Genomic DNA, 72089 nt, shown 5'->3' with positions numbered 1-72089 from the left:
ACCGAAAATCGATTTACGTAGATTTTTTAGAAATAAATCTGATTGGAAAACTATTTTTCTATTTCATATTATCTTATGGGGCCAGTCCTAACCGACATTTTTACTACCGACATCACTCGAAAGTTAGAAAATATGAAGACAAACGCCGAAGAAGGCGTTAGTGTTGTACCTAATACTGGTGACTCACTGGTTTAATGTTAATAACTTAGTTTTGAACGCAAAGAAAACAAAGTGTGTGGAATTTATATTACCAAATGTAAAGAAAGTTAATATAAAAGTAATGATAAATGGAGAATCATTAAAATTGGAGAATTCTACACTGTTTTTAAGAGCTACCTTGGATTGTAGCCTTGTAGATTGTAGTGGGGTGCCCCGATTGAGACACGAGACAGCTCAGCTGCTTATGCTGTCAGAAAAATAAGACAGTTAACAGATGTTGAAACTGTTAGGCTTGTTTATTTTGCATACTTCAATAGTTTAACGTCGTATGGGATCTTGTTATGGGACAGAGCTGCTGATACAGAAACTATATTTATACTAAAGAAAATACCTGTGCGGTCGATATATAGACTTAGATCACGCGAATCCCTTCGTGCGAAATTTACAGAAATAGGTATACTTACAGTAGCTTGGCAATGTGTTTATAGTAATAGCTAGCTGTTGCCCGCGACTTCGTCTGCGTTTGTTTTTGATGTGGCATTAAATTTAGTTGTAGTTCTAAAAAAAAAATTAAGTATTCAGTATCGCTAAGCCTTAAATGAGGGGTTTGCTTCTGTCCGCTGAGGAGTTCTATCCTCTATCTCCAACCACAGTTTGGGCAAAATTAAACCTCTATAGTAAATAATTTAAATCGTTTATAATTTGTCGGAGTTATGGTGTAAAATCGTCAAACACTCGTCCCCCCTCAAAGGAACCGAGCTAAATGTCGGGATAAAAAGTATCCTATATTACTTCTAACACTTTCAAGAATATGTGTACAAAGTTTCATAAGGATCGGTTATACAGTTTTTGCGTGAAAGCGTAAAAAACTAACTTACATTGACATTTATAATATTTGTAGGGATAGGGATAATCTTTGTTAAACAAAAAATAACGTAATTATAAACAAAAAGGCGATATAAACAATCTTCTTACTAGAAACGGACATAAATTTGTGATATCTGCATATCGTCTGAGAAAAATCCGGCCTACCGAACCGGTGGTAGTCACTATAAACAGACTAAATTGACGTTTCAAAAGTGCTTATAAACAGCTAAGCCCACATGAAACAAATGAATTTTAAATTTAAATTTGAATCCAATAAGATTTAAAAAGAATAGAAGTGGTGTATTTAGACCTAAATGAATGAGTGCTTACGTAAGATAGTGCTCCTTTAATGTTTTTTTCCTTTCAGATATGTCAAAATCTCAGTATACAGGACTTGTCCACAATTCAACTGGCAGAAAAATGTGTTTATATTCAAGGTTATTTAAAAATACACATATGGTCTTTGCCGCAAGTGGTCGAAGAACTGAGTTATTACTTGAAAAACATAAAGGAAGTGTCAAAGTATGTTCTTATTTATAATTCAATGCAACTAACTTCATTACATTTTCTTTCATCCCTCAAACGTATTAGGGGTGAGGAATTGTATAATGGCAGTTATAGCCTACTAATATACGGCATGCAAAATCTTCAGAGCCTGTTTTTACCAAATGTTACGCAAAACCTAAAAGTGGATAAGGGTTTCCTAGGGATGTATCGAAACAGAATGCTATGTATGAGTGAAATAGAGAAACTAAAAACAACATTTGAGGTAGCACCTCGTGAAATTGACGTGCCTCCAGGATTAAATGGGTATAGCGCTGGATGTGATGAAGTATATCCTAATCTGAAGATTGAAGTACAGAATGAAACGTTTGCTATTGCTACATTTTATCCAGTACCACAAGATGATATTCATTATGCCCTTCTTTATGTAATAATACCGCATGGTTCCCATTCATCAATGATACCTGAATCGTGTAGTGATTCTGAATGGTTCTCGGTTAATATCCCGAACACAACTGGAGGGACTGTCAAAGTGGAACTATCATCTTTGAGGCCTGCTACAACCTACGCTGTTTGTATTGAAAAATATGATTCAACGTCTCGACATCTCGCACGAAGTAACATAACCAACTTTACAACGGCAGTTGGTAAACCTGAACCACCGTTCATATTAGAACTAGTCGCATCATCATTTAATATCATTGTCATAAGATGGGTAAATCATTTAGATTATCGACCTTATATTACTAAATATGAACTAGATGTCACTCTTGTTGATATTGAAGATCACGACATTACTGTACGTGACCATTGTGTGTGGATGGATGATGATTTGTTTGAGATAGATTATTCACGCCATGCAAAAGTAATGCGACCACCAAATAATTATGAAAAGGGTTGCGAGTCTATGTGTGGTGTCTTGTCTTCAGTCACAAAAGGAGCTATGGTTGAAGATTTCTTTGACGTATGCAGTGCTATAAATGGTTGTGACCATGAGATAGAAAGACCTAAAAATTCAAGTTCTCGAGGTGTTGTTAAAAATTTATCTTTAGACTTAGAAGGCGATAGAAATAATAGCTATCAAATTGGAGGTTTACTTCCTTACAGAGATTACAGATTCTATTTAAGAGCTTGTACTAAGGATCGATGCAGCACCTCTGCTAGAGGCATCGTTAGAACTTTGCGGCTTGAAAGTGCTGATATAGCGTCTATTACTTTTGCTAGTGCCAATAAATCAGGCTTTATTGATATTAAATGGGACCCACCGACACGAACCAATGGACCGCTGTTATCGAATACACTTGAAGTCTTGCATTCAGATGCACAAATTTATGATATAAATCATTTATTACCTAAAACCTGGTGTGTTCCTGGGAACATAACAAGCATACAAATTAAATCAAACGTTGCGGAGAAATACCTTATAAGGATATGTTCTACGACACTTGGAAATGCTTACATTTGCAACGACTGGAAGAAAGTTGTGGTTCAAACGGAGTATGAATTCGTTTGGTGGTGGAGTGCCTTATTTTTTGGAATCATCTTGCCAATATTTTCATGCATTTTGGCCTGGCGTTATTCTGTTAAAGTTGAGGATACTGAAAATATACCTTTGGTTGATATTACATCTACTTTGAGACAAGAAGCGGAGGCTCCAGCCTCTATGTTTTCAGATTTTATGCCGAGCAATTATATTTCATTGAGTGATTTGCATTTTGAATGAATTATTAAAATAACAAAATTGTGTTTCTTCGGTTGGCAGTTAAATTTGAATTAGCTTTTAATAATTTTGTGCATATTAATACGTAAGAAATTGTACGAATATTTTATTTTATACAGAAAATATAAAATATAAATATATTTCATTTAGTTTTATCTAAAATCTTCAAACATATTAAATTTTAAAAGTTATAAGAAGTTATACTGCCCAGACAGATACTTAGACCTAAGGGCAAAAGGATACTGTGCACTTACAGTCCATTAAATTCTCTAATTAGCTCGCAATTATACTCTAATAAAACTTTCTTTTGCGCTGGGTCTGAATGACAAAACCTTCGTTTGTATGTTTGAACATTCTCAGGAGTATTCATCACCATCATCCCCATATCAACCCATAACTGGGCACGGGTCTCCTTCCACAAAGGTTTTAGGCCGTAATCCACACCACTGGGGCTATACAGCGACATTTCAAGCTATGAAATTTGAAAGATGCTCTGATTTGAAGTGTAAGAAAACACTGCAAAACTATTCTAACACAATCCCATATTTTTTTTGTAAGGCGCATAGTGTATATATAAAAGAAATATTAAAATACTTTCTGGGCGTTTCATAACAGTTACATCTACATAAAGAATGCCCTGTCTTCAAATCCGCTTAGCGTCCTAATCCGACACTATCTACAGAAATTCAGACGAACAAGCGCCCGTTTGACAGTCAACCGTGAAATCACGGTTTATCTCTATTCAGCAGATCGTCCCGAGCTTAATTAAACCCCCAAGCGTTTGCTCAAATGTCTCCGTATCCGGTTCCCCTGTTTTAATATTGAGTAGTGAGGAGGAACATCTTTTTTGTTCATACTCGTATACTTATTTTTGAAAGCTTGACAGTAAACTACAGAAAAAGACAGAAACTACAGAAAAAAGTATAAAAGTAAAAGTATTGTATATCGTATAGATAAAGGTTGGGGTGAAGTCTCTTCATATTTAATATGAAATCTCAAGATTAAGTATTTTTCAAATTTTATCTATTTAACCAATGTATATATGCCATTTCGTTCGGAGATAGCGACATGATCCTGTTGCTGTAAAAATCTTGCATATATAAACGAATATCGATTGTAAAATATAAAAAAAACAGCGATAATAAATTTAAAATGACTTTTGAGTACGCAAGCAGAACTTTGCCAAACTGCCATATTGTCAAGCTTGCAGTAGCGGCGTGGCCCTCACGTGCCAGTCTAACTTATAATCCTGGTAATGGTCGGATCGTTAATTATGGTTCCGGGAATGACTGATTCATATTTTAAAGCGGAAAATGCACGAGATCGTGTGACTGGGCACAATAGTCGCGTACTACTAATAAATGCGAAAATATTTATGTCTGTGTCGGATCTGGCAAAGAGATAATTATTTTTATTATTTGTACACAACTACAAGAATACTATACTATAAGAATAATAAACATAAAGAAATACGTAGAACACAAGGCGCCCTTATCGCTTAATTGCGATCTGTGCCGGGCAACCTTACAATTAGGTAAAAAAATTCAAAATACATACACAGGTACATAAAGTAATTGACACAAATACATCATACGAGATTGAGATTGTTGTGTTCTGGAGAAAAAAACAGTAAATAATAACAATAATAATCTTCCTTGACACTATTTGACAATAATAAAACCCACCCACCCTCGTTTTGGAACCCTCGTAGCTTTAGTGTTAAGTTTACGAATGTAGTTATCGCCATCACTACTCACTGCTATGTACACATTTTGTATATAATCAACGCATCAAAAGTGCCATCTATGTGACTATTTGAATAAAGAAATATTTGACTTTGTTTTTGACTTTGCGATTCTTGCATCAACAGACAAATTGCTCTAACTTCATAGCTTAATATTAATTTACTGTGAGATGGTGCTAACAAAAAAATTACCCAGCTAAGTTTGCTGTGGGCTCTTCTAAAACCAGGACACGTTTGGAACCCTCGTTGCTTTAGATTAAAGTTGGCGAACGAAGTTAAAACCATCCTACCACCATTTTTACACCTAACAAAAATGAGAATTGTAGAAGATCCTTCATGTCCAGACTGGGGTGAGGTGGAAACCAGTTTTCACTCTATAGCTGAGTGCTCCATGTACGCTGGTAAGATGGGAACTACAAGGGTAAAGATAGAATCGTGAGGTTCACCAAAGAGACTGGTAGGTTTCAGGGGGGATGCTGCCGCGACTTCAGTAAACCTGTGTCTCAAATATACAATTATGTAATATTTATATATATATATATATACTCGTATATATATATTACAATTATGTAATCATAAATGTATGAACGCTTCATAAGTGCCTGTGATATGCCTTCATGAATAAATAAATTTTGAATATGATTTTGCACTACGCCATATGTATATACACACAGTATATACGTACATATTATATAAAAAATAATTATAAGAAGAAGGGAGATAATATCACCTTACGTGATACCACGGACAGGCAGCGACATGGTATGGCGTAGTGCTTGCATAGGTACTCCTTGGTTAAGCTATCGATAAATAACAAAGACACATACTTTTAACCTATTATATTATATATAAGTATCGCACGTATCAGAAGCTTACAAAGGAATATTCTTTACCATTTTGCAACATTGATGCTCCGCTCCTATCGGTTGTTGTGAGATGTTATATAACCTTTCTCGAGAAATGGACTATCCAACACAAATATGTTTTCAATACGAACCAGTAGTTCCTGAGATTAGTGCGTTCCACCAAACAAAATCTTCATCTTCATAATATTAGTATACATTTTAATTAACAGCGCGTCTCAGTCATTAATTTAAAAATAAAAATCTTGTGTGTATACGCGCATGTACACACACGATTTTTAGTACACACGATAGACGTTATACTTCTTTGGCGTAACAGGATAAAAATCTTTTCAAAAATTTAAAAACAATTTGAAAAAACTACTCTAACAATAGAAAAAAGTATAATACATTTAAAGATTTATTATAACGCATTATCTAGTTATCTCATTATCAGAAAACCAAGTTTCGCCATTAATTGAAGATTCTCAAGTAAATTTGAGATTTTTGTTTGTACAATTGAATCAATGAAATCACCGGAATGAGCCCGCAGACTTTGACGATTCAAAGTGTACAGTGTCAAACTCTTTATTGAAAAACTAAAATTTTGACTATAGCTAAATTCATGGTGTCGGTTTTTTGTGACGCATCGTAAAAAATTACTCACATCACTTTTCCCTAATGCGCCAAAAGAAGTATAACTTCAATAAATAATGCCAGTCAAATTATAACATACATATTAGAATTAGTTTATATACGGCTAAATTGTGACTTCTATGTGTGTAACTTGCCTTATTACTGTTTTTCTCTATTGTGTACAATAAAAGAGTATCCATATATCAATCTTAATCTCAAAGCAGTTAAACTGTGATCCTTATCTGAAATCTTCGTCTATGTATCTTCCGCTAGTTGGTGACCCATTTTTTTTAGATCCATTGACATTTTAGCTTTATGGACACTAATAGGGTTTCGTTAGGAGCTTTCGATTACCGAAAGGCGTGTAACGGAGTACCTATTTAGGAACGTATATGGATTTCTATACGACTTTCCCAAGACATTTGATTTGATTTGATCACGGACGAGGAGTATGTTAGTAAGTAAGTGTCTATTTCGACACATCCTGCTCGGGAATTTTCGGAATCCAGTCCACCGCATGGCTTAAAACGCATCGTCATTATTTGTTATTTTCAGAAATTCGAGGCCTTACTAATTAATTTTCGCAGCGATTGTAGTAGTAGATTTTAGTAGAGTTAGTAGTTCGAACCTTGACACACACTTCAAAATTTTCCTAGTTTAAATATCCTTAGAACGCGGTGAAGGAAAAAGTCGTGAGGAAAGCTGCGTGCCTGTGATTGCACCTCAATGTTCTCAAATACGTGTGGAGTCCACCAATCCAAACTAGGCAAGCGTATTGAACCTAAGCCCTTTTCATTCGTAAAGGGGAGACCCGTACCCAGTGGGCCAGTAATGAGTTGATATGATGATGAATATGTAGAAAATTTTACACAAGGCCCTCAGTGCCCTATAAGCTCGTGTCTTCATTGTTCACGTCATCATCATCATCTCAAGACTGAGAGATGGGCATAGGTGGGCATAGGTAGACAAACCTCAAGGTCCCTCTTTTTCTCACCGATTTTTTGATGCGACTTGTTTGATGTAGTCCAACAACGCTGCGTTTCCCGATGCGACAAAACCACTTCAGCAACCAACGTCCAACGATTCTCAGCAATGAGATGGGTTTAGGCCGTAGTCCACCACGGCCCTGTGCGTTTTGGACTCTACACGCCTTTGGATGGATAAACTCTCAGGCATGCAGGTTTCCTCATCACGTTTTCCTTCACCGTTGAAGCAAGTGATATTTTAATTGCTTGAAACACACATTGCTTAGAAAAGTTAAAGGTGCACGCTGTGATTCGAATTCGGCACTTCGAAAGAGTAGCCGAAGTCTGAACAACTACGCTGCCACCTACGATTTGTATGGAAACGAACGAACGCCATCTAGTGACAAATCTGTTTTGTAACTAGCTTGAGTTATGTATTTCTATACAAATCGTAGTTAACATTTAAGTCATCGAATATATAGACGGAGGTAACTCACACTCCGCTAAAGTTCTGGTAAAGTTTACAAGTATGTCTTCGTCTATAAAAAGCCTATCCATAAAATCAAATTGCCCCGACTTACCCTAGTTTCTCATTATTTAGGGGTATCCGGCAAGCAAGCATCCGTTTGACAATCAACCGTAAAATCCGGACTTATCTTCACAGAGCGTATTATTTAATTAGTATCAGGGTGTTTGCTTTGGTGTTTTGTATTTGTACCTCTATCTTAGTTTGACAATAGTAAGCTCTATTGTCAAAGTAAGAGCTTGTGTTGGAACATTAAACATAAGCACTTATAAGTAGATACGTAGTACTTAGGAATATGTAAATAAAGATTCTTGTTAAGCATAATGCACAGTGAAATGAAACCTAGCAGAGAAGACTGCGGTACCGGAAAGGAATCGAAGGGCGGATGAACAAATTCCTTAAAAGCTGACAACGCATCGGTGACTCCCCTGGTGCTGCTAATGTTCATGGGGGGCGGTGATCACTTAACATCAAGTGACCCACTTGCTCGTTTATCAGCTATTAATATATAAAAAAAAACTTGTGATCAGTAAAACAAAAAAAATTGATGGCGTACTGTTTGTATACAATAACATCCATCCATCCATCCATCATATTAACCGATAGACGTCCATTGCTGGCTGTATCGGTCTTTTGTAGAGAGTTCCAAATTCCACCAGCGGCGCTTGGACAACGACTACGCGCATAATGTCGTTTGTCCACCTCATTAACATCCATACTAATATGATAAATACGAAAGAGTGTTTATTTGTGTGTTGCCAATGAACTTTATAGTTGTCATAGAGTTTGTTTAAAGGACAGAGAGTTGCAGAGGCTAGTTTTTATCCAAGGAGAACAAACAGTTCCCACGAGATGTGTTAAAAACTTAATAAACGCGGACGAAGAATGCGGGCAACAGGATGGATTATATATATTAGAAACCTATTTGTATACATTAGCTAAAAGTTAATAAATATCGTTATCATCTAACAATAATAGAAATAAATCAGACTCCAATATGTGTTTAAACTCAACCTTATTGTTACTTATTCCTGCAGAGTTTTCTGAAATGGAGTCGAGTGGTACATAGCGGTGACTTGCAAGAATTAATAATAAGTTGTTCACTTTAAAAGCGGTGGTAGCGCATTGGGTAAAAGCTCGACTTCAATTTCGGGGGCCCAAGTTCGAATCCCAGCACGCACCTCTAACTTTTCTAAGGGTAAAGGAAAACATCGTGAGGAAACCTGCATGCCTGAGAGTCCTACATAATATTCTCAAGGAGTGTGGAGTCCACCAATACGCACTGGGCCAGCGTGGTGGACTACGGCCTTAACCCCTTCTCATTGTGAGAGGAGACCCTCTGTAGTGGGCCGGGTATGGGTTGATATGATGATGATAATTCACTTTAGCTTATTAAAACTATTTTTGTGGTCATTGAATTAAAAACATACAGAATCCTCATTCAGCCATAATTGTATGCAGTGTGTTTAGTCCAAAACACTTTACACCTGCGGAATGTTGCTAGCTCACAAACTTTTCCCTTTTTTTCCATTTTATGATGAACGTTTAGAACATTATACATGTAGTATAATTACTGTCAACTGCTAAATGGTATGAAGTGAATTACCCGTGGGTCGAGAAACCATTCTAAAGTGGATTGGTTTTTATGCTTCAATATTAGTCGTGTGCACGGTTTTTGTATGTTCTTGATTCTGTGTTTGTGGTGTATAATCACTTAATATACTTACAAGTGATGATGCAGAGGTATAGCAGTTATATTAAGCCCATAGACTACTAGTCGGTTGCTACGAACCATCGTACTCAAGCGCTAAATCGCTTAGCAGCAGGGTGGTAACTAGCCACGCCCGAAGCCTCCCACCATACGACCAGAAACAATTCGGATATTATAAATTACTAAATTGGCACCCGGAACCCCCAACTTAAAACCACAGCTTTCACCGCTGCGTCAGGGAAGTCTTCAAATCAATTCGATTTCAGCCGCACTGACCCACAACTGGGCATATACCTCCCTCCGATCTCTCCGTAACTCCTTCGTTTGTGCATCTTGGGCGAGTGAATTGAAAATATATGTAGCTCATCGTGCCAACGTTGTTTTGGCCCAGGGCGCTGCTTTGGGAATCAAAGCGAAACGAATTTTGCCCGCGCGTCGTCTGACATTAAAATCATATATTTGTTTACGAACATCAAATTATTTCCATATGAGTAACATAAAACGCGCTGCCCGTAGACGCAATAAAAGGATTTGCTTATCAAAGACTTTTTTTATTGGTGTTGTTGTTTGATAAAAGGATATTATAACATTTATATAGATGTAATAATTTCTCGAGGGCCCTGAAAATAAACATCAAGGTTATTGGGAGCAAAAAAATTGTATCAATATCGTATAATATGATGGTGTCCAAATAGGTTAGAAAATATTTATATATTTCACTATTTCAAGCAAACTTTTGGTTTTGTATGTGGTGATAAAACCGATCTGAACTATTTATAAAAAAAAAAAATTGAATTCTTTTAGAACGTAAAGTTTGTGATAATAGTGACTATACAATCATCATCATCATCATCATATCAACCCATTACCGGCCCACAATAGAGCACGGGTCTCCTCTAGCAGGGGTTAAGTCCACCACGCTGGCCCAGTGCGGATTGGTGGACAACTTGACTCTACAATAAGTAGGGATATTTCTTGTGTGAGATGAAATAATACATAAACTTCTTCTGTTCATTTTCTGGGTTCATTTACGTACTACGCCGCTAATAGTTGGAATAACGTAAGGTTAAAAGTAAGTTTTTTTTTAAGATAAAACTAAAGAATTTTCTTCTGGGTAAGCAATTAAATTTTCAGGAGCATGCGGCGGAGTTTTCGTTCCTATAGTTTAAACGATTAGATACCTATTATATATTTGTCTTTGTTTGTATCATATTGCTAGGTTATTATAATAGCGTGGGCTTTTTGTTATATTTATTTTATAATTTGTTGCAAGTTCTACTTTATTTGGTTTTTAATAGACTTACAAAAAAGGAGGAGGCTCTCAATTCGATTGAGTTTATTAAATTTATTTTTTAAATGTTTGTTAGCTCAGGAGGCTCTCCTACTCTACACGGCTAGCATGGGCAGGAGACAATTATCTCTCCAGGGAAAAGGGAAAAAAAATTTCTTCTCCCATAGCTGTATCAACTCTCCGAACACTGGCGGATAAGTGGAAATAATATCAAAATAATATATGTGTAACAATAATACCGTGCCTTAGCAGGTGGACCCCCTGTCAAGGGATATAAACAGGGGAAATAGTTAGCCCTACTGATCTTAATGATTTGCTTGAAAAATTGATATGAATAAGTAGTTGAATGTCAGCTAATGGTGATCAGGATGGAAGGCTTGACCCAGAATTTCTTCAGACTAGTATATATATTAAAAGATTGAAGATACTTCATACTTTTAATATTTAGGTACTGACAAATTTGTTGAATGATTCATCATGAGTGGCGTCTAGACATAATGCAGTTTCCCTAGGGCGTTCCTGGAACTATAACGAGCTGGAAAATCTAAAAAAAAATAAGTGATAATTGATATTACCTATTTTGTGCTAATTAGGTATCAGCGTTGGAAGAAAAATAAATAAATATACTACGTCAACACACATCGCTGAAGCAAGCGTAGCGTGCTACGGGTACTTAGATGAATATATTCATGAATGATATACATAAATACTTATAATATACAGATCAGAGAGAGACCAAGACACTGAAACATTCATGTTCATTACACAAACACATTCTAGTTGTGGAAATAGAACCCACCCAGCCTTTGACTCCGAAAGTCGCTGTCCACTGCGCCAATCGGCAGTCTGAAGATCAAAGCTACTAGGCAGTAAGCATGAGATAATATCATTAAATACATATCTTTTTCACAGAATTAGTGATTGCTAACCAATCAAAAATGAGAACGGTATAAAATTATTGAAAAAATATTCCGTTTATTTTTATCCTCATTTAATTTTTTTCGGTATCATCCTGATCAGTATTTAAGTTATTTATACGGAATTACATTACAAGTACCGAAGAATAGGGTTTGAAATGAATTAGAATTGTTTGACATATTGTTGGTCTACATAATAATGCTCGAAGAGTTCTCCGGTTTTATTTCTGGGGCTGGGAGAGCAACACGTGGTATTATAGTTCTGTTTTTACTAACAATCGTGACATTCGGACTGTTCATGCCGATGTGCCTGAATTACGTACCAACTATAAGCCGTTTTTTAAATACAACGAGTTAGCCCTTGACTGCAATTTCAACAGCTGTTAAGAAATAATGCAAATATGCAGTTTAATGGCCAATTTCTATGTTTAATCTATCCATAATCAATAGACTTATTACTCAGCAACGTTGTTATTGTCAAAAAATATCCATATTTTTTTAGAAATAAGAAAACTTATCAAAAGATTACAGATAAGTAGATTGAAATAGAAAAAGGCCGTAAGACGGTAGCGGGCTAAACTGTTAGGCGTATGGCAGTTATATTAAACGCATACCGCTAACACTGCATCGTAACGGAACGCCTAATAGCTCAGCACTAGACACGGTTAAAGCTAGACAAAATGAGTAGCGTTATCTAATTTTTCAGGGGATGTGAGATCTCACTGTGGCGCCTTCATACTTGAATCACCAACTAGAGTTTGCAGTATGCAAGAATATTTTGAGGGTTCATTTCTCCTGAAATGAACCAACTCAAAATATTCTGTTCTCTCTGAGTACATAAACATTAAAAACAAGTATTGGTTTTTTAAAACGTAATAACTGCTCCATATAGATAATATTCAAGGCGGAGCGAAAGGCGTGTCGTCTGGCCCTCTTCGGTCTAATCTGCCTCAGGAAGTGTGGCAGACTAATCAAGGATCGCTGGGGGTCTTCAATTGAATTAAGTTTCGAAAAATGCGAGATAACATACACTTGGATATGTAAGGAATATATCTAAAGTCATAATTTAGTGTTCAATAAATAAATTAAAATCTACACTTTAATATCTATCGTTATATAAACCCGTTACCGGGCGTAACCGTCACTGAGCGCTGGCCCAGTGCGGTCTGGTGGACTCCATACACCTTTAAGAACATTATCGAGAACTCTCAGGCATGCAGGTTTCCTAACGATGTTTTCCTCCACCGTTGAAGCATGTGATATTTAATTTACTTAGATCGCACATAACTTAGAAACGTCACAGGTGAAAAAATAAAAATAAAATGCTGGGATTCGAACTCGGCCCCCCGAAAGTGAAGTCCTAGCTCCTACCCACTGGGCAACGTTGCTTGGAAGTTACAGGACAATGCAACCTGTCACATGACAGACAGTTGCTTGGAAGTTACAGGACAATTCAACCTGTCACATGACAGAATAATTTCTGAAAAAATTATAATGTTGAATAAGAGCTGAGTTTCGTGGCGGCTTCTTCTCGTTATAATCTGCCTTCCGAACTGGTGAAATAGTCTCTACAAACAGACTGAGTTTACGTTTCAAAAGTGCTTATACTAAAATAAATTAATTTTTAATTTTGACCTATTTCCAGCAGTGAATGTCGATTGATTGATATGATGATGATGAACATTGATCTAGAGAATCCGGCTAAAACCTACACCTTATATTTTTATAGCATGATAACTTAGTTCGCAAAGTGAACGTTACATGTGCCACATTAATCCACAGACTTCAGACTTTGTGTGCACTTCTAGAAAGTTTCCAAAAGATGGATGTGCTCAATTTATATTAACTATTCACCATTATAGATAGTTTGCTCTGAGATAGCAATATTAACGGCCTTAACGGTTCTCAGTGGTCAAAATGTATTCTCTCCTAGAAGAGAGGCATGTAGAACTAAAACCCCCTACATTCTACATTTTTGGCTGTGGGTTTCGTCGTCTACAAAGACGTTTCGGTACGATGTCGCTTAGAAACGATTATCGGAATGAGTTTATTTAGTTGTTTAGTAGTTGTCATTTAGTCGATAGAACACTACCACTACACACTATCTCCAGTGGCGTGCACTAGCTTTCTTAATAGGGTATGCATACAGCAGGAAAACTTCATAAAGCGGCAAAAATTCTACAGTTACATATCAATTTTAGGGCAGGCAGTGCTTTTGCGCATGTATGAAGTGCACGCCACTGACTATCCTAGTTTTTGCGAGAAACATGTCAGCTGTTCATTTTTATATCTGCCATAATGTGCCCTACCTTTTTAATCGCGTATTCGGCGGAACTATTTTAATTTTGCTCCATTGAAGTGTAGTATTTATTTATTTTATTTTGTTTAAACTCTTTATTTGTACACCACTACACAGTTAGGAAAATATAGGACGAATAGAGAGGAACACAAAAACTGGAGTAGATTACAAAGGCGGCCTTATCGCTTAAAAGCGATCTCTGTCAGGCAACCTTAGGATTAGGCCAACAAGAGCGAGAACAAATAGGTGGTGTAAAATGATTATAAACAAAATATACAGAAATAAAAAAATTGGTTGCCTGTAAAGTCGGTATACGGGCGAAAGTTTTACGTGACAACGACTTTGAGTGGTAAAATAATTTTAATGTGAATATTCATTCGTATAGTAGTAATAGTAACAATTCAAAACATTTATTTATACAAAGAATTATATTTAAAACATTAATTTATACAAAGAATCTCGCACTGAATTTCATATTAACAAAATTTTATTTTTACCTTTACGTATTTATATACAAATATACATACAATAACTTGCAATACATTTGCGTACAATGAAACAGCGTTTACTTCAAAGGGACGCGTGCCTTTCACTTTTTATGTCTGTCTCTCTCGCTCTTAGGCGGGCGCGTGCCTCTCACTCGCTCTCATTGTGAGCGCATAACGTGAGCGGAGCGTAACGCAGTTTCTTGAAGTGTCACCCGGCAAACCAATTTATAAGACGTTGTCACGTCAAAAAAAAAAATAACGTAATTCTATAAAAAAAAAATCTATTAGGTAATATAAAAATGATATAGAATACACTTCAAAGAAGAGAGCAAATACTCAATAGAGTTCAAGTGGAGGGTTAAAAAACAGTCTCATGAACATCAGGAGAAAAGTATTAATGGTTATAAAGGAAATAATATATTTTCACCCTGTAACGTTTGCGGGTCTAAAAAATCCCTTTTTGTTTGTGTTGATAGTCATAAAACTTTCACGGTGACCTAAATAAATACAGTTCTTTGTTCCAGCAAACAAGAAAAATTGTTATTTGCCCAGATAAAGTTGAACGCATGAGGAAAAAGCTTAACATATAAACAAAATAAGGGTAAACGCTGAAAGAGGTCAAGGCATAAAGGGTAAAGAGGCGAAAAAATACCTCCCGTAATGTATGTGTCAGCATCTGCATTTTTTGCGAATGTAGTGCGAAGACAAAAGCGAAACGAAAAAGAGTATGCAGAGTACTGCACGTCGAAAACTGATGTATCTTTTTATGAAACGCTAGATTGGTTTATAAAAGGTTAGGGTTGCCTACGTTCGTGCTTATGTATCAATTTTACTGTGTATTTCATGCTTATGAAACGCTTGCTAAAGCGGTGATTAGCCAGTGGTTAGAGGTTCGGGCTCCCTTTTGGGGTAACAGAGTTCTATTCCTTGCACGCACTTAACTTATCGGAGTTATGTGTGTAACAGCAGGAGAATCTGTATGATGTAATTTATAATTTCTTCAATCCTTATACTCCACACCAAACAAATCTTCGGCAATATACCCCCTACGCACGTTTCGCTCCGAAACCGTTGTAAAGTCCGTTGTAGAAATTATTCATTGTAAAGTCAACATCTCCTGAAGATGCTCTGGTTTCGGAGCAAAACGTGCGGAGTATAGCAAATTAAGCATAATTTTCATAATATATTATAGATTTCCGCAAAGTAACGCCTGCTTCTATCCAATATATCTTCTGCGCTGCTATTAACATCTACTGCACCACCACTACTGAGACACCAACCCCTCTGTCCAGCGTGCTGACAGCTGATTATAAGCAAACCTTGGGAGAGGCCTATAGTCCAACAGTGGATCGTTATAAGCTATTGATGATACAGCAGTCTCCAAACTTGTTGGCTGCCCTAAAGTGAACATACGCTTACAGTACAACACTTTGTAAAAATATAAAATTCATTTATTCATTAAAAATTCATGTATAAATTGAATTTTATTTTACTCGACGATTCCGTGAAATCCTCTGACCTGACTGAGCAACCAACTTGAATTTTGACATAGAGTTACTAGAATGTACGGAGAGTAACATAGACTTTTTATTCTAGGAAATCAAACGGTTCCCGTGGTATTTGTAATATACCGTAATAAACGCTGGTGAAGTACGAGTCAACAATAATTCCAAATTACAGCGTTGCACACTGAAAACTTATAACTACTTATCCACTATGCTAATGCAAAACCTACCTCTTTTCTATGTTTTTTTCCTTTTACGCCTTTATATTATCAAAATTAAGCTAACTCCTCAGGAGATGTTGACTTTACAATGAATAATTGTTAAGATAAAAACAATGAATCATTGTAAAGTCAACATCTCCTGAGGATGCTCCGGTTAATAGCGATAAGGCCACCAAATCGTACTCTCTCAAGAAAAAAAGTGTATTCATTCATTCATTTCAACTAAATCGATCCCCGTGACACATTTAAAAACCAAATGTTGTTGATAAATCTAGCATTAACTATTCAATTCATTTTATTAGTTATTTATACTTACAAGCTAAATTTGTTCCAATTTTAAAATTTCAAAATATATAGAACATAAAGTGGGTAAGCTCCGTTCTGTTCATTTGATATTCACAAAGGTTCTATCGGTTTGTAATTTGCAATGATATAAAACGGCGTGAAAACACAAACAAACCGGTAGAAGGCTCATATTATGCACATATAGAATCATGTATTTTTAATTTGGTTATTAAATAAAGTTTAAGCCAAGACCAGCGTGGTTCCGTCCAATATTTCCCTCAGCTGTGGAAATCAATAGAGGGATTTCATAGAATTGTATGATTGGAATGCCGAATTATCTTATATTTAGAATTATTAATATATTTTCATTATTAACTATATTTATACTACAGAACAGAGCTGTGCGATCGATATATTATAAACTTAGAAAGTTAGATCACGTGAATCCCTTCGTGCCAAATTTACAGAAGGTAGGTAGGTAGGCAAGGTATACTCATAGTACCTTGGCAATATAATAATATGAATTATCGTTGGTAATTGCTCAGAAATAAGGTCGCATAACATAAGGTTCATAAAGGCACTCGTACTGCAACAAACTAGTACTGTTAACTTTTACAATAAAATTATAATCTTTATACATCAATACATTAGTCGTTTAAACAAAAAGAAGAAATAAACAATCGACTTACTAGAAACGGACATAAAATAGTGATATACCATCTGCAAAGATAACAGAAATCCTTAATAGGATAGGTAGGTAATGATTATAGTTAGGTCTACCATTATCTAAGTTAAAACAATATTTTAAGACACATTTAATAAATCGTGTCGTTGATGCTTTACGAAACCGGTAGGGTCAATACAAAGAGACTGAAATTACGATTTAAAAGTGCTGATAAACTAGGCATGAAATAAATGAGCTTCGATTTTTTTTAATGATAAACACAAACTTCAGAGGCTTATCATGCGTGGAGTTTGATTGCTTTAAAGGCCAAACAGACACTCAATTTGACAAGCCCATAGCGAAAAATATTATAGATATTTTTAAATCAATAGGAAATCCAATAGTTTTTTTCTTACTAAACGGATCTCCAGTAAGAAAGTAAAACTAATAAAAGTGTAGACTAATAAGCAATCATAAATGGACACATCGTTTCACTTTGCAGAGAGCAAGCAAATACTTCTGTCGCAAAAATGGACGGAATGGAAGATTTCCCAGCCGACTTCACCAAACCTTTTATAATTCCTTTTACTTATTTAAAGAGATGCAATTTTGTATTTTTCAATAACGACATACCTTTCTGGAAAAAGCAATGGCGGTTCGTGATCGTGATAGTGGTAGTGATTCTTAACTTCATCTCTATGTGGATTTACTTCTTTCAAGTGTTTGGGCTGCAGACAAGTACTTCGGACATGGCATTCGTTGCATGTGCTTGCCTTATCGGACTCCAAAGTATGTTTTGATACAAACACTATTTTTACCAAGTATATTTTTTGTAATTTCTTTAAAATATTAGGAATTGACGAACCAGAACTCTGTGGGCGATGGACAGAGCTATGCTCGGATTACTTTACCTGTTCAAATCAGGAATGAGGAGATCCAGAGATAGCTCAGTGAGTCGCGAAGCTGAAGTGGCAATAGGCGGGGCATATAGTTCGGAGAACCGGACGCTATGGTCCCAAGGCGCTGAAACAGCGACCTCGCACCGGTAAACGCAGCGTCGGAAGATCCCCGACGAAGTGGACGGATGACGTCAAACGAATCGCTGGGAGCGAAGACCCAAGCATAAGACCGTGGTATTTGGAACTGCTACAAAAGACCTATGTACAAAAGTGGACGTCAAAATAATATATATTACTAGCGTACCCGCGCGACTTCGTCCGAGAATGAGTCCGGTGTGATGCCCGGACAGACAGACAGACAGACAGACCGACAGACTGACTGACAGACAGACAGACAGACAGACAAACAGACAGACCAAACATAAATAAAAATCTTTTTTGGACTCAGTAGCAATTATAAAGCATCCCCGGTCAAAATTTTCAAAATATATTAAATGTACAGAAATCTTCCAGTTACAGTTTTATTATAAGTGTAGATATTATAATATAACTAAGATTTTCCTTATTTTTTTTTCTCATTGTAATCATAACAACTGCAACTATGCAATAAATTAGTAGATAGCTATTTAAGCAAAGAATATTTGTGGCAAATGTTTATCTATGCTATGTAATGATTGTTCTAGATTGTAACATTTTAAATCTTAAAAACAAAAAATAAATAAGTAAAATGTTATTGCAACTGATATATTTATGTGGTAAAGAAAGATTTTCTAGTCTCTATCTTGATGAATGATTTCTTACTGGTACTTTTTAGGTATTTTAAAAGCAACAGTTTTGCTACCAAAGAGTAATGATATCGAACACCTGATAGAGGGTTTAGCTAAGATGTGGAAGACAAAAAATTTAAGTGTTGTTCAAATTAAGGAAAAAAATCGGCGACTGGAACAATTAAACTTTAGACAAACAGGTAAATATTATATATATACCCCAGCTGTCCGTTACAAGACTTAAGGAATCGCTAAAGTATCAAATAGTGGTTGTTGAAATAAGACCCAAAACCATTATAATTATTATATAAATGACCAAATCGGTCGGGAAAACCAAAATATTATATTTTTTTTCTATACGGCAAATATTGATTTGACGGCAAAATGGCGCAGTAGATACCCTGCTTTCTGAGTCCTAGGCGATTGGTTGGCCTGGCTTCGATTCCAACTGGAAAATGTTTGTGTGATGAACATGATTGTGTTTCAGTGTCTGGTTGTTTATCTGTGTATTATAAGTATTTATGTGTATTACCTACAACTGAATATATTTATTGTAAATATTAATTTTAGTTTGTAATTATTATTTCCTTCGTAAAAATGGTTGTGTACTATATTCATAAAGAAAAATTTAACAGCTATCTTAGTACCGATAACACAAGCTACGCTTACTTTGATGCTAGATGGCGATGTGTGTATTGTGGTAGTATATTTAGTTATTTATTTATTTAAAGATACAACTTTTAAAAAAATAAGTATAGTCTAATAGTGAGTAAATAACAATATATTTTTTATTCATTGATTGTTTCTTTTAGGAAAAGTATACTCCTGGCTATTTACTCTGAGGTAAATGAAATATTTTATTGTAACATCAAACTCTTCTTTGTTCCAGCTTTGTACTGGGGTACTACAATAGGAACTTTACAAAATGTATTTCTTCAGCTGTTTAATACAGTAATTGGGAAAATTCGTCACAAAGATTTTGATTTTCTTCTACCATTCGGATACGTGTATCCTTTTGATCCTGTGAAGAATTGGGCACGGTACCTACTGGTGTATGCTCTCCAGTCATATAGTAGTAAGTATTTGACTATAATTTGATGGATAGGTGCGTACTAATAATATACGTTCTATATTTAGAAAACGGATCCTAGTCGTAATAGTGTTACAGAAGTCAAATGTCTTACAAGCCGAGCTGAGTTTTTAAGGTTCACCAAATTATATAAATAAACGTTAAAGTACAGTAGTTTTAACATTAATCCACTTCAGTATCTTATCAGCGTCTTGCTTTATCTTAGAAGCTAAAGATATTGTGGAGTCAAATCTTGGAGCCTTAACGACGACCATTATTCTATGGACGCGGTAACTAGTAGAGCTGTTTCTGACTGCCCATCCGGGAAAGTACTGCCATTCTGTCGCTAAGCAGCATTGTTGCAATACTGTGTTTCGGTGTGGGCGAAGTTGCCGATGTAATTAAAGGAACACGAAGCTTAATACTTACGCGTCAGTTTGATGGACATAGGGCGGCAGGCAGTCGCAGGACGTGTTCCTTATTTATTTATTAATTTAGTATTTATGTACCATAAATTGTTATTGTGAACATAAGATACATGAAGTGTATAAATAGAAAGCTAAGGATAAACGAAAGCTTATCTCTATAAAAGATCTCTTCCAGCTACCCCAGGATGTGAGTAAGATGATTTAATTGTGGTATAGGTCAAATAAAGGTACAATTTACTTCATAATTACGTGCCCTGCGAAGTGTTGCACTGTTTACAGGCAATAGTATTGACGGCCGATTGGCGCAGTGACCCTGCTTTCGGAGTCCAAGAATCGAGCCCAGGTCGGGTTCTTTTCCCACAACTGTACAATGTTTATTTGATGAACGTGAATGTTGTGAGTGTCTGGGTGATTACCTGTATATAAAAAGTATTTATGTATTTTATTCATAAAATTATTCATCAGTTATCTTAGTACCCATAAAACAAGCAACGCTTACTTTGGAACTAGATAGCGATGTGTGTATTTATTATTTATTTATTAATAGTTTTCCATTTATCATAAGGTGGGACATCTGTTTGGTTCCTCAAATATTAGTAATAAAAAAAGAAAAAAAAAAACACCAAAACAGGTCTATGCATCGCGACGTAATCTCTACAAATGTGCCCCAACTCGGTGACAGCCGATGCACCACAGACTTACGACTACGATCATTCGAAACATGAGGTCATCATCTACATGAACTTACTAAGATATTATTTTATAGTGATATAAAATATAAATTTAAATAGATGTTGGCAATCAGGGTTTTGATAATGGGTAGCGCCCATCCTAACCCTGATTGACAATTTTTAGTTCACGATCAAACTTTAAAACGTATTCTTTATTTGTTACAAGTAATTTGTTTGATAAACTACTATCTCGGCATACATTGTCTGATCATAACTTTATGCTCTCAACTGAGTACGGAATTCGCTATTCTACGGGAGGGCATAAAAAATGCTGCACCAATGCCAAATAGATTTATAATGGCTAGAGGGCCAACCCTTGATGAAAACAGAAGTATTGAAACAATGGCCAATAATCATCAAGAATTACTCAAGTAAGTAAAACATACAAAAGATTAATAAATCTTACTAATGTTAGCAACACCGCGTTCCGTGTGCGACGAGCGATGCTTTGCGATACACTTTGGCAGCTTGTCTTGTGTGAAAAACTAAGTGTCGCGTCATCGGAATAAACTAAAGCGAGGGCAGCCTTTTGGAACGTGAAGGAATGCTTTGCCAGTCTTCTACGCCCGAGCCTTCAGTTCTCCAGACTTCGTTATATCCATTGTATTGGTCCTACCTTTTTTGATTCAACACTATATATTTGGTCATTGGTCTAGTGGTTGGTATTCAACTACGAATCTCGTGGCCCAGGGTTCAAATCCCGGGTCGGGTCTAGAATTGTTAAGTGTTGTTTTTTCTGTTAAAGAATTTTCAGTACCAGCCCGGAGTTAGGAAATTGGCGGTGTCAATCCCCGTGCCTCAACCCAACCCAACCCTCGGAGAGCACGTTAAGCCATCGGTTTCGGTTATTATTACTTACTTGTCATGATAGTCGTTGGAGCAGCGTGGTGGGTCTATGCTCTAGAACCGTCTCAATTTTTAGCATTTTGAATTGATCATTACTAATATTATAAAGAAGCGGCGATAGCCCAGTGGGTAGGACTTCGACTTCACTTTCGGGGGGCCAAGTTTGAATCTCAGCACGCACTGTGATGGCAATCGACAGAAAACTTATTAATAATTATTTTTAACAGTATATTTAGAGATTTACAAAAAACTTTGCAGTTTAAAATATTAATTTTTTAAACTGTTGAATTTTTATTCACAATTGATCTGTTTGAAAATATTGGAAATAAATAGTCCTAAATGATTTTAGTGTTTGCCAATAGCTGGTGTATAAGTAAAGAAGTGTGGAGTATATGACATATACTTACGACCAATCCGAATTGTTAATTTTAAATAACGTAAACGTTACTTCCGTCAGAAAAAAATCTGAGTTACTAGTCGCGCCTAAAGAAGTTTTACTTCAAAACTACATTATGAGTCCATATTACGGCGTAACGCCTACACGGTCAGTTATATTTTGGCACAGGTGTGACAGTCCATCAACATTTAAAAAAGAATAATTTGAATCCAGCAGTGTGTGTTGTGTGCTTAATTTCGATGGCCGACTTGCGCAGTGGGCAGCGCCCTTGCTTTCTGAGTCTAGGCCGTGGGTGAAATTCCCACTACTGGAAAATGTTGGTGTGATGAACATGAATGTTTTTCAGTGTCTGGTTATTTATTTGTATATTATTCATAAAAATATTCATCAGTCATATTAGTACCCTTAACACAAGGTATGCTCACTTTGGGGCTAGATGGCGATGTGTGTAGTGTCGTAGTATATTTATTCATTTATTAATATTATGATTTAGAAAGAAAAAAAAAATTTAAATTGAAAATCGACCAACCCTTGTCATTCACAAAGTTTTCGTTTTTCAGACTGGCGTGGTTATTAAATAATATTTTTTGTCGTATGGTTTTCATTGACATGTGTTTCTACGCTATTATAATGTGCTTTTTTGCTGTTAGTTTAACGGTAAGTTATACCTTCACCTGTTAAATAGTGGCAGGGTTTGTCAAAATCCCTTATTTACCCTGAATAAAATGTATCCTGGTTTCGTCTCCAGGATGCACTATTACTATGTCAAAATTTCTTCAACATAAGTTAAGCCACGCATAGAAACAAATGATTTTATTTAATCCCTCATCTACATTTTAAGTTTATATGGAAAATAAATACTAAATCGTTTTTTTTTTAATTCCACTAGAGTACACAAAGTCAAAGTCAAAGTCAAAATATCTTTATTCAAGTAGGCCCATAGGTGGCACTTTTGATGCGTACAAAGGAATTACACGGTAGTGAGATGATGGCGATAACCACATTCGTAAACTTAAAACTAAAGCTACGAGGGTTCCAAACGCGTCCTGGTCTAAGAAGAAGCCCACAACAAACTTAGCCGGGTGTTTTTTTTTTGTTATCACCATCTCACAATGTCATTTTAAATTATTAGAAGAACACTACAGCACAGTATATGTTAATGATGTGGTATTAAAATAAAGAGTTCAATAAATTAAGATTGGTAAATGATGACGCAGTCTAAGATGGAATTACTGTTAGGGAGTAAGGTAGTCACATTCCCTCATCGGTTTCTACATGACATGGCCCTGGCACACTAAATCTCTTCGCACGTCTTTGACGGTAGGGTGGAAACTTGCCACGGCCAAAGCCTCCCACTAGACCGGACCAGAGAAAATTCAGAAATTATAAATTCCCAAATTGCCCCTGCTGGGAATCGAACCCGGAAACTTCCTCCTTAAATTAACAGCGCTCACCGTTGCAACAGGGAGGCCGTTACAATGTAATACTAGTAACAATACATTCGTGATGCAAAATAGACGACTTAACCATGAAAAAGGTAAAATCATATTAAATAAAAAAAAAAGACAAGTAAAAGTGCACTTTTTGATACCACATATAAACAATGGAATGTTTATAAACATTCCATTGTTTATATGTGGTACTTATATAAAAACTGTATAGGTGTAATACAGTTTTTATCCTCCTACTTAAACTTCTTGTAAATATCCCATCTTTTTATTATAAATGTTATCCGTCAAACGACAACGTGGTGCTAACCTTGTTTAATAATGTTTATTTTTTTTATTTAAAGGTATCTCATGATGCTGTAGATAAGTTCACCCATATAATGAGTACATTAGCTTTATTGGCTATGGTTTACCTATTCTGCTACTACTGTGAAATGCTGAAAGAAGAGGTAACAAATCTGAAATAAATTTATATTCTCTAGATCTATTTAATATCTACCACATAAAAGAAGCAGAAAAAGTCGCGGTGATAGCCTAGTGGGTAAGGCTTCGACTTTCCTTTCGTGGAGACCGAGTTCGAGCCCCGGCTCGAGTTATGTGCGTTTCTTTAAGCAATTTAAATATCACTTGCTTAAAACGGTGAAGGGAAACATCGTGAGGAAACCTGCATGCCTGAGAGATCTCATAACGATCCCATAACGTTCTCAAGGGCGTGTGAAGTCTACCAAACTGCACTTGGCAAGCGTGGTAGAGTACGGCCTACAGCCTTCTCATTCTAAGAGAAGAGTACGGCCTACATACACCCTTCTCATTCTGAGAGAAGACCCGTGCTCTGTAGTGGATAATGGATTGATGATATGGATGATGATCAAAAGTAGGAGTGTTGTGGTGACGGGTGCCCTGTGATGACGGCAGAGTGAACGACGTATCAGAATCCCTACTAATATTATAAATGTGAATGTAAGTTTGTTTGTTACCCTTTCATGTAAAAACTACTAAACCGATCATCACGGAACATTCCTGAAGGTATTAGAAGTAATAAAGGATACTTTTTATCCCGAAATTAAGCTCAGTTCTCTTGGGAGAGGGGACTAAACTGTTTGACGATTTTAAACCAGGCTTAGCTATCCTAAATACATAAAGTGCTGCCACATTTATAAGGCACATGTCTTTCGAAAAACAAAAGCGGACGAAGTCGCGGGCAACAGCTAGTATGAAAATAAAATGAAAATACACTTCATTGTACACCTAACAGAAATGAAATTATAAACAAAAACAACACTAAATAAAAAACAGGTACAATGGGCGGCCTTATCGCAAAAAAGCGATCTTTGCCTTGCAAACCCTACAAAGAAAAGGAAAAAAAAAACACTTAGACTTAAGGATTAGGTTGTACACAAGAAGCAATTACGAAATAAAAAAAAAAAAATATTATTATATCATACAAAGTACGTAAGCATACAACACAAAGAAAAATTACTCAGAATACAGATGTCACAATTCCACATCTCGCGGCTATCGTACAAGGTGACCGTGGGATTATAACGGGGAAATTGCAGCATCGTCCTCTCTGCTACTACTGCCATTTAATGTGATTACCAACACGTCCGTCCAGCCTGATGATTATCGGCAAACCCTCTCTGGTAATAATAGGGAACACAATTTTAATATGGCAATCAAAATATGTGCCGAAACAAAACGCTAATAAAAATTACTAATTCGACATTTTCTCTTTCCCTCTCATTAAAACTCCTATCTTTATTTTCTCGCGCACGTTCTATTCGTGAGAAACATGGCCGTGTAAGTTACAAAAATTATATAAATTAATATCGTTTCGCATAACGCCTTATTGAGTATTGTGCTGGTGAACTTTATTGTGGGTAAGTGGAATAAGTGACACGCTGAATTCTAGAAGGGGTACCGTGAGTTTATTCCTTTTCCAGATTAATTGTCTTTCGCGTGCACTAATCTTTATACATTTTTCTTTTTCTTCTATAAATACAGTACGCTTTCTTTAAAATATTACAGCTCCCAAAACGCTATATTCCTACCACCCCCTTTACCTAACTCAACTTTTTATCTCATACGTACATTACTTTCAACAACAAATACACTTAATACAAAACAGAAATTTATTATGGCAAAATAAGCTTTGATTTAATATGCTACTATCGAATCTATGGTAAGCTCTCTTAAGTTTTTCGCTTGTTAGTTGATCGCAAAGCATTTTGTGGTTAATGTTATAGTTTGTGTTTAACTAAGTTGTGGAGATTATGTGTTCGTTTGTTTCCCTGGAAAAGGTAAAACATACAAAAATAATTAATATTTAGTTTATATAAGTTTTATTTTTATTAAAAAACCAGTTGAGTATATATTCTGTAAAATATTACAGAGTGAAAAAATAGCAGAATCTGCGTATGAGAATCCATGGTATGAGGGAGGTACAAACTATCAGAAAACCATTAGATTAATCATCATGAGGTAAGAAAATAATTTATAATACCGACTAAAGACACAGTAAGGTAACTTTGCGCCGCGCCGGCTGTGTCTCTCAACAAGACTGAAGTGTATACGATAAACAAAATACCGACATAATTGACTTACTAGAAATATACCCACAGATTGTTAAAAGTATAAAATGATCTTGAAAAACAGCAAACTGCTAAGTTTCTTGCCGGTTCTTCTCGGTAGAAGCTGCCTTTTGAAACAGCGGTAGAGTCGCGACCAACTGACGTACTGTACGTTTCAAAAGTGCTTATAAACTAGGCCTACTTGAAATTAATTAATTATGATTTTTTTAATTCTTGGAAGTCCTGGTAAATGCCAACATTGTCTAGACAGCTTCTTCTTGACGGGATATGTAGATCGTCTTAATACATTCGTCAGTAAGAGACCTTACATCGTCCCGTACTTAGTGCTATGTCTGTATAGTACCTGGATAATATTTTTATTTGGTAAATAAAAAAAATACCGTTTTTGTTTAAAAATAATGTAAAGATGGTCTAATGAGACAAGTAAGAATAATAATTAGAGATGGCTTCGTCGGATCTCTTAACCATCTTTACTCTATGTGTATATTATATAGAATTCTAATCAATTTTGGTCCACAGGGCGCAACTTCCTTGTTATGTGACATCGTTGAATTATGTGCCAATAAGTCTTAACACTTTTACTACGGTAAGTACACGTAATAAAAAAAAAAAAAAAAGTTTATTTAATAAATAATTCTAATGGCTGGAGCCTTATTTTATGGATAGTAATACTACCCCTGTGTCAGAAAACACATCTCTTCCATAACAAGAAATAAACATAAAAACGAGCCGGGTGTTTTTGTTATCACCATCTCACACTGTCATTTAAAATTATTAGAAGAGTAACCTGGTTAGAGCAATTATTTACACCCAAGCTTTTTTATCGATTATTTAGTCCTTTATACTATAATACGACTTTTCTATAAGCTTACGTTTAATACAAACTTTGAACTTTTTAAGAGACACCTCCAAGATGTCAATGGGTAGTTTATTGTAGAATTGTGTGCAATTATGTTAAGTACAAATTATGAATTTTATGTAATCTAGTATCTTGCACTGTAAGTTTATACTTACTTCTTAAATTATTGCACAGTTTTTCAAAGGTATACAAACAAAAAAAATATTTTTGTTGATATTAGAAATAATAGACATGTTACTCGTAACAACACAACTAGAAATATCTTTATCCATAGGTACTTATAATAAAACTGCCACTGGATGATTTCAGTATTTTTTTAATATATCAATCTGGATAGAGACAAGACAGATTTTTATCCGTCAGTCTATCAGTCTGTTCGCACACATCGATTCTCCAGGTCAACACTTAGGCTATTTTTAATCCCAAAAAAACTATATGTATCCTTAGGAAAAGGGAATAACATATTTTGATAGTTTTACACCATAACTCCGACTCTGATATCTAGACCGAGTTTAATTCCTCTATTTTGTTGGAAAGATCAGTTTAATTATGTTCTTGACAAAATTCGGCACGGAGATAGCATCGTGGACATGGAAATTGTATAATTTAGATCCGGCATACGAGTATGTCCGGGTATAAATTATGTAATTTCTATCTCCTAACTAAACAAGCACAGACGAAGTCGCGGGCTACAGCCAATGGTATCACTGCCGTAACATTATAACTAACTATTTGACGCTTACTATGTATTTTATGTTATGTGTTTTACTCTAAAAACATTTAAATGTTTTTTCCATTTTCAGGTTGTCAGCACTACTTGGTCTTACTTTTCTTTGGCGACAACTATCTATGGAGATAATTAAATAAAGTTAGATCCAATACAAGTTGCTTAGAGTAAAATAGCTTACTCATCTCATGCCTCAAAATATCTTATGCTATACTAGGTGACCGCGTACTAAACAAGAACTGCTTTTTATGCATAAGTGTGTATATAACTTTTTTCTTGGGGAAATCCTTATGAATACCACCGCGCCAAAGAGACACGGTGATTATGTCGGACTCGTACCGACTAAAGCCACGGTGTTCCAACCAGTCGCCTGGAATACATCTGCGACCCAGCTAGCGGCTCCCTCCGTTGCAGACCCTCCTCTGAGACAAACTAAAATTCCCCTACATTCACCGAAGGAGCACCGGGAACACCGGGAACACAGGGTGCGGTGGTATCTCCAACGGGTGAAAGATTCAAGTGTGTATATAAAATCAAAGTCAAAGTCAAAGTCAAAGTCAAAGTCAAAGTCAAAGTCAAAGTCAAAGTCAAAAATATCTTTATTCAAGTAGGCACTTTTGATGCGTACATTACATGAGAATTACACGATAATGAGATGATGGCGATAGCCATATTCGTAAACTTAAAACTAAAGGTACGAGGGTTCCAAGCGCGGCCTGGTGTAAGAAGAAACCACAACAAACTGAGCCGGGTGTTTTTGTTATCACCATCTCACACTGTCATTTAAAATTATTAGAAGAGTAACCTGGTTAGAGCAATTATTTACACCCAAGCTTTTTTATCGATTATTTAGTCCTTTATACTATAATACGACTTTTCTATAAGCTTACGTTTAATACAAACTTTGAACTTTTTAAGAGACACCTCCAAGATGTCAATGGGTAGTTTATTGTAGAATTGTGTGCAATTATGTTAAGTACAAATTATGAATTTTATGTAATCTAGTATCTTGCACTGTAAGTTTATACTTACTTCTTAAATTATTGCACAGTTTTTCTTAAATTTAGAAATGTTTTTATGAACACACATTGAATTTTCAAATATGTATTGTCATCTTCAAGCTTTAAATTTATCTCTCAATGACTCTCTTGGACACATTTTGTACATCGATCGAACAGCCCTCTTCTGCAGCACGAAAATAATGCCAATATCAGCAGCATTACCCCATAGTATGGTTCCATATGACATAATACTGTGAAAGTAACTAAAATAGACCAGCCTAGCAGTTTTTACGTCGGTCATATGGCGTATCTTCTTTACCGAATAGGCAGCAGAACTAAGCCTTTTCGATAAATTATTTACATGAGGGCCTAAGTAGTATAACCTGAGTTATCTGAGAAATCAGAATTTTTGTTTATGGGATTTGATATTTTAAGTGTCAGTAGTAGTTTCTATTGTAAAATAAATGCAGACATGATTTAATTCAAGATATATTTCGGGATGAAATCAGTGATGAGGACATCACTGCTTCATCATTTCTTTGCTTACAATGAAATGAAGGGTACTGGTCTTACCCAGAGGTTCTCAAATAGGGGCCTGAAAATGCGGCGAAATGGTTTCAGTAAAGGATGGTACGGCAGTGTTTGCTTCGCGCTCTTCTTGGCGGGTCGATAATAAACAGACGTCTTTTGTCAGAGAACTTGACACATTGAAGGGACGGAGAGTAACATTGGCCACTTTTTATACCAGTAACACAAACGGTTCTCACGGGATTACTAGAAAATGTAATATATAAAGGCGCACGAAGAACGCGGGCAACGGCTTGTTAAGAATAATTAGTAGTGATTATCAGTGGCGTGCAAAGAGGGTATGCACAAGCGGACGGGTGATATAAAATGGAAATAATCACCAGTACAATTTACAAAAAACTTAAGGGAGTAAGAATGTAAGAGTTATAAACAGCCTTCCATTGAAGTTTTTATTACTCGCACTGGAAATTTACTTCGGTTTATATCATTTGTCCGTCAATTTCTGATGTAATAATTTCAACTTCAATTTCTAAGGATTATAAGTACATCAAGGACTGTAAAGTTATGCACGTTCTATACAATATTTGTATTTCAACAATGTAATATTTTGTTTCTATAATAGTGTTTTTTTATTCCGCAATGTCCTTCCCTGCAATCGCACCTGCTCGTAAGTGAGGATGCAGTCTAAGATGGTATTGGACTAATCTTTTAAGGGTATGGTAGTTATATTGAACCCATGCTATAAGTATTTATGTATATCTATCTATTTACATAAAAGAAAAAGTGTGTGGGTATGTTCCGTATAGGCTCCGAAACGGCTGGACCGATTTCAATGAAACTTTTACAGAATCTCCGGATTGATCTGGCGAGTGATTCTGTAAAGTTTGGTGACGATCGGAGCACTCCTATTTTTGATCTGTCAAACTGTCAAATACAGCTTTTATTTACTATGATGATATTCTATTGTTGGGTGTACATGGGTGTAGATAATTATCTTCACCCGCTCGAGAAGAGAATAGAAGAGAATAAATACGGAGAGAAATAAATGATTTAATATATTATGAGACTTAAATTAAAAATTTAATGATGTAAGTTTATTGTTTAAATAAAATAAAGCAAAATCTAGCCCGGCGAAGCGGGCTGAGTACGCTAGTTATTCATAAAAATATACATCAGTCATCTTAGTACGCATAACAAAAGCTACGCTTACTTTGGGGCTAGATGGCGATGTGTGTATTGTCTTAGTAAATTTATTTATTTATCCTTAATCGGTTTATATGCGACATCGTTTCGGTATGAAGCGGCACGTTTTTGTCAATAGGGTGGTAACTAGCCACAGCCTAAGTCTCTCACGCACAGACTAGCTAAAATTCTAAAATTATAAATTCTCAAATGCCCCTGCCGGCAATTGAATTCGTAACCTCCCACTTTAAATCACAATTTACCGGGTGGTCGACAAAGGTTTTAATGGTAAAGTAGGATTGTATTTGGAAAGCAGCGTCATGTCCGAATTCGGAAGGTAATGCCGTAGTGTTTACAGCTTGCAGTGAGAGCCTCCACTAATGGTTTTAAAATCCGGCTCACTGGCAGTGTCCGATACCGCCCGGTGTGCGAGAAAATAAAACTACGCCACGTCTATTTCAGCTGCACGGCTTAAGGCTAATGCTCGGCATCCAGGTTTGTGAATGCTTAACGTTTTATTTAGTTGTAGTTCTAAAAAAATTTAAGTATTCAGTATCGCTAAGCCTTAAATGAGGGGTTTGCTGCTGTCCGCTGAGGAGTTTTGTCCTCTATCTCCAACCACATTAATCAGATCTACACAAAATTTGGGCAAAATTAAACACATATTATAACCTCTATAGTACAAAAATAGTTATTTAAATCGGTTATAATTTGTCGGAGTTATGGTGTAAAATCGTCGAACACTTTCATCCCCTCTCCCGAAGCTTTACTCGTATTCTTACAGGTATCAGAAGTAATATAGGATACTTTTTATTAAAAAAATATATATTTTTTTTATGAAAGATAAATAGTATCCTATATTACTTCTAACACTTCCAAGAATATGTGTACAGAGTTTCATGATGATCGGTTAAGTAGTTTTCGCTCGTAAAGCGTAACAAACAAACTTACATTCACATTTATAATATTAAGGATTACTATAAAAAATATAGCTATATATAAATGCAATGCTCTATTTATGAACTTGTTGTGTCAGCAAGTTTAAGGTAAATATAGATTGAGTACAATTTGCAGGATATTTTATTTACCACTGCGCAATATTTTTTAGTGGTTCTGTATCATTAGTAGGAGATATTATTTTCATAACTTACATTATTCTTTATATTTTAGTTAGGGCTCAGCCACTCTACTTTGAAATTGTCACCTGAAGGAGATCAGACCCGGGGCCTCCCATGTATGAACCCGGGGGTATATCGCTCACCATAGCGACAGGGGAGTCGTCAAAAATTTCATATGAATATCCCAATGCAGGCTTCCTTAAAAAAAGGAGAGAGCAATTTAGAGCACGTAACATCTTTCACGCTTCTCTATTGTGGGGCTGCGGGCTTTGACGTTTAATATTACGTGTAATCGGAACCGATGGTTTAATTTAAACTCGAGATACGGTGTAAGAAAACACAAATTAATGAAATCTGCGCTATCACTACGAAATTGTAACAGAAAAATGAGCTTTGGACAAGCAGGCTTTTGGTGATGGTCCCATTGTCATTAATAGTCTATAGCAGTCCATTGCTGGACGGTCCTCTCTCAACGGCTGGGTTTGCCTATAATCACCACCAGCATGGTTAGCATGGGCAGGAGACAAGGAGGAGGCAATAATATCCAAATTATATATGTGTAATAATAAACGGGGGTAAACTTCTCCTATTCCATGTTCCGTGCTTTATCGGGTGGACATTATATCCCCTGGCAAGGGATATAATCGGGAGATGTATTTTTTGTCCCCTGCTTGTGCTCCGCTGGGGAGACAGATTGGTTATGACAGAAGTTGACAGTAGGAGTAGCAACAGAGAACTTTTCTGCTCATTCTCCTTTATCTCCATAATATTATCTTACTCGATCTGGACGACTCTCGCGGGAAGAGGCGGGGTTGGCAAACTGTAATCACCCTGTAAAATATAAAATTTATTTCGCGTACCTCATAAAGTGACAGGAGTCACTTGATCTTAATTTTGCATGTGATGTTAGGGCTGTATCTGATCTCTTTCAGTAAAAACTATGGCAGTGGTTTACTCAAAAACTACTAGCGTTTCGGTTTCACAGATAAGTTAAGAGACAGTAAATAATGTACCTCTAAAGCCTCTGAAGTAGGTATTATTTCGGTTTTCATTTACACGTTATATATAATATAGATTAGGATATATTGGCATTAAACGTTTGACCGTTGCATTCTCACTTATAATACGGTTAAATTGCAGCTAAGATTTGTAAATTAAAAATATATATGATGGAACGTCGTGTTTTGACTCTATATTTAAAACAAGATTAGCTCATCTGCAAACTGCTCAAAATAAAATATTAAAAACTCTTTTCCAATATCCTTTTCGAACTTCCACCAAAAAAATCTATAGTGATACTAAAATAATGAACATTCATCAATTATATATATATAGCACGTGCATCTTTATTAGAAAATCAATAAACAAAACAATCCACACTAATATCACTTTCACAAAAAAGAAAAATAAAACTCGTCGAGCCAGTTTCCTTACCTTACCTAGAACAAGAACAAATTATGGTAAAAAATCCCTTACCTTTGAAGGCGCCAAATTTTATAATAAAACTCATTAAATGTATTCAAAACTAAATTAGCTTCTTATATATATTAAGTAATACCAATAAATTTAAAGACGAATACATTGAATGAGTAGATAATAGTAAAATTGAATTTAGTTTAGTCTAATGGCGAAGTGTATTAATTTATTATAGAAATTAAGTTTCCTATGTAAGTGACGTAGGTCTTTGTATGGGAATAAATGTCTTTAAACCTAAACCTATATTTTAAGGTAAAAAGAACTACTCAATAGAATAAATCACAATGATAACGATAAAAATCCTTCTAAATAAAAAAACTGTGATTGCATATAAATAAGTAATAAATAAACAAAACCTATTATGACCGCAATAATTGACAGAAATATGAACCGAATAAATGATTAAATCTTTTTTAAAAGACTTAAATAGTAAGTTTATTTATTACATTCGATGAAATAAACGAAAAATGCTTTATTGCGTTCGTATTTTAAAGGTTCCATTATGCAATTCTCATTCTGTAAGTAAAATAAAATAAAAAAGCTTTAATTAAGTTGAAAGTAAAGTAAACAAGCGGGAAAACTCGCGTTGAAATTTTCCTCGCCGATACAGAGTGTGCTTGAAAGGTCGGTAATAAAATAAAGAGAGATACGGTTGGCGTACCAGCATCCATCACCAGGGTTATTTTTTATTATTACAACGCTTATTTAACTTTAACTGCCTCATTAGTCTACTGGTTATCAAGTTTGACTACGGATGACGAGATTCTAGGTTCTATTTCGAGGGCTACATAATTATTGTATTAAATTCTAAGTTCTTTTAACGACCACTCTCATGGCGCAGCGGGGAGCGCTGTGTAGTTATATGTGGGAGGTCCCGGTTTCGGTTTCCGGCGGCAGTAATAACGAATTTATAATTGCTGAACTTTTTATCAAAATTAAGCTTAATTTGCTATAATCCGCGAAAAGCAGGAGAATCTGTGTGGTGTAATTTATAATTTCTTCAATCCTTATACTCCACACCAAACAGATCTTCGGCAATATACCCTCTACGCACGTTTCGATCCGAAACCGGAGCATCCTCAGGAGATGTTGACTTTACAATGAAAAATTGTTAAGTGTTAAGAATATCATGGATTTCCGCAAAGTAACGGCTTCTTCTGTCCAATAATTGCTGAACCTAAACATTAGTACATTTTGAGACAAGTTAGAGGAACACGTATACAGCTTCGGCCGTGGCTAGTTACCACCCTGCCGATAAAGATGTGCCGCCAAGCGATCTACGATCCGGTACGATGTCACGTAGAAACTGATTAGGGTTTTATATAACTGTCATAGCCGTAATAAAAGGTTAATCCGTTACCATCTATGGCATCACTTACCACCAGGTCAGATTACAGTCAATAACTAACGCTAACTTGTAGCGGAATAAAAAAAATGTGATCTAACCGATTTCAAAGAACATTTTCATAAACATATTTGTCATGACATCCAGTTTGATAAAAAGGCTTGGGTATGAATTGTTATGAAATGGTAACATATTATAAGTATGATAGGTCTAAACGAAAAAAGCGTTTTTGAATGTTAAATAAAATTTGATTTTTTCCAAGGGAATGGAACATGTTGATTACTCTATTTCATTCATTTGTAATTCATAAAGGCTCTATCAGTTTGAAATTACATAACCGCGTCAATATAAATATATAGAACGGTAGCAGGGTGCAATTTATACAAGCAGTTATGAATTTTGTATTAAACGAGATATAAAATGAAGATTTAGCAGCGGCAAAGGGGTTCTGTATATAATCTAGTGAGCGTACAATAGTAACATATTAAATCAATGCTACTTACTGTGTTCGGCGGTGGATTATGTATTCCACCGCCGAACGAACGAAGAGTTTTTGTCTGAGCCCGGATGGTTTTCATCTGTAGCAAGATAGAACAATTATAGTAAAAATTTAGGTGTTGAAAAAGAGCGACTGCTGATTGTTTTGCCGGCTTTATCTCAGTAGGATTTGCCTTCCGAATCCGTGTCCGAGTCAGTACATGCAGACAGACGTGTAATGGCGCGAAGTGAAAAGTTTATATCGACCCATTACCTGCCCAATACAGGCTACAATGAGAAGGGGCTTATGGCCGTAGAACACCACGCTGGCTCAGTGCGGATTGGTGGACTCCAGACACCTTTTAGAACGTGCAGGCATGCAGGTTTTCTCAGTTGGAGCAAGCAATATTTAATTGGTTAAAACGCACAGTACTTAGAAAAGTTAGAGGTGCGTGCTGGGATTCGAACTGGGGCTTCCGGAAGTGAAGTTGGAGTTTTACCTAGTGGGTTACCACCGCTTCACACCGCTTTCTTATAGTATGCCTACTTGTAATAAATGAATTTTGATTTTTTATGAATTTGAGTTTGAATTTAACTTAGTCAGTTCCCTGTATTAAGATAACATGTGTAGTGTTTGAGATATTTAATCCTATATCTTTAACTTCGTTATTCGTAGTTACACATGCTTGCCAATGATCCAACGACTCAACTATATATATCAATTATTTTGCTAGAAAATGCAAAATGACATACCTAGGAGTTAATAATTATTTTTTATAGTGTGTCATATCCAGTGGCGTGCATAGAGGGTACAGGGTATGCAAATGATATTAAATGGAGGAAATCTCCAATACGAGTTATAAAAAACTTAAGGATAGGCATTGTAAGAGTTATAAAAAGCCCACCCTTAAGTATTTATAACTCGTATAGGAGATTTTCTTCATTTTCTTCATCTGCATACCCTGTGCATACCCTCTATGCACGCCACTGGTCATATCCTGCCAAGATGGGCATGTCAATAGTTGTCGTTAATCATTTTCACAATTGTCAACATTATCTAACAATATTAGTAGTGTCACATTTAATAACAAATAAAAAAAAAGATAGCAATACCGAATAGAAAATCACAAATTAAATAAAAACTAAATACTCAATACTACAATCAATTAATTAATATTACTTATTATGATAATTTGTCTATTAGTTAGTCATTGATATCAATGATATGATAATGATAATAAAGCCTATTTACTGGAATTATAAATAATACTGATTTGAATCACCAAAAAAAAAATATATATATTAAACGAATGAAAAAATCTAGCAGAATTCTATTTCAATAAAACATTCAATAAAACTAATATCGTGACCCAAAAGCTGGCGCTTATTTAGCCCAACGGCTAAGTCTAGCAATTCAAAGGGGCAATAGCGCCAACATTTTACCATGCCCATTAGTGAACAGTAATTATTATAACTTACAACTTAAAGTCTGATTATGAATAAAGAAATTTAAAAGAAAACAAAAAAATTCAATAGAAGGATCTCCGAAAATTATACCGGAGAGTAATATTAGATTATAAATAGCACGTTTATATTACTCGCTATTATGAATCGCTGGTCACTTCGAAGTGAGCGAAGGAATATCACGCTACAAAAAAATGGATGGAATGCATTTCCCATCTGACTTCACGAAGTCTTTCGTCATCTCTTTCAATTATATAAGGACTTGCAACCTTCGATTTTTCGCTAGGGATATTCCTTTTAGGAAGAAATACTGGCGTTTTATTGTCAAGAGCGTGATCGCAGTTTTACAATTAATGTCGATGTTGATGTATTTATATCGTGCGTTTGGATCGCAGGCGAGCATTTCCAAAATAGCTTTCACGACCGCTTCGGCCTTAATTGGGCTCCAGAGTATGTTTTTTATCCACTTTAATTATTATGTACGGATCGATGCCACTATTGTCATTTACAGTAACAGGATTTAGGAAACAGATATAAATAACTGAATTCATTGTTGATCAATTACTTGAGAACTTACTAACCGTCATACTATCGTAACCGTACTATGACGACCTCCCTGGCGTACGGTGAGCGCTGTGAATTTAAGTAGGACTTAGGAGGTCCCGGGTTCGATTCCCGGCAGGAATTTGGGAATTTATAATTTCTGAATTTTCTCAGGCCTGGTCTGGTCGGAGGCTTTGACCGTGGCTAGGCTACGTCCCTACCGACAAAGACGTGCTGCTAAGTGATTTAGTGTTACGGTGTGATGTCGCGTAGAAACCGGTTAGGGGACTGGATCATCACTTACTACCAGGTGAGATTGCAGTCAAGGGCTAACTTGTAGTGGAATAAAAAAAACCTAAAAGAAGTAGTAAGTGATTGTGGCCAACTAAACCTTTAACTTCGTCTAAACTAAAAAAAAGTGTTCGTTCGAGGCACCAATATCGGAAAAAAACTAACACATACCTAATGTTAACGAAACAGAGCCCAGGGCTTGAAGATAATATCGACCTACATGGATAGAGCCCTTTTCTTACATGACGAATTCTATCGGATATTTACTACCGCAAGCTGTGATGAACTTTGGTTGCAATCTGAAGAGTTACGGTAGTAATCAATTGATGTTTTCAGGTGTTTTAAAAGCGACCGTTCTGCTACCAAAAACGAAGGACATCGAAATCCTTATCGAGGGTCTAGCTAAGACATGGAAAACGGAAAATCTGAGTGATTTTCAAATTAAGGAGAGAGATCGACGTCTGGGGCAATTAAATATTGGACAGACAGGTAAAAAATCGGCGTTAAAATTAAACGAATTTCGAATGTATAATCCCTATTCAATATTATAAATGTCAATGTAAGTTTGTTTGTTACGCTTTCACGCAAAAACCACTTAACCGATCCTCATGAAACTTTGTACACTTTGTTGGTTTTTTTGGAAGTGTTAGAAGTAATATAGGATACTTTTTATCCCGACATTAAGCTCGGTTCCTTTCGGAGAGGTGATGAAAGTGTTTGACGATTTTACACCATAGCTCCGACAAATTATAACCGATTTAAATAATTATTTTTGTACTATAGAGATTATAATATATGTTTAATTTTACCCAAACTGTGGTTGGAGATAGAGGACAGAACTCCTCAGCGGACAGCAGCAAATCCCTCATTTAAGGCTTAGCGATACTGAATACTTTAAATTTTTTTAGAACTACAACTAAATTTAATGCCACATCAAAAAACAAAATCAAACGCAGACGAAGTCGCGGGCAACAGCTAGTTTAATATAAATCACATGTATTTGAATGATAATTTGTGTAATGTAAACTAATATATGTATTATCAGATATTAGTGAGGTGTCTTTGATTCCTCTACATTTGATTATCTCCCTAAGTGATTATGAAGTAGTTATGAATGTATGGTGATGATGGTAAAGGAGAATGCCGGACGTAGTATGGGATTTGGTTTCACTTAGTATAAGGTGCCTTCATGGAGTTTATCTCATTTTGAAGAGTTTAATAATTACAATATATTACCAAAAACAATAAAACTCTAGTTCGCTGGATTTCAGAGTTACAAGCAAATGAAGTTCGTGAATTAAGGTTATTTTTGACAAATGCGATTATTGTACCTTGATTGATGGTACTGTTCACAATATGTATTTTTCGTTTTGTTTTGGTTTTGCGTACACAAGTGACGTACCTCGTTTGATTTTTTTGAGTAGATTTAAAAAAGATGACGAAAATAATAGAACCACTAATTTATCTCATTAAAAGATTTTTTAACCGATTAAGTTAAGGCTTGGGATTTTAGAGGATTTTCTTTAAAAATAAAAACTTAATTTTTGATACCAATTTGAATCAGGCACCAAACGAAACCGTGTTCCGGCATTCTCCAAAGATGGTTACGAGCTGGCAGTTATAGTAAACCCATACTTCTAGTTAAGTTTAGTAAAATTAATGTAATATCAAATGATTATACTATGTCGTAGTTTTCTACTGGGGTTCCGTAATTGCAATAATTCAAAACTTAGCTCCGCACTTCATCCATACAGTGTATGGGAAAATTCGCCAGGAAGACTTCAATTTTATACTGCCATTTGGATATGTGTATCCTTTTGATCCTGTCAAAAACTGGGTGCGATATCTACTGGTTTACGTTCTCCAATCGTGTAGTAGTAAGTAATTTAATTAAAATCTTACAATTAAAATCTAGCTTAATTTTCTATTGGCCGAAAAAAGGAAAATCTCTGTTTCTCTACTCTCTTGAGTTTACATTGTTGACGATGTGCTTCTTGTAAAGTATATTATAAATGGCGCGGTGCATATTTTCAAGTTTTTCGTGGATTATAGAAAATTAAGCATGATTGTCATCGATTTCATGGAACTACGCAAAAGAATGTTTGTTTCTATGCAGTTTTTTTATATTTTATACTAGATAGACTTGCGCTTGGCAACTATCATGCCCGATGTAAAGCAATGATGCGGTCTAAGTTGGGGCGCGCTTGCCTAGAAAATGCTTATTCACTCTTGCCTTAAAGGCACAGACAAACATTAGAGGTACGTATCCGAAACGTAGATGAAAAGCGTTTCGTGCGTGTTGCCTGTATGTCAACCACATGCGGATGCCACCGTTCACGGCGTCTCGCTGTTCTGTGGAAGAATGGTGACGGAGGAACAAGATTATGAAGTACCTGAACACACTCGCCAAAGTATATCCTGTAAAAAACCGCCAGGCAGGCAACATTCGGTCGGTGCTGGAAGTTGTTTAGTTTCGCCTCAGTAGATTCGCCTCAGGGATTCGTTACCGATGATTCTTCTGGCGCGACGATCCACCGAGTCTAAGGCTTCAGTCTGATACTTGCCAATACTTGCAGTATTGATTATTATTAAAATAGACACAACTTTTTGTCTCTTAGGCATTAAAAGTAATAATTTGATTAGGTACGCCCATATTACTAAATCCTTTTCGTTAATCCCTGATGACTAAACAGCAGACTAAACTATGTTTATGAATTATAGCTCTTAGCTCTTTGGTATAAAGTATATTTTCTTTAATAAAATAAAGTTTTGGTTAATCAGGTTTATTTATTGGTTTGTTTTAAGTAATACACTTGGTATAGTAAATCCATTTCGTTCATCTCTGATCAGTACAGACTAAACTATATGAATTATAGCTCTTAGCTCTTTTGTATAAAGTATATTTTCTTTAATAAAATAAAGTTTTGGTTAATCAGGTTTATTTATTGGTTTGTTTTAAGTAATACACTAGATATACTAAATCCATTTCGTTCATCTCTGATCAGTACAGACTAAACTATATGAATTATAGCTCTTAGCTCTCTTGTACAAAGTATATTTTTCTTTAATTAAAGTTTTGGTTAATCAGGTTTATTTATTGGTTTGTTTTAAGTAATCCATTTGGTTCACTACTACCTGGGCGCAGAGTGTTTGCTTGTGACTTTATGCTGTCAACTTAGTACGGAATTTGCTCTGCTACGGGAGGACATTCAATATCTTATACCGATGTCCGATAGAAACAGAATGCCTGAAGAATTTACTGTGGATAATAATATGACAATTGAAGCAATGATCAAAAATCACCAGGAATTAATTAAGTATTATGACTTGCTCAGATATAATTTTGCCTTTGTGTTACTGCTTTGTGTTACTGTAAAAAGGTACCGATCATCCATCCGATAGCTCTAAGGCTTGCCTTAGGTATCGGATTGATGATCGGTACCTTTTTACAGTAACACAAAGCTTACACGCATAATATGCAAATTCATATAATATATAAATAGGTACTACGACTATTACTACGACAATTTTATGAATAATATACATAAATACTTATATAAACATAAACACCCAGACACTGAAAAATATTCATGCTCATCACACAAACATTGTCGAGTTGTAGCAATCGAACCCACGGCCTTGGACTCAGAAAGCAGGGTCGCTGCCCACTGCGCCAATGGGCCGTCTTAATAAGGTATAAAAAAGTATTCGACTTGACAATTCAAGTCGAACACCTTTTTTACCTATAGGCATGCTTAGCGCACAGAATTAAGAATAAGTATACAGAATCCGTGTAGGTACAAGACTAATATTAAACAACAAAACCACTCCACTTTAGAAGTGTTTCTCGAACAGGCAGTTAGTCACTCCACTCCATTTAGCAGTTGAGAGTAATTATTTTGCCCTAATGTTCTAAACGTTTACCATAAAATGGGCAAAATTTGTGAGCTCGGAAATGTGAAGGGTTTAAGGCTATAGTCCAATGCTAGCCCAGTGCGGATTGGTGGACTCCACACACCTTTGGTAACATTATGGAGAACTCTCAAGCATGTAGGTTTTCTGATGTCCCTTGTTTCACCGTTGAAGCTAGGGATATTTTAATTGCTTAAAACCCCTAAAGTGAAATCGAAGTCCTACCCACTGAGCTATCACCGCTTTTAATGTATAATAATTTTGCTAAAATAAATGTGATTTTAACACACTGTTTAAATTATAAATTGGTAGAACAAACTTGGCCTTAGGAATCATATTACAATGGTATATTCTAAGTCCCGAAAATTACTTTTTTACCTTTCGCAGACGATATAACCTAGGTTGTTATAATGTTTGAACCTCTGTCGGTTGACAATTAATGATAAATAATAGAGCGTATCTTTATAATAATTTCAGATTGGCGCAGGCATTGAATCATATTTTTAATCGGATGGTTTTCGTAGACTTGTGGTTCTTCGCCATGATATTATGTTTTTTCGCCGTTGTTTTATCGGTAAGCAATCTTATGTACATACTTAGGAGCCATTGCCACTTAAATATTTTGAATTTAATTTGTTCTTATTATTTTCTAAGTGCCCTCTGCCGTTAAGGTTGTAATAAAAAGAAACAGAATTTAAATAACACATGAAATATTAGAAAATTTAGTAATTTTATTTCTTAATTTCGTTCCTCACACGGGAATCGAACCTTATTTCAATAAAATTTTGGTCAAATACTTAGTCAATAAAATAATGGAAATCACTTTGATTGATTTTAGATATCTCATGATGCCATAGATAAGTTTACCAATATAGTTTCAATATTTTGTCTTCTGATTCTGGTTTTCCTATTCTGCTACTACTGTGAAGTGCTGAAAGAGGAGGTGAGACTTTACATAGTTCTTAATTTACGTTTATAAGTATTTATGTGTATTATCTATACTACTCGTAGCTGACCCGTGCACCTTCGTCTGCACCAAGTCGGTTATTATGGGAAAACACGAAAAAAGTGACATTTTCTTAAAATGAATCCGAGGTAGATCGATTTATCGCCTCCGAAACCCCCTGTATACTCAATTTCATGAAATTTTGGAGCCGATTGCGATATTTCAATTATATATATATATATATATATATATATATATATATATATATATATTTATATATAGGTTATATATATATATATATATATAGGTATATATATTTATAATTGTAATATCGCAATCGGCTCAAAAAAATTTCATATATATATATATATACAAGAATTACTCGCATAAAGATATAAGAAAATTAATACGTTAAGCAGTGGGCGACGACTACTTAATAAAAATATTCATCAGTTATCTTACTACCTACAAATTGTAAAAAAAAAAAACACGGAGAAACAAAAAATGATCACAATATTAGAATAAATATAATATACAATAAACACACGGATGCACACACAAACACAGTCATACACACACTAAAGAACACTTGTTGTCATTATTGCCCCAACAGAATTTGTATGCTAAGCTGTTTTTTTTCTTAATTTTATTTTTGTTTTTATTTTCTTGTTTTATTATTAAGTTATCTTTTTTTATCTTTATTGTATTCAACCTGGAAGGAAGTGTTTTCCACGACACAGGGAATCCTAGTGTGGAAATCACTGACTTTATCTGTATTCTTTGGCTTACTATTTATGTGTTTATTTGAAGTACATAAATAACAGAAGGTATTGATTTTGCTATCCATCCTTTTAAATATTATCATCGTTCTTCATGAATGAAATGCATTCAACAATTAATGCCATGATATACTTTATTATTTTTGTATCTATTATTTATTGATTTTAATTAATTTAAAATAAAACTATTAAAAATGTATAAGAAAAAAACATCCACCCTCTGCTTGCGGGGCTTTTAAATGCCCAAGCAACCGGCGGTCAGGGCTCCAGAGTGAAGAACCTCCTCACAATACGCGCCGTTTCAAGGAGGTGCCTTCTGTACAATATAATCTTTTCTTTCTTGTAGGAGAGATAAGGTGATTAATTCTTTCAAATCTTTTAGAGTACGGGAATAGCAGACTCGGCGTATGAGAACCCATGGTATGAGGGAGAAATACGTTATCAGAAAACCATCCGATTTATCATCATGAGGTAAGACGACTCAACCTCATTCTAAAGGTTCATCGTCATCATCATCATATCAACCCATTACCGGGCCACTACAGGCTACAAGTCGCTTCCAACAACGAGAAGAGGCTAAGGCCGTAATCGACCACGCTGGCTAACTGGCATTGGTGGACGCCACACTCCTTTGGGAACATTATGGATAACTCTCAGGCATGCAGTTTCCTCACGATGTTTTCCTTCACCGTTGAAGCAAGTGATATTTGAATTGCGTGCTGGGATTTGAACTCGGCCCCTCGAAAGTCGAAGTCTTAATCACTGGGCTATCATCGTTTTTACTAAAGGTTACTTTTACCCATTTATAAAAGAGGCTAATGTCCCATCTATGAAAGAGTTGTTCTCCTTAATACTACCGTTTGGTGTCCATGCTCATCCTACATCAGTGGATGCTACTTATTGGTGAAATCCTACCCAATATATTGATAATCGAGCTCGTGGTTTCGGTAGCATATTAGCGGGTTCTTATTTTAAATACCCTTCCCTTTCCTTGTTTGTGCCAGGTACCTGGGTAAGTTTAAGTGCTGAATAATTTAATCATATTATGCTTCTTTTCAATTTACAGGGCTCAGCTTCCTTGCTATGTGACATCTATAAACTATGTACCGATAACTCTCAACACCTTTACAACAGTAAGTATTACTAAAGCACCTAGTTCAGTTAAAAAAATAAGTTGAGCTAAATTAGGTTTTAGTTCGAAACACTAATGAACATTTTAAAATTTTTATTAGTGTTTTTACCTACACTTGGAGTATAATTTCCATCGTAGAACCGATGGACGTTTAGGTCCTAGGACGCTAACACTTTACTTTATAAATTTAAAATGCATATAAAAAAATTCGGAACCGACCGGATTTGAACCTGCGACTCTCTGGCAATCGCGGCCTGAGCGCTTTCTCCAATTAAGCTACGGCTCTCTTACCGTCTATGCCGAAATTAGTATATGCCTTTCACATCAGTCTTATAGCGACTGTAGCGTCATCTAGTAGGAAACGTTGCAGTTTCGATCTACTTTTTCAAAGGTCCATATTACAATGAGACACATTTGAAACAAGAGATGACACATTGCTTTTATTTTGTTTAACACTTTAGCTTCAAAACTCGCTCGTATCGGCGACACTACTACTTCTACGGATGTCTTGATTACAGCAATCATCTCTTCGGATCAGCGGAATATCGTGATTCTTTACTAACCTCGTGCATATTCTGAAACATACCTAACGAGTTTTTTTTTATTTCAGGTAGTCAGCACTACTTGGTCTTATTTTACTTTAATGACCACTCTTTATGGAGATAATTGAAAGGGTTTCTTTGTTTTTTACTTTCATCATCACCATCATATCAACTTCCATACAAACTTATTATCCGCCCACTACAGGGCACGAGTCTCCTCTTACAAAGAAAAAGGGCTAAGGCCTTAGTCCACCACGCTGGTCTACTACGCATTGATGGACTCCACACACTTTTGAGAATAATATGAGAGAACTCTTAGGCATGTATGCCTGTTTGCTCACAATGTCTCTTTCACCGTTGAGGCTTAGAATCGTTTGTACTTTGAAGGCTTGAAAGAGTCATTGGATTGATTTGAATATTTCACACAATGTTACGTGGAATCTGTTTGTATATAGTTACTTCGATACCACAGAAGAAATACTCACAATGTTTAAGCCTCTTTTAAAATCAGAGTTCAAAATAAACTTCCAATAAAAATGTCCTTTATATTTGTACGCTATAAAACTCAACTTTATGAGGATCATTTTAAAAATTATACTCTCTCGTTTCAATTGATCGATTGGAAATTAAGCTTGTTGAAAATTAACCTTCTTTGAATAAATTTAAAACTAGGTTAATTTGGAAGATGTAATTGATATCCCCATCCAGAACGAATTAAGATGCTTTGCTAGTCTCCATGAGGACTTGACATCAAGTATGTACAGCCAGAAAAGCCCATCTATAAAAGACATTACAGATGAAATACAGGAAACTAAAACAAATAATGAGCGTAACTTAATAAATAGGTAGTTGTCTTCATTTATTAATGTAAAGCCAACCTTTTTGTACGGCTGTAAGTCCTGGACTTTAAGGCAGATAGAGAAGAAGAAGCTTTTAGTGGCAGAGAGGAAGACATTCCGAAAAAGTCCTGGGACCAACCATGTGCTATGACGGTGATCGGAGGCTGGAAGAACCAAGAGATCGAAGAACTGATGTCCGAACCCAACATTTTTGGAAAAACTAAATTTTATGGGGGAAAAGCCGATTGGCGGGAAGTGGCACATAATAGGAGCGAGTGGCAGTTTATGTGTCGGAGGCCAAGACCTTTTGGCTGAATTTTTTTCGGAATCCAATATAAAGAAACGATAATCTAAATCAAAAGATGTTATGGAGATTTATTGATTATGTTAGGGTGGAAAAGAAAATAAAAAACTTTAGGTTAACTAGGTGGTATCTTAAAGTATTGCACGAAGCTGCAGTCCAATTTCACTCCGAAGTGGGAATGTTCATGACAAGCTCTATTAACGCCTGCCTCTCGCAGAGTAATTGAATTTATTTACAACATTAGACGCGGATAATCGGCGACGGAACATTGAATGAACAAAGAATTTTCTAGAAACAATACCATGGCAGACGATATTTGTCGACTTTCAAAGCTATTGAAGCTAAGATCGTCGATCGGGAAATCGTAAAATCGAAACAAAGTCACTCCCGCTGTTTGTACGCTTAGATCTTTTGAACTAGGCTAGGGAACGAGGGATTTTATTGCAGTTTACAGTAATAGCTACAATTATTATTACAGAAACCAGTCGTCATCTTCATCATAATATCAACTCAATACCGGCCTACTACAGTTCAAGAGTCTCGTCCCACAATGAGAAGGGGTTAAGGTCACAGACCACCGCGGTCGCCCAGTGCGGGTTGGTGGACTCTACACTTGAGAATATTATAGAGATCTTTCAGACATGCAGGCTCCCTAACGATGTTTTTCTTTTGCTAAGAATGCACATAACTTAGAAAAGTTAGAGGTGCGTGCTGGGATTCAAACTCGCCTCTTCAAAAGTGAAGTCGAAGTGCTACCCACTGGGCTAAAACCACTTCACGTAAACCAGTAGACATGCATAATACCAGAGAAGAGCAAATAAATTCAATGATTTTAAATGTGATGTCGTAACAAACATATTTTCGAGAGAGATTAACGGAATTGTATTATTAATCACTACATACATTGCAATAACATTTTCCAACGATTTCAAGAATTGCACGCCTCATAAGCGAAGCGTTGAGGTTGTGCTCTACTCTCGACATTTCAAAAAAAGCAGTTTTCTCGAAACTGAAATTGATTTTTTGTTATTTATATTGCACTTACAGGTTAATTTGAGTACACTAATATCAAGTCAAATAATTTGTCAGGCACATAAAATACATTTCAATAACAATTTTTTTGTTTAACATAGTAAATAATAACATTAAACATAATCTTTTCTGGACGTCCGTGTATGGACGGGTGTATGTGGCATCAAAATTGGTCGAAAAAATGATCGTATCGGAATAATTTGTTTTTAATTATCTAAAGTAACACACGACATAATTTCTTAGTTAATATGAGCGTTCAATTCACTGTCGTTAAATTTCCATGTAATTATTCTAGCTAATATTAATTGTAACTTTCAATGTGCAATCATTATGACATTTCCGTGTCTTGTTTACAAAAAATGAATAATAATTAATATGAAAAAAAAAAATTGTAATGAGCATTGAAAGTTTCAGTTAAAAAAAATTCAATTTTATTGTGAAAACATGAGATTATGAGGCGTGCACTTTTGGATTTTTCAAATTTTTTTATCTTTTAAACAAAATATTGTTATCGACTAATATCTAGTTACAGTTGATTCTGATTTTACTGTAAGTTTCTAGTTGTATATGTTGCTTCATATAAAAAAAATGATATAAACATCATTGATTTTTTTTCCTGTCTGGCACATTGGTGAATGCTGGGTGATCCCGGGTTAGATTCCCGGCGGAGGAAGTTATAATTTTTAAATTTTCTGTAGTCTGGTCTGGGAGGGAGGCTTCGGCCGTGGCTAGTTAGCACACTTTCGATATAAACATATTGCCAAGCGTAGAAACTGATTGGGAGAAAGGGTTTAATATAACTTAACAGATTAATCCCTACCGTCTTAGACTGCATCATCTCTTACCACTAGATGATATCAGTCAAGGGCTAAGTTTTGGATAAATAAATAAATATACCACGACAATACCAGATTGCCATCTAGCCCCAAAGTGAGCCTAGCTTGTGTTATGAGTACTATGAGAACTGATGAATAATTTTATGAATAACTAATAAATTCACTGACGTAAGTGCATAAATACGCATAAAATATAGATAAACAACCAGACACTGAAATATATTCATGTTCATCACAGAAATATTTTCCAGTTGTGGGAATCGAACCCACGGCCTTGGACTCAGAAAGCAGGGTCGCTGCCTACTGCGCCAATCGCCTGTCAAAGATATAAATATATAGAAGTATAGTAAATAAAGAAATTATTTATTTCTAGCCATTACAGTTAGTTAAGGCTGTCCATTTTTTGAAAACTGAGATATACGTTATTTAAAATTATTATATTTTTCTTAGTTAAGTATCCTTACTAGTCCTTACTAATAGTATAAATGTAAAAGTATGTTTGTTTGTTTGCTTGTTAATTTTTTTGTTTCTCCTTACTTGCACTCTGGAGACGCAACTGCCGCAACTGTCCACCTTCAAAAGGCAAGACTGTAAAAGCTTGTTAACTTGTAATTTTTTGACGGCCGAGTGGCGCAGTGGGCAGCGACCCTGCTTTCTTAGTCCACGACCTTGGGTTCGATTCCCACAACTGGAAAATGTTTGTGTGATGAACATGAATGTTTTTCAGTGTCTGGGTGTTTATCTGTATATTATAAGTATTTATGTGTATTATATTCATAACAAAATATTCATCAGCAGTACCCATAACACATGCTACGCTTACTTTGGGGCTACATGGCGATGTGTGTATTTTTATTAAAAAATCAAAACAAAATTAATTTAGGCGTCTTTGCGTTAGGCAGAGTGGGTGCAAGGAAACCGGGAATCGTGGACTACCCTAAGCAGGTCCTCGACCTATACTTAAACGACGAGCACGGTTTACCGGCACAGTACACATCCACTGGCAACATGAATAGACCCTCCGGGATCCGACGGGCGCAGCAGCAGCAATCACGATTTCACAAATATCCAGGGACTGTTATGCGCCGACGGACATAATCATCATACGTCGATATAAAATTGAGGCGGCGCTCGCGTTACATCGCTTATACAAAAAATGAAAACCGAAATGATACTTTACAGGCTTTAGAAGTACTTTATGTACTGTCTCTGAGACTTATCTGTGAAACTGAAAACGTATTAGTTTTCGAGTAAACCACTGTCATAGTTTTTACTGAAAGAAATCAGATATCCTACCATCACGTGCAAAAGTAACATCAAGTGACCCCTGTCACTTTAGGGAGTATTGTAGTCATACCCCTAATTGGTTTCTACGTGACAACGCACCGGAACACTAAGCTGAGCGGTACGTCTTTGTCGGTAGGGTGGTAACTAGCCTCGGCCAACGCCTCCCACCAGTCACGACCAGAGAAAATTCAGAAATTATAAATTCTTAAATTTCCTCTCCTTTAATCGAACACGCGCTCACCGTTGAAAGGACAGAGGCTAATTATTATCCCAGAAAAATCAACCGCGACACGGGATTTGTAAAAAACCGTAATAACACAACCGACATATTCAATTCTATTGCGATCTAAGTTATTCACAGGGCCTAGAATATAAAACACCGTAAGCTGCTTTTACGATTCCCTCTGTTGCAAGTCAAAGTCGAGAAACTGGAACAGAATAAGTGATTGCCAGGGGAAACAATCGGCTTAGGCATACATCCAAATATTTACGTGGAGAAGCAACCAATTCGGGTCATATCCTATAAGAGACCAGAGCCCGTTTGGAACCCTCGTAGCTTTAGTTTTAAGTTGACGAATTTAGTTATCGCCATCAACACACTTCTATGTCATATCTCACATGTAATGTACGCCTCAAAAGTGCCATCTATGTGCCTATTTGAATAAAGAAATATTTAACTTTGACTTTGACTTTAAAAGCAGGGGATGGAAAGCAGGGGATTGATGTTTATTGACTCAAATTTTCATTTGATCTCGCTTCGTTTGTTGCTTTATTCCACTAGCAAGCTCGCTTCGTAAAGATTTAAGCTGTCTAGTTTTAAACCATATTAATATTATAAAAAGCTTCAATGAGTGTTATAGTTTAAAAGTAAGTTAGTAAGTTGGGTCCAAGTCATTTTAGTTTAAACTAGTTAAGGAGACAACAGAGGTTTTCTCTTGCTTAGAAAAGCAGATAACTGAGTCTCCCTCAGGCATATATGAAAAAAAATTTAGTAAGGGGTCGCACAATGTACTATTAAACCAAAAATATAATAAAAAATCTAATTCTAATTATATCAACTTGGTTCACCAAAATATTCAATGTATTAGAGGAAAAGACTTAGAGATTGAACTATTTTTAAATGATTTTAATATTAGCATTTTATGTATAACTGAGCACTGGTTGAAAACCAATGAATATTTGTTTAATTTTGGTAACCACCAGGTTGGTAGTTCGTTCACCAGGGTTACAGCGATTCATGGAGGCTCTTTAATTTTATTAAATAAAAATTTAAAATTTAAAAACAGAAACGATATTGTTAGCCTTTCTGTTGAACGGACAATAGAGCTAGCCTCGGTTGAACTAGAGCAATTTATAATTGTTACTGTTTATAGGCCACCCTTGTCAAACTTTGAACTTTTTGAAAAGGTAATGGATGAAGTGTTATTTAAAATATCAAAGTGTAATAAAAAGTTAATAATATGCGGAGATTTTAATGTAAACATTTTAGAAAATAACTCTTTAAGTATCAAGTTATTGAATTTATTTAAAACTTACAATCTATCAAATATGTTCATGGAGCCCACAAGAATAACTGCTACTAGCGCCACCTGTTTGGATAACATCTTTACAAATATAATTCCTATAAGCAAAAATATTATTAGTAAATTAGACTCTGATCATTGTGGTCAAATTATTCAATTTGAAAATGTGAAGAAAAATGTTTCTAAACGTAAAATAACATTTGTTCCTGTAACATCCAACCGCATAGAGAAAATGAGAATTAGCCTAGTAAATGACCTCCCATTCCTACCCTCAGGGGCGACTCCAAATGCAATGTACAGCTCCTTTTTCAATACCTTTAATAGACTATTTCATTCTATATTTACTAGTAAGTCGGTTGTGATTACTGATACATTAAATTTTAGTGAGTGGGCGACAGTTGAACTTCATAAAAATAGGCAAAAGCTGTACGAATTGTATGCTGAACGTCAATTTAACACTGGTGATAAGTTTGGGGATTATGTTAAATTGTTTTCCAAGAATTTTAAACGCGCTTGCTACTTAGAAAAGACGCGATACATCAAAAATAAAATAAAAAATAGCAGCAATGCAATCAAAACTACTTGGAACATAATTAATGAGGAGACGGGAAGAGTAACACCACGAAATATTAACTTTAAACTTAATGTAGATAATAAAGCCTTAACAACAGATTTCGAGGTGGCTACTGCTTTTGAAACCTTCTTTACCAACATTCCCGTCTCCACAACAGAATCATTAAACTCTTCACCAGATATGGCTCTCTCTCTATTAAAGGAAAATGTGCCTAAGTGTAACCATTCTTTTAAATTCACGCATGTTAGTGGCTCTGACGTTATTAAAGCCTTTAAATTATTAATTAATAAAATAAACAAATGATCTGTGGGGCATTTCCGTAAACGTTGTCAAATCATTAATTGATATTGTTGCACCCGATTTAGCTTTAATATTTAATAATTGTATAGATTGTGGTGTGTTTCCTGACTTAATGAAACTTAGTAAAATAGTTCCATTGTTTAAATCGGGTAGTACTTCTGACCCCACTAACTTTAGACCAGTATCCGTACTACCCACTTTCAGTAAAATCTTTGAAAAACTCATTTTAAATCAATTACTTTACCATTTTCATAAGTATAATTTACTTCATATAAAGCAATTTGGTTTCACACGGGGTCGCTCAACAATCGACGCAGGTGTTGAGCTAATACAAAACATATTTGAAGCCTGGGAGGAGTCACGTGATGCACTTGGTGTGTTCTGTGACTTATCTAAGGCGTTTGATTGTGTTCAACACGAAACGTTAGTTAGGAAACTACACCACTATGGAATTCAGGGTGTAGCTCTAGACTTAATGAGTAACTATCTACGCGATAGAATTCAGAAAGTCGACGTGAATGGAAAACGGTCTAATGGATCAGTTATGAAAATAGGTGTCCCACAGGGGTCTATATTAGGACCATTTCTGTTCCTTATTTACATTAATGACCTTCCTTACCTTGCCAAGGACAAACACGGGATAGTTCTGTTTGCCGATGATACATCACTGACTTTTAAAATAAATCGACGGGAACTAGCTTTTGACGACGTAAACAACTCTCTCGCTAAAGTGGTACAGTGGTTTAAAGCTAATAATTTGGTTCTTAACGGAAAAAAACCAAGTGTATAAATTTCACTTTACCTATGTTAAACACGTGAAAACCACTGTACTACTTAATAATGAGGAACTGAAACTGGAGGATATGACAGTTTTTCTAGGAATAACGTTAGATTCTAAACTTCAATGGGGCCCTCATGTAAATAATTTATCGAACAGGCTTAGTTCTGCTGCCTATGCGGTAAAGAAGATACGCCATATGACCGACGTAGAAACTGCGAGACTGGTATATTTTAGTTACTTTCACAGCATTATGTCATATGGAATTTTACTTTGGGGTAATGCTGCTGATATTAGCACTATTTTCGTGCTGCAGAAGAGGGCTGTTCGTTCTATCTATAAAATGGGTCCGAGAGAGTTATTGAGAGATAAATTTAAAGATTTTAAAATAATGACAGTGTATAGTCAGTACATATTTGAAAATTTAATGTACGTTCATAAAAACATTTCTAAATTTAAGAAAAAATGTGACTGCAATAATTTAAACATTAGAAGTAAGAATAAACTTACAGTGCAATATACTAGGTTACATAAAATTCATAATTCGTTTAAAGGAAATTGCATACAATTCTACAATAAACTACCAATTGTCATCTTGGAGATGTCTCTTAAAAAGTTCAAAGTTTGTATTAAACTTAAGCTTATAGAAAAGTCCTATTATAGTATAAAGGACTACGTAAACGATAAAAAAGCTTGGGTGTAAATTATTGCTCTAACCAGGTTGCTCTTCTAATAATTTAAAATGACATTGTGAGATGGTGATAACAAAAAAAAAAAAAACACCCGGCTAAGTTTGTTGTGGGCTTCTTCTTAGACCAGGACGCGTTTGGAACCCTCGTAGCTTTAGTTTTAAGTTTACGAATATCGTTATCGCCATCATCTCACTACCGTGTGGTTCTTATGTACGCATCAAAAGTGCCACCTGTGGGCCTACTTGAATAAAGATATTTTTGACTTTGACTTTGACTTTGGTCAACTGCAGATATATCTTGCATCCTACATATGGGATACTTATTCAGGATGCAAGATATATCAATACTTGTTATTGATTTGACTGGCGCAGATGTGAGTACTGTGGTTTTAAGTTTGAGGTCCCGGGTTCGATTCCCGGCAGGGAAAATTTTGGAATATATCATTTCAATTTTTTTTGTGGGCTGGTCTGGTGGGAGGCTTCGGCCGTGGCTAGTTACCACCCTGCCGACAAAGACGTGCCGCTATGTTATGCAGTGTGACGGTATGATGTCGCGTAGAAACTGATTAGGGGTATGGGTTAAATATAACTGCCATACTCCCTAACAGGTTAGCCCGCTACCATCTTAGACTACATCATCACTTACCACCAGGTGGGATTGCAGTCAAGGGCCAACTTGTAGTGTAATAAAATAAAATAAACTTTATAACAGTAAAAATATAATTTCAGCATATGAATCTCAAAATATTAGTCCTTAGTAGATCTTTAGACAGCCGGTTGGCCCAGTGGGCAGCGACCCTGCTTTCTGCGCCCACGGACGTGGGTTCGATTCCCATAACTTTAAAAATGTTTTTGTGATGAACATGAATGTTTTTCAGGGTCTGAGTGTTTAGTATTATAAGTATTTATTTGTATTGTATTCATAAAAATATTCATCCGCTTTCTTAGTGCACATAACACGAGCTATACTTACTTAGGGGCCAGATGGCGATGTGTGTATTGTCTTAGTATATTTATTTAGCTTAAGTAGAATATTATCGTTGTCTCAACTAATGGATATATTATGTAGAATTTATTGGGAAATGTTAAAAAATAAACAATGCCTTTAAAATTTTTCACATGTATAAATAATTCAGCACGATCCACTTTCAATTTTGCCTCTATTGTATTTTTATATGCCATTTCATTTTCAAACAACAAATTGTACAGAAAAAAGTACACGCTCCGTTAATCTGTTCATTCCATATTCACAAAGGCTGTATCGGTTTGTAATTTGCAATGATGAAAAACCGCGTGAAAATAACACACACACAACGGTTGGGGGCTGATTTTTATATAAGCAATCATGTATTTTTGATAAAACGACTTTAAAGATAAGGCTGAAGCTATAGCGTCGAGGTTCCGTCTAGTATACTCCCTGCATTTGCTGACATACTTAGTTTTTATAGTAATACTAGCTGTTGCCCGCGACTTCATCTGCGTTTGATTTTGTTTTTAAAGTATTCAGTATCGCTAAGCCTTAAATGAGTATAGTAGTACATGTTATATATATATATATATATATATATATATATATATATATATATAACATGTGAGTTGTGACTGTCAATTAATCATAGACAAATAATTTACAATAAAATAAAATTGCGACTGTAATTAAAGACCTAAGCTATCCTATCTCTTAAGTTGGACCAGACTGCTCACGGTGTGCCAATTTAATTTAAAATCGATTAAGTAGTTTAGGAGTCCATCGCGGACAAACATCGTGACAGGAGATTTATATATATTAAGATTTGACAGACCAAGCAGATGGCCCTGATAATAAGTTTATTTTTATGGTTGTAGAGCAAGCGAAGAAAATATCATGCGCTCGGTTGACTGAAATCACACCTGATGGTGGCCATGATGATAATGCAGCCTTTTCACTCTTGATTTAAAATAAGTACTGGGGAAAATGAAAGTTGGAAGGGCATTCCAGATCCTTGCGGTGCGAATCAGAAAAGAAGATGCAAAGCGCTTCGTACACGTCCATGGTATTTCAACCACGTATAGATGCAGATCATTACGGTGCGATAATTAAAAGGTGAGGGGGAACAAGATCAAACAGTTCTTGAGCACACTCTACGAAACTCTTATAGAATAAAAGGCAGGCAGTCTTGCGACGATGCTGCAAGCTATTAGGTTTTTTATTGCTTAGGTCACTGATGAGCCTTCTAGAAGGCGATCCACTGAATCCAAGCTGATAATTTTCAGAGCAATCGCATAAATGTGAGCAGTACTCCATGCACAATCGAACCTGATCTTGTTACAAGGTGAGAAGCTGTTCAGGCGCGAAGTACTGCTTGACCTTATTGATGCCAGGATTCTTGCCTGCTGTTTAAGACCATTGTATTTAAACAGAGCGACACTTCGCAGGGCATCCAAGGAACTTACTGCAATATGTCGCCCTGGCCCATTAAGGCCTACGTGATGTGCTTCATTTACCTGTACTAACACCGGCAAAAATGCCCTTCAGACCAGAAAACAGCGCTGCAGCAATGTGTGGCTGAAATAAGCATGGCGGTAAAACTTTCCCGGACGAGTTCTGTCACAAAAAGCTCTACTACCTACTTCTGGCTCAACGATTGAACTGGTGGTTCATCGAAGTATATGGATTTCGGTCTTTTAAGTTTTAGGTGGTTTTTTCTTTATCTAAGATATCCCAGGTCTATCAAAGCTTCAAGTTATTTTAGAGTACCACATACGTGAAATACCTTGTACTTTAAAATACATTTTTAAACATGAGCCTTGCATTATTTAGTTAAGTCGTATCGCGACATAATTAAGAAGGCTTTTATGCTCCAGAAATAGTAGTTAGGTATATGATAAACACCAGATAATTTGGCTACAGGAAATATTTTATGTAGAAAAAAAAACTGGTTTGGACGTAAAAATATACTTTAAAGTGTTTAGAAAAACGAATTTATTGTTGCTCTCGGTCATTATAACTAAAGCCTGATAATAATAAATATTACCTAAGTCCGTATTAGAGCTAGAATCTCTCTCTTATAAGATAGACCAGTATCGGTATGATTAGAATTAGGCTAATGAAAGTTAATATACTATAACGATAGAAGTTCAAAGTTTACTTAATAGTGTTTGAATCTGATTTCTAAAAACCAAATATTTTAAAACGGGACAAAATAGAAGGAATTTATTTCATCAAACGGATCTTCGAAAACGATTACGTAACATAAAAAAGGACACGCCGTTTCACTTCACAGCGAGCAAACAAATGTCCCGATCGAAAAAAATGGACGCTATGAAAGATTTCCCTCCCGAGTTCACCAAACCTTTCGTCATCTCCTTCAATTATATTAAGAGTTGCAATATTAATTTTTTTGATGACAACGTGCCTTTTTGGCAAAAGTACTGGCGCTTTACTATTATGATTGTAATGGTGATTTTTAATTTAATCTCTATGTGGATTTACATGTTCCGTGTATTGGGGTCGATCGGGAATGATGCTCGTATTTCCGATATAGCATTCATGGCATCTGTCTGCGTAGTCGGCCTTCAAAGTAAGTTTAAATTATGGCAATTTTTCATTGATTATCTTCATGACCATCAACTTATGTTGCCCGCTACAGGGCACGGGTCTCCTCACAGAATGAGAAGGGTTTAGGCCGTAGGTCCCAAGCTGGCCAAGTGCGGATTGGTAGACTTCACGCTGGTTCACACTTCAATCAGGTTTCCTCACGATTTTTTCCTTCACCGTTTAAAGCAAGTGATATTTAAATTACTTCTATTAAAAACACACATAACTCCGAAAAGTTATTAAAATATATAATATATAAAAGCCAGGGCTGGAACTCAGTCTCCACAAGAGAAAATTCAATGTCTTATTAATTTTTACATATTTTGTTGTATATATATATATACCAAAATGGAAAAGCCATTCAATGCAACCTCCTGAATTCTCTTTTTGTGACGTTCCCCTCGCCAGCGCTGGTTTTAATTTGGAGCTCTTGGGTTTCGATACCCATCAGGGACTATATAAAAATTTATGATTTCTGGAATTTCTGGTCTTAAAAAATAATTATATTATTATTGCTAATTCGAAACTTAAAACAAAATTAAATGGACATAAAATAAAACAAAATTAAATGCACATGGACCCTACTAATATATTTTTATCAGGAAATATTATAGTAACATATTAAAGCAATGGAAATATATTTACTGTTTTTTAATATAGTTTTTAAATGACTTTGTCAGCCCCTAAATATTTCTTTAAAATCGCTTCCTGGGTTCTGAACTAATTTTTTTTAATCATAACACAAATTTATCTGTGTATTTCTTGGTTTGTGCATGACAATATTTTTCTTTATAAACTCACAAGATGATAAATGGTAGTAGGTACGGTTCATATGTTGCTTTTAAAACAAAAACACTACTATATAAGTAATATCTAGGATAGATAATTGATAATCTCATAATATTTTAGGTATTTTAAAAGCAGTTGTACTTCTTCCCAAAAAGAAAGATATTGAAAACCTTATAAAAGGTTTAGCTATGATATGGAAGACTGATAATCTGAATCATCTTCAAGTTAAGCAGAAAAATCGTCGCCTAAAGCAGTTAAACTTCGGTCAATCAGGTAACGGTTTAAGAATAATAAGAGCAATGTCAATTTCAACATTGTACAAAATGCTGATATAAAAATTATAATGTAACTCTCAATAACCTTAAGGGACAGATATTATAATTATAATAACGAATGTAATGAGTAGCAGATCAATTAATATCACAATATACTCATAGTACTCAGATTCGCTATGCCGTCAAAATTTTATCTGTATAATTTTATACATATGCGATTAAAGTGCCCTTAAATTTAATATCTCTTTAGGTCCGACCGACGCGCGGCGGCGAGAAAAGACGTCGCGACTGTTCACACTGCCGGCGACGACTCGCTTTGCTAGTTTTGTTTCTGAGCGACGAGTTTTCAGCAATAAAGTCGCTCAGCGATACGCGTTCAGCGACGCTCGCTCGATCTTTTCTTTACAGTGCGGCATTTAAAGTAGACGTATGAATAGCAATAACGTATGGATGGCGCTAGAAAACGCTTGCACACTCGCTTAAAGCTCGGCGACAAAACTATCGAAACTACACACTCGCGTCCCGTTGATCGCTATCGTTTATAGTTTCTAGTTCTACTTGTTTCTCCGACGATGAACGTTTTAAGCAAGAGTTGTAAATTTTTACATCAACTATAGTTAATAAGGTTTTATATAAATTATAATGTAATTAAGAAACAGCGGAATAGATAATCCTAAGTTTGATGTCCAGTTCAAACCGTATCATCGGGATGAAATGGAAATAGGTACTTAATGTCCGTCTGAACATACTTAAATATAAAACGTTTTTAACACTTCATATCTGTGGTATGATTATGATACTTCACTGTAATTAAATAAGTATGACACTTCACTGTAATTCTATTTTTTCAGTTTTTTACTGGGGCACCACAATTGCTATAATTCAAAATCTTGTTCCTCAGTTGATATTAACAGTATTAGGGAAAATTCGCCAGCCAGACTACAAATTTATACTGCCACTCGGTTATGTGTATCCTTTTGATCCTGTCATGAACTGGGGGCGATATCTACTTGTGTACGTTTTCCAGACTTACACTCGTGAGTATTAGGAACTTAATAAATTACTCAAATAATCCTATGAATTCTCCGCATTCTAGCATTCTAAAAAAAAATTTTTAAATGTGGAAACAATATTTATGGCAACGTATTGTTGACATAACTCGTACCAAGATTTGTGTAATCGTTTCTTTTTCGTAAATGTTGGTTCTAGCAGTTTAGTTTAAAAAAACGTTTTATATTGTTTGAATAGTCTTGGTTTGTTCAAGTGCTTCGCTTGCTGTTCTTCTATCTGGGCATACACTGTTTGCTCATAACGTTATGCTCCCAACTTAGTACGGAGTTTGCTCTTTTACGGGAGGACATAAAAAATGCTTCCCCGATGCCAAATAAAAGCAAAATGAGTGAAGAAACAAACGTGGATAAAAGTATTACAATTGAAATAATTGTAAAACAACACCAAGAACTAATTAAGTAAGTATTGATAACCCTTTTTATCTTCATCATCATAGCCTATTAGAATCCCAGAGCTGTGTGACCAAATTACATTTACTTTTAGCTATCTTACTGAATAAATAACGAATGGTGCTTTAATTTGGCGAAAGTCCTATTCGTAGAAAATAGCACATCATTTACAACTTTTTCATTTATTACAGACTGGCGCAGTTACTGAATTATATTTTCAATCGAATGGTTTTTATTGACTTTTGTTTCTACGCAATTATTATAAGTTTTTTTGCTGTTATTTTATCTGTAAGTAACCTTATTTTATTTTAATTTATTTTATGCAATTAAGCAAATACAAGAAGATAAAATAACATACATTTATAATAAATAATACGGGAACAGTATAATATCCTTAATAATTTCCACTCGTGATAAAAATTATTAATGTAAATAAAGAAAAGAAAAGGTCCTAATCAAATCCCTTGAAAGACCCCGTCATCTTATTCTGTCCTATTCTTACCATAAATCTACCGAATTCAGTACTACCAGTAGCTTTTTAAAAAATAGCACTTTTAACTTCAAACAACAGAAAATGTTTAAATTGAAAAATATAAAATTTGGATGATAAAAATGGATTGTTTATTAATTTAAGGTATCTCATGATGCTCTAGATAAGTTCACCAATATAGTGACTATATTAGCCCTTCTGGTTATGGTTTACCTATTCTGCTACTACTGCGAAATGCTGAAAGAGGAGGTGACTAGTTATTTTATTATCTTTACTATTTTGTATTTTGTGCCAATGAAGTTAAAGAATCTATTTGTGTTAGTTTACAGTTTTTGAAAAAATTATAACTTACACCATTCAGATTCTCCAGCTTTTCGCGGACTATAGCAAATTAAGCTTAATTTTCATAATATATTTTTTTCCGCAAAGTAACGCCTGTTTCTATCCAATATTATACAGTTTAAATTAAAGCAACATACTTACATATTATAGTAAAAAGATGTGAGTCCTTTTAAGGCCTGACTTACAAAACTTAAACGTTTTAGTTTAGTCCTACCAGCCATCTCGATTGAGGTGTGCTTGTGTTCCTACTACTGCGAAAAACTGATATAGAAAGTGAAGCCACCGGTTATTTATTTATCTAAACTTTTTGTCAGTTTCTCTGATTTATTTCCTATTTGGTTGTAGTTATCTACCCATATAAGTCTTGTAAATTTTGACAAGACAACAGAATCGTTTTTCTATTTGATTTAACCAACTTACAAAAAAGGAAGAGGTTCTCAATTCAGTTGTATTTTTTTACTTAATGTGGTGTACATTATAGGCGTTCATTATTGTAGAGTGCGGGAATAGCAGAATCTGCGTATGAAAACCTATGGTACGACGGTGGAACACACTATCATAAGACTATCGGATTTATTATCATGAGGTAAAGTACCAAGCCCATTTTTGCAGGTGAAGTTTCCTTTTAAAAGTAGAAGTAGAAATTGAGTAAAGAGAGAGAGAAATTAGAGTAGAAATTGAATAAAAATTACACGGAATTAAAGATAATGCGACCAGTTGTACTTTCAAATTTCATCATCATCATCATCATCATAGCCTATAACAGTCCACTGCTGGACTAAAAGCCTCCCAACGAGATGGGTTGCCCATAGTCACTACGCTGGACGAGTTGGTGATCGTAAATAGAAATAGTTAATTTGTATAGATAACGCGGGAATTATGGTTAAACCTAATATGCCGATGCTTGAGCTTGCTGCGTGAGCTTCCGACTCAGACTCATCAACGTCATCATCATCTCAACCGATTGACATCCACTTCTAGCCATAGGTCTTCTGTAGAGAATTCCAAAATCCACGGTCGTGGGCTGCTTGTTTCTAGCGGCTCTGTGACTTGTTTGATTCGTCTATCTTTGGAGGTCCACCTACGCTAAGTTTATCGGTGTGAAGTCGTGGTTTCAAGCACCTTGGGACCTCAACGTCCATCCGTTCTTCGAGCTATGTGCCCTTCCCATGACGATATCAGTTTGGCGACTAGTTGACCTATGTGAGGAGCTCTACGTTATCGACTCAAAAATAAGAAGATCCGTAGAAGATCCAGAGTTACCTAGCAGCATAGCTCAACTTGAATAATAAATTCCAAAATTTCGCTATTTCCTTCAATGTGATAATAATCTTTCCTGTCTTAAAACAAGCAATAATTAATAATTAATTTCTGAGCAAACCATTTTATTGGATACCCATCTTATGAGAATGCATAAAGGACAATTGAACTACCACCTTTGAGGGTCCGCCATATTACATTTGTCACTACAAAAACTGCAATCCAATCCAAAAGTGTATGCAAAATTTCAGCTCCGTTTGTTAAGAAGAGCTGTTTTAAAATTCTATTGCAAAAAATAACTAATAAACATTGGAAGGTAAATAAATCTTTGGAAAAGCCTAATTACCTAGTTTCTTCATAAATATTGCCAGCAGTTCTGCATTAAAGAGTTCTTTGTAAAATAAACGTTTTAAAACGAAACATGGTTGGTACGAAAAGATATTGGAAACCCATGAAACCTAAGCGTAGTGCTTTGTAGGTTTTACAACTTTGTGTTCTTTATTATTACAATCTACGCTGTAGACGGAATTGTAACATTATTTTAACCTAAACATTCGTTTATATCTGAGAATTGGATGCAACGACTTATCAGTTACTTTGTTCTTGTAAGCTTAAGTATACTACATTTTTACTCAAAAAAATATCACTGTTACTTTAAATAAATAAGTCTATTGTATTATCAATAAGTTGAATTGTTGAATAGCGATGACGCTTGTGTTCATGAGCTTCGGCGTAGGTATTTGTTGCGAAAATAAGATAATCTAAACATATGTTTGCAATTTCCAGAGCACAGAATCCTTGCTACGTGATGTCTTTAAACTATGCACCAATAACTCTTAACACTTTCACAAAGGTAAGCGTGACTTTTAAGGGATATTTTTTTTACTAAATACTTATGAAAAAACTAGCTGTTTTTCGCGACTTCGTCTGCGTTTGTTTTTGTTTTTTGATGTGCCATTGAATTTAGTTGAAGTTCTAAAAAAATGTTAAATATTCAGTATAGCTAAGCTTACATGATGGGTTTGCTGCTGTCCGCTGAGGAGTTCTGTCCTCTTTCTCGAACCACAGTTTGGGCGAAATTAAACACATTATATAGTACAAAAATAATTGTTTAAATAGATTATAATTTGTCGCAGTTATGGTGTTAAATGCCAAACACTTTCATCCCCTCTCCCAAAGGAACCAAGCTTAATGTCGGGATAAAAAGTATCCTTATTATACTTCTTACACTTCCAAGAATATGTGTACAAAGTTTCATTTATAATATTAGTAGGGATAGGGATAGGGATAGGGATATTCAATAAAAACATTTATTAACAAATTTTCCATTTGTTTTAGGTAGTCAGCACAACTTGGTCTTACTTTTCTTTAGCGACAACAATGTGCGGAACTGACAAAGAGTAGTGATGCAGGCGTGTGAAGTATAATGGAAATGCCTTTCTTTAATTTGAGTTATATAAAAGAGTAGGTATTTCATATATTTAAGGCATATTGTATAAAGTACACGAGCTAGTCCGCTGCAAAGTTCCGTCAGCTCACCAATGTAAACGCGCGTCCACTTTTCTTGTACTAATTACTAATGAAGATATTCTAAATAAGGACTTCAAAGTGAGGATCAAATGTCATATACATACTTTTATTAAATTTATGTAGTTCTTTACAAAGAAAAAAATGATTAGTTAATAAATAATTCGAAATTCAAATAACACTCCACTAGAAAAGTTCATACGCAATTTCAATACGCGACAAAAAAAAAATACCTGATTGAGAATGCTTTCAATCAGTTAATGATTTTTATGATATTATAGAGCATCCCCAATAAAATCGGTTTTTATACTATACTATTACCTACTTACGAGTAAGTATTATTATGTCTAAGGAATTCACGTAATTGTTAAATTTTAAAAATGGCTGCGCTTGCGCTGGCTGCGTTTAGTACAATATATAAAAAAAATCTGCAATGCATGAAAAAAAAAATTGTTTAAAATAGTTTCAACCATATTGCAATGTTCTGACGGGGTTTTATGTTCATGTGGCTATCTATCATGTGGTACTTAATAATATACAGAGTATTGCGTGAAAGCAACAAATAAATGAATTGAGTTGAAATTATTATTATGTTTTTTATGGGTATATGTATACATGCACCTCCTACCTATTTTCTGTATTTGTTTTCTTCGCCATTGGTTGCTTGGAAGAAATAACTATGAAGCGATAATGCCGCCAAACTGTGTACGATGTTTTGTTATACTTTTCTTTTATATGTACTTTTTGTGTTATTATTTCTGTTTTCGTACTACATCAGTCTATTAACGTCGCACTGATGGGTACAGGTCTCCTCTCTCTTATGATAGAGGGTTGAGAGCATTGACCCATCACCCTGTTTAAATGCGGATTAGTGGGATTTAATCGTGATATCACGCCATTTGGAGACAATAACCGGGATGTGTTCTCCAAGGCAAAGGCAAATTATTACGTAATATGAATTTCTACAGAAAAATTTAATACCTACTTAATAACGCCTCAAAAAATTACATAATTCTTTTTTTTTTTTTCATTCTTTTATTTCTTTTTCTCCTTTTAAATTGTTATTGTAATAATTTTGCCTCTTAAATTGTCAAACGTTTGTTAATAAGACTATAGATATAGGGAAGACACTGCCTACCACACACTACACAGTTTAAACCACCGCAGGAGACAGGGCTTCACACTCATGAAATGTATACTTTTTTTTATTATTATTATAACTATTATGCAAACTTGCCCAGAACTGGAAATGGTGGACCTAAGGATCCGTTGGAGGACCAACAAGTCACTTTTCGTCCTCTAGGTCTCAGCCTAGATGTGGCCATACATATTGTATCGGAAGTCGTCAACTCCCATCGAGCTAATAGAAGCAGGCTTTATCAATTTAGTTTGTAGCCGTAGAGTAGTCTCTACATGTCCTATTTACCCGGTACATTTTCCGCTCAGCGGAGCGGCTGGGGTAAATATTGGACTGCATGCGCTGAGTGTTTACCCCTCGTGTTCATTCCCCGTCTTCTTAGTACGGGGAATCCTAAATAATGTACCTATCGTGGAGTTAAAATTATCGATATCAAAATCGGCGGAATTATTTGGGCACTTCGGATAAATATATTATGATGATCGCTCTAAGGTCGTGCTAGGTTAGCAAGGACTTTTTATTATATAGCAAAAGTTAACTGCTTAAATAGATGGTCAGGGCAACAATAATAATATAATAATAATAATAATAATGCCCTGACCCCCGGTTGCTTTTGCATTCAAAAAAAAAATAAAGCAAGCGGAGGGTTTTGATACTTTTTTTTTTCTTATAAATTTTTAATAGTGTTTTTTTAATATTTGTAAGCATTGTTAAGAATTAAAAAAAAAAACAATAAATGATAGAATATAATAATAATAATCATTTAATTCAGACGTTTCCATCCATAGATTGTTAGTATATTAGTAACAATTTTTCCTTAACCACTAAGTTAGTATTGATTAGTTTAAATAATAAAACTAAATAAAATAAATATAAAAATAAACAACATTACACTCGCCTGATTGCTATTCTCACACAGTGGCACAGTATAGGGCAGTCGAATCTGGCAGCAAATACCTTTAGAACAAGCAAGGCATGCAAGTAGCTCGTCCTGAAATATGCCGTTCTGTGTCATTCTACCTGTAGGTGAAAAGTCTCGTTCGCCTGTGATTACATAATGTGAGCATGGCGGTGGGACTTCCCCGGATGAGCTCTATATAAAAAAACTCTACTACTGCTTCTTCTTCTTCTTTCGTTGTACGTAGTGCCACTGGTACGGCTCCCCGCTCGGTCACTCCAGCCAGCCGAGCTCACTCCAGAAGCTTAGCAGGTCGCCCAGGTCGCCAAGTGAAAATCTACTACTGCTATTCACAACGCAAAATTATCAGGACCATGTTTTTTAACTCAGTTTTTTTTTTTTTTTTTTTTTTATATCAGTCCATGTGTTCGTGTGTGTCCTATGTTTAAAAAACATGTAATATGCATGTTGTTAGTGCTCTTAAATAAATAAATAAATAAATAAATAAACTCATCCCCGTTCTTACTAAAACAAGGCATCACGGTGATGTTTATGGAAAAAAAAAATTATATAGTTTGTTGTTGGAGTTGTAAAAAGTAATCTTATAAATGTATGTATGTAAAGATTTTCATGTAAAGATTTTCGGACCCGACAGGATTTGAACTTGCGACTTATGGCAATCGCGGCTTGAGCGTTTTGACGACTAAGCTACGGCTCTCCAACTGCCGATGCCTAAATTAGTATTTGATTCATTTCAGATTTTCAGATTCATTAGTAAATCTACCTGATTTAAATGCATATACTAATGAATCTGAAAATTTTCATATGCATTTTAAATATTTACAGTTGATATTTTTTCCAAGTGTAGGCAAAGCACTATAAAAATTATAAAATTGATAATAGTACCCAAGATATACGATAAATATGTTTTGTCACAGGTTTGTAACTTACATTCAGTTTGTAATTAAAAAAATTATATATCCATTTTTTTTATTTTAGTGAATGTGTCATTATTTTTTAATCAATTCATAATCATGGTTGCAGTAAATTCAAACTTTGCAAATAAGTTGTAAAATAATCCTTATAATTCAATTGCTGTTTCCCCCGAATTCTTCCCCGTTTCTCGCAGTTTTTTAGGTTTTTCACAGATAAAAAAAAATCCTATAAACTTTTTTAAAGCAAACCGATCCTATAATCTAGGTTAGATCTGAAAACAACGGTCACAAACTGATTTGTAAAAAAACCTTAATAAAAGCAGCGAAGAACGCCGCCAATAGTAAAGAAGTAAAAAGCATGTTTTTTCCTAAAAAACGTCGACGGTAAAACCACCCTATTTATATTAAGAAAATTGCGTCACCAGATTCGATAAAAGAACATCAGTAGCAGGAAAAAACAATGTAAAATACCCATATCAGTAACACAATTGATTCCCCTAACTTCCGGTTCGGCTTCATTACATTTGGGCTCGCCTTGTCACGGGGATATTTCCATATTCACCAAGCTTAGCGAGGACGTAAAAAGCTTAAAGTATTTTCATTTTCAAGCAAACTTTACTCCTCATATTGAATTTTTACAACCTTTTCTTTCATAAATTGGTTGGAGATGAAATTATATTTTTTTATAGTTACATTTTGTGTTGTTTTATGTTGTTCGAATCGATGAAATATGTCAGGGCCGTTGGATGTAATACAGTGAAACTAAAAACTGAAAGTATACAAAAAACATACTGATAACAAATATTGTCTTTTTTTTATTGGTCAACTTAAGAGTAAAAACAATTAACGACAACTAGCTCACTCAATTCATCTCAAACCACACAGAGTTTATGTGACAAGGTATAGATCTATCTTGTAATGAGGCCCGCTTCAGCGGATGCACTTCGACCCTCCAGGATCTTTTGTGCTCAAAAGGTATAGATAGATAGAGATTAATGATATTCATTTTAAAAACATTTTTTTTTTTATTTAAGTTGCAATCACAACCCTAACAGTAGTCAGTACACAACATAGCAAGTTTATGATTACAACTTGTACATAGATGACATACCAGATCCCTACCCCACGCAACATTCTCACTGATAAAGTTATTTTACAACAAAATTCTTTAAGGTTGCCCTTACATATTTAATGTTATTAGTGTTTTTAATCCTATCAAACAAATTAACTGGATGCTTATTTATAAGTGATGGAAGCATATATTCCCAGGTACGCTGGCCATATGCATTATAATAAGAAGGTACTTTATAAGTTCGTTGCGTTCATGGGTTCACGTTGATCCCCTGTAATCGGTCGTCAGAAACAAAAGCAAACGTCTTAAGTCCCGACTTCAATTTTCTATCACAACAAATCGTGTTTCCAATACAAATTGTTTGCTGGGAACGCTGAACTGGTCCGACAAACATAATCTTTAAAGCTGTGTGTACTGCAGAAATGGTGCTCGGAGACCTAAGTTATAAAAGCGACTAAGTATTTCTTTAGTCATTTGGCTAGCGGTTAGGACATCAGTTTTACTTAGGCGGGTCCGAGTTCGGTCACCAACCTCTAACTTTTATTAGTTGTTTACGTTTCAAGCAAATATCACTAGCTTTAACTGCGGAGGTAAACATCGTAAGGAAACCTGCATGCCTGGTGTTTACACCTCTGACTTTTCGAAAGTTATGTGCAATTGTGTGTTTATGGGCTTAACGATGAAGGATTAATGAGAGGTTGCACCATTTCTTTCAGTTTGTGTCTAAAATTATAAATAAGTAAATGCGTTTCATGCGGTGTATTTAGATGCCATCGTCAATGTCACACCTAACCTATTTTTATTATTCCAGTACAAGTTCGCCCTTGACTGCAATCTCACCTGGTGGTAAGTGATGATGCAGTCTAAGATGGTAGCGGGCTAACCTGTTAGGGAGTATAGTAGTCATATCCCTAATCGGTTTCTACGCAACATCGCGCCGGAACACTAAATCGCCTAGCGGCACGTCTTTAGCGTGGTAACTAGCCACAGCTTATGCCTCCCACCAGACCAAGCCAGAGAATATTCAGAAATTATGAATTCCAAAATTGCCTCTGCTGGGACCATCGAACCCGGGTCCTCTGCAGGGCTGCCATTGCACCTTGGGACCCAAAGTCCATCCTTTCTCCGAACTATGTGCCCCGCCCATTGGAACTTCAGCTTCGCAACTCGTTGAACTATGTCGGGAGCTCTGGTTCTTTTACGGATCGCGTCATTTCTCATTTGATCACGTAGAGATACTCCGAGCATAGCATCTCTCCATCGCCCGCTGAGTGACTCTGAGCCTTCTTATGAGGCCTTTTTTTATGAATAATATACATAAATACAAATATTCATGTTCATCACACAAAAATTTTCCAGTTGTGGGAGTCAAACCCGCAAGCTTGAACACGGAGAGCAGGGTCGCTACCCACTGCGCTAATCGGCCGTCAAGTTATGCTTTGTTTATAGGCGATGGATGCTAACGATCCGGTGATGGCCATATTCTCGGTCGTCAATTATTACAGTAAATAATCCAACGCAGGTTGCACGATACGTTACACGCGATGTGCGATCCGCTTAAACTAATTAATTGTGTTGTATTTTCGACATCTCGGTTTGCGGTTAGAGCAAACATTCCCGTGTAATGGGAACAGTCGCGCAGGAGAACCGTTGATTTGCATAAAACAAAGAAATTAAGATTGTAATAACAGACTTTGGTATCTCATTTGCGAGTCAGATATTTAATAAAACAATCTATGTTTTTAGAGAGCTGTAGAATTTAACAGAATAATTATATTAATGGCCCAAAATAATAATTATTACCGCAGAACGCTGTATGTATGCCAGCCTACCTCTGTTAAAGGACCTTAATGCTGGTAAATAACCATAATTACTCCAGAAATACAATTCAAAGAATACAGGCAGAGTTCTTGATCACCGGACAAGGGTCTTTGGTGATCAATTATTATTAACATTTTGGGAGTGAAAAAAATTACTCTCGGCAAAAGCTACACTACTATGTAATGTAGTAGTAGGTAGACAAAAAAAAATCCGACGAATTTTGAAGTCGGTTAAAATTGAAATGAATGAAAAAAAACCACTAAGGTTAATAATTTATGAACATTTATAAAGCTCACCACTTAAATATAGTATAAATATGATTAGGCTATATATTTTAAAATAACAGGTATTTTAAAATAACGTAATATATTTCTTTTTTCTCATGTAATAAAAACACACACTACATACACTTTTCATTCCACTAGGGATAAATAAGAAATGAGAAAGAAATTTCTGAATATATCCTGGAAATTGCACTCCGATTCTCGAAAAAAGCTATGAAATCGCTGTCCAAGAAGTTCACCTCCAAAACCGCAATCAAATCTGTCCATAATTTATGCGCGGTCAACAGCGGCCAAACTTATATCTTTCATTGGTATTTGAAAAAGGAGAGTTCAAACCCTTGAAACTATGAAAAGGTTTCAGTTCAACCCATTATACGTGCTCGAAGTTAGAAGTGATCGTATCCTAGTTTCAAAGTCAATTGGCCGACGACTGCCCAAGTGGTTCAGGACTGGAGAACCCTTCACGGAGCTTTTGAATCATTTCTATCGGGAACCGGACTTTTCTGGAAAATCGGTCAATGAGAGTATACTTTTCAAATGAATTCAAGTTGAGACCTTTTTATTGCCTCACTCCTGTAGTTAGAATTTTTATATTTGGTTTTTTTTCATTCAATAATGTGAAGAGGTATAAGTTACTAGCTGTGAGTTTGACGGCATAAAGTATTTCAGTTAAAATAGCCTATGTACATGAGAACCATTAAAGATTCACATAAATTGTTGCAAATACAAAAAATTTTGGATAGATGCAGGCGTTACTTTGCGTAAATCCATGATATATACTGAAAATTAAGCTTAATTTGCTGTACTCTGCGAAAAGCAGGAGGTGTAATTTATAATTCCTTAAATCCTAACTCAACACCGAACAGATCTTCGTCAATGTACCCTCTACGCACGTTTCGCTCCGAAACCGGAGCATCCTCAGGAGATGTTGAGTTCACAATGAATAATTGTTAAAACTTTATTGACTTAACAATACGTATTCTTAATGCGTAATGATGTATGTTTATTTATTTATTTGTTTTTTACTCATGTTTTATAGTATTAATTAACGAATCTCATATACAATTCGCAGGGCATGCAAGGAACACGTCCTGCTTTAACCAAAGCGTAGGTTTTAAATCTCTTGTGCCGGTAATTACACCAGAAACCAGACCCTTCAGATCGGAACACACATTAGAAAATGCTGCTGCTGCGGCAGACAAAAGTATGGCTACTCTCAAGGACGAGCTCGGTAACAGAAAACTCTACTACAACTAAAATGTTTAGTTCAACGAATGAATCGATCGTGACGAAATTTATTACAGCGAAATTTTGCATCCTAAAGACGAAAAGATTTAAGGTTTGTTGAACGACTGTCATCACAAGTTGATTTTAGGCACCGAGGCACGGCTTTTGACACCGACGTGAAATTATAGGTAGGTACGCTAAATAACATAATTGATTGATGACTTAGGGATAAGGGCTCACTTAATTCGCTCACTCAAAATCGACATCAGTTCAGCACGTGAATGCACGTGAGTTCTAAAGACTACGTTTCAGAGAGTATGCAAACAATGCTGACCAAAATAAGTTTATACTTTTCAATTAATTGTTCATAAAACGTCCAACAATAATATCTTTTATATTTGTACGCTATAAAGCAGAGTTTTATGAAGCTCCTCAACTGCCATAATAAATAATTTAAAATTTTATATCTCCCCGTTTCAATTGATACGATTGGAAATGCAGTTTATTGAAAAATTGTACCTACTTTTGTTTTATTGTTCGACCAAGCAGGAGCACGTTCCTCGTATTTATTCAGGGTCCGCTGAACAGTTTAAATCTGAGCAATTGTTTTACCAAGATAATAAACGAGATTTATGAAGTTCGAAAGGAATAAAAGAACTAGCTCTATGCAGTTCACTTAAGAAGCTTTTAATGCATATTTTTTTTAAATCGTTTCTCGAAATCCAAAAAAATAAAGATGCAAAATAATGCAGCCAGCATTCTTGGCGCCATTCCACGACGGCTTGCACGGTATTTAGTTCAATTATAAGTTTTTGTTTTAACATTATCAATAAACTATTGTTATCCTTAAAGGAATTAAACTACTAATCAAGAAGGTATCTTCTACTACTTTGTGCTGTTCAAAGAAAGAGGGGAACAGGCAGTGTAGTGATTTCTTCAATATATTTTTTTTTTAATCCACGGTTGTAGGACTAGCGCCTAAGCCCTTTTCATTCCAAAAGAAGACCAGTTCGCTGTAGCGCGCCTTTAATGGGTCGATATTGATGATGATGATGGAAAAATCGCAAATTTGCCAGCATCTATATATATATAGATGGCAAATTTGCGATTTTTCCGCAGCTTCGCTCACATTAAGTTCAATTTTTGATTTGCTAAATTTAAACTACAAAGGTTTAAAAAAGTCTTGCTGCTAATAGAAAAATATAAACATAAATTTGAAATTTTTATTCCCTATTTGATGCCTAAGGAGTTGGAATTTCTAAAATTTGCGAAACATGTATTTCTTTATTTTAAATTGAAAACCTAAAATGAAAGTATCATTGATGTAACTTGAAAAATAAATTGATAAATGAAGGATTTTATACAAACTTTCATACCCCATTTATCCTTCTTAGGGTTGGAATTTTCTAAAATCCGTTCTTAGCGGATGCCTACGTTGTAGTAACTATATGTTTGCAAAATTTCAGCCTAATCTGTCAAGCGGTTAGAGCTGTGCGTTTATAGATCAGTCAGTCAGTCACCTTTGCCTTTTATATACATAAGACTTGTTCAATTATGTTGAAGCTTATTCGATATTGGAAAGGCACTAAGAAAGCCTTGTTAAGTCATCGTATGTAATGGGTGGGATAAGATCCTTGGCAGTGCGCCACCTACAGACATACCTTGAATAGGAATCAAGTAAACAGGAACCGTGGATGCCGGAATGGAAACTTTTATCTGCGTCGTGAACATTCGGCCTAGGCACGGAATAAATATAGTACCTAAATAAACCTACTTGCCTACTGAATATGATCATTATAAAAAAATTACAGGTATTATTTTGTACACTCTCAGGCATGCAGGTTTTCTCACAATGTTTTCCTTCCCGTCGGAACAAATGATATTCAATTGCTTAAAACGCACATAACTCACAAAAGTTACAGGTTCGTGTTGGAATTCGGCCTCGGCCGGAACTCGGCCATCAGAGAATGAAAGCCGAAGCCGTACCC

General features: G+C 35.4%; 2 protein-coding genes across 2 annotated transcripts in view; both read left to right on the top strand.

Moving 5' to 3' along the window:
* The window catches only part of LOC120631487 (putative molluscan insulin-related peptide(s) receptor), a 12380-nt gene extending 9065 nt beyond the window's left edge, over window positions 1-3315 (top strand). The window contains exon 7 of the mRNA XM_039901097.1: window positions 1394-3315. Coding sequence (XP_039757031.1) covers window positions 1394-3253 — 1860 coding nt within the window. The 3' untranslated portion in view covers window positions 3254-3315. The remainder of the gene's footprint in view (window positions 1-1393) is intronic.
* Window positions 3316-17874: 14559 nt separating this feature from the next.
* LOC120631732 lies at window positions 17875-62603 on the top strand. The gene is made up of 16 exons (XM_039901414.1): window positions 17875-18133; window positions 19058-19210; window positions 19900-20085; window positions 40644-40848; window positions 41921-42017; window positions 43551-43639; window positions 44235-44301; window positions 45515-45671; window positions 57493-57645; window positions 58499-58684; window positions 58912-59116; window positions 59299-59359; window positions 59742-59846; window positions 60437-60525; window positions 61986-62052; window positions 62538-62603. Exons 1-16 carry the CDS (start codon window positions 17875-17877, stop codon window positions 62601-62603), a joined length of 2145 nt encoding a protein of 714 aa, XP_039757348.1.
* The last annotated feature ends 9486 nt before the right edge of the window (window positions 62604-72089 follow it).

Source organism: Pararge aegeria, chromosome 18 (genome assembly GCF_905163445.1).
Source record: "Pararge aegeria chromosome 18, ilParAegt1.1, whole genome shotgun sequence".
NCBI lineage: Eukaryota > Metazoa > Arthropoda > Insecta > Lepidoptera > Nymphalidae > Pararge > Pararge aegeria.
This window is presented reverse-complemented; position numbering and strand designations above follow the sequence as displayed.

Coding starts and splice junctions, on each gene's coding strand:
- LOC120631732 (XM_039901414.1), top strand. CDS start 17,875: ATGGACGGAATGGAAGATTTCCCAGCCGACTTCACCAAACCTTTTATA. Junction 20,086..40,643: donor TGCTCTCCAGTCATATAGTA/GTAAGTATTTGA, acceptor GTTTGTTTTAAG/TAATCCATTTGGTTCACTAC. Junction 43,640..44,234: donor ATCCGATTTATCATCATGAG/GTAAGACGACTC, acceptor TTCAATTTACAG/GGCTCAGCTTCCTTGCTATG.